Source organism: Lactuca saligna, chromosome 1 (genome assembly GCF_052625555.1).
Source record: "Lactuca saligna cultivar CGN05327 chromosome 1, ASM5262555v1, whole genome shotgun sequence".
Lineage (NCBI taxonomy): Eukaryota > Viridiplantae > Streptophyta > Magnoliopsida > Asterales > Asteraceae > Lactuca > Lactuca saligna.
In genome coordinates, this window is record NC_136417.1 from 78,568,223 (window position 1) to 78,640,311 (window position 72,089).

At 35.2% G+C, this 72,089-nt stretch overlaps 2 protein-coding genes across 4 annotated transcripts; one reads left to right on the plus strand and one right to left on the minus strand.

The window, feature by feature from the left end:
- Positions 1-10,356: 10,356 nt before the first annotated feature.
- Positions 10,357-15,105, plus strand: WRKY12 (WRKY family transcription factor). 3 transcript variants are annotated; one of them, XM_078988251.1, is made up of 5 exons: positions 10,357-10,732; positions 10,906-10,967; positions 11,798-11,962; positions 14,433-14,602; positions 14,976-14,994. In XM_078988251.1, exons 1-4 carry the CDS (start codon positions 10,457-10,459, stop codon positions 14,593-14,595), a joined length of 666 nt encoding a protein of 221 aa, XP_078844377.1. In that variant the 5' UTR covers positions 10,357-10,456; the 3' UTR covers positions 14,596-14,602; positions 14,976-14,994. The 3 variants fall into 3 exon arrangements, with proteins under 3 accessions (XP_078844377.1, XP_078844373.1, XP_078844370.1); XM_078988247.1 differs by lacking the exon at positions 14,976-14,994 and adding an exon at positions 15,010-15,105 and having other exon boundaries at positions 10,358-10,732; XM_078988244.1 differs by lacking the exon at positions 14,976-14,994 and having other exon boundaries at positions 10,359-10,732; positions 14,433-14,740.
- Positions 15,106-58,786: 43,681 nt separating this feature from the next.
- On the minus strand, positions 58,787-59,394 carry LOC145008887 (HMG1/2-like protein). Its single transcript, XM_078967515.1, has 4 exons — positions 59,348-59,394; positions 59,111-59,200; positions 58,900-59,020; positions 58,787-58,831 (listed from the first exon to the last, which is right to left on the minus strand). The coding sequence occupies exons 1-4, from the start codon at positions 59,392-59,394 to the stop codon at positions 58,787-58,789; spliced, it is 303 nt and encodes a 100-aa protein (XP_078823641.1).
- Between the last annotated feature and the right edge of the window lie 12,695 nt (positions 59,395-72,089).

Genomic DNA, 72,089 nt, shown 5'->3' on the forward strand with positions numbered 1-72,089 from the left:
TGAATTTGTCATTATCCTTGTCTTGTGATTATGGTTTTGACAAATTCATGTGGATAAGAACACATACACCATAAAATCTAACGGTCATAAGGTTTCTCTCTGATTCATGAAAATGATGGTGATGAAACACCTCCACCAAGTAGATTTGAAGCAGATAGCAAAGGTCTAAACAATTGAGATTATGATTACGACATCCCTTTTCATAGTTCTCAAATTGTTTAGACACACCTGTGAGCTATCTAAGAGAGGTGTATGATTTTGATAAAGTCTTATCAAAGCAATCTAGTATCAGAAATTTGAACTTTGGTAAGAAAGTCAATAAAGTATTGACTTCTAGAAGTCCAACTAATTTCTGGATACATGTCAAAGATAATGGGAGCATAAGTGTTATGATAATAATCATCATGTTAGTGGGAGCATGATAATTATGATAAAGATTGCAAGTTAGCAATGTTAATTATAGAAAACAAAAGTTTCAATTCGTGAAGTTGTAGGGGTTGAAAAATTGTTTTGCTATAATTAAGAGAGAGGAAATTATACTTCATTTAAATTCTAAAAGCTTAGATTGAGGTTTTAATCATGTTCAGTCAAGGAAATATATGAATTTTGTGTTGAAATGGCTCAACATAAGGAAATTCTATATATGAGTCTATTATTTACGTTCTAAAATTTGATTACGATTACGGCATTCCTTTTCATAAACTGAATTATGAGAACTTGGCAAATAGAAATATTGTAGCAAAATACTGGTCTAGAATAGTGTCTTTATGTGAGACATCATGAATCTTGTCCCATATGCTTTGGATATAGGATCGATTGCATGTGCTATAATATTCATCCTTTCTAAATTTTTCAAATGCCTAGGGCATTAAGAGGGAAATGGTCTTGAAGTGGATATGACTAAAATGATTAAATAATTGTTGAGGACAATCTAAGGTTTACCAAAGATTGGTTGCTCGGGGACATTTGGAAGTATATTATTAATTTTTGGAAGGACCATATTAACATATTCTGAAAAGAGGCAACTCTTTTTTAGAAATGATAGTCAAAATGTGAATATGGAGGTGTCTCCATAGATAGAAGTAATCTGTGTACGATTAGAAAAACGTAGTGCAAGAAGCATGTTTGAAGCAATGCATACATTGAACATAAGGCTTTGTGTCCATGGAGTAGGTCTTCATTAGAATACCATGTAATGGTTGTTGACAAGTCTTTGTGACTTTGTACACATTCATTGCAAGAGGGTAATGCATTTAAGTTTAAAAATCTAACAAATTTCAATTTGGGAGTGTGAAATTAGAATCATTGAAAGTTTGGTCATTTGGTTTATTTCACAAAGTAAGGATCATAGACAAACATAGAGTGCATACTTAGTGTATGGCAAAGCTATTGTTTAGAAAAAACATAGAGTACATGCGTGGAGCATGACATTCAAGTATTAAGTTGATAAACCGAAACAATGAATAATGAGTAATCAGTATGGTGATAAATAAAAGGTGTTTTATTTATATTCATAGGTTTTGATACCATATCAGATTCAATTATTCTTGTGTTTCATTTTACATGTTTTGACTTCCAAAATAAACTAGTTCATTCTTCTTGAAAGACTAAGTTATTCAAACCATCCACAGTCGGTCATATGTTGGAAGTAGATATGAATCAAGACTATCATGGGTTGGCTTGTAGAGGTCTAAGTTGTTGGACAAAGTGGTGCTACAACACTTATGAGTGCTCATAAGTTCTGAGTATTGGATTCAACCTACGCTCATTGGAACCACTTCATGGATTTTATCACGAGTGATCATGAGACGATAATATCTTATATTATTCAAACCTAGAGATATGAGTTGTTACTACGAGTTGGTTATATATTGATTGCATGAAAACGCATTGGTAACTTGATGTTATAAAACGTGCCTTTGTGTATGATTCAACAAGTAGTAGAATAAGCCATATGAATCAAAGTTTATCCATTCCTTTTACCTTCAGGATAAAAGCGATATCTGTGGGCCCCTCGATGATTTAATGATGACACATGTGAGTGCTTGGCCAAGCCAGGATTGATTTGATTTGTTCAATCAGTCAGTCATCATGAATCGGAAATCTGGAAACAACAAGTGGACAGAGAGAATGATTTTAATCCATGTCTCAGTCCATATGATATCTAGAATGGAGGAATATATGATCCCTCATCTAATGGACAAGTCATTGACAAAGGTCATAGTTCATCGAAAAGGTCAGAGTTCGACAGAAGCTTTTGAGAGATACGATTGCCGATCGGTTCCTAATGTCATACGCAATACTAGTTTTAGACTTATCCAAGTGGGAGACTGTTGGATTAATGTCTAATTCTATAACTATAATTGGTAAGACTTGACCCGACCTGACATGGTTCATTTGGGTTGCATGGCATCATGCACTTGGATAGACTAAAATGTGAGAAATAACACTTAAGGTTTATTAATATATTATATGTTCTAATATATTAATAAGGTTATTTAATTAGTATTGATCAAGAATTAATTTGGAATTAATTAAGTGATCAAAAGGAGTCTAATTAAAAATATGGGTTGATTGTGTAAATCATTCGTTCTTTTATATCTGGGCTTGTGATCCAAGATTCTTTATGTTGGACTAAGTCCATCGGGTGACCCATGGATACTCTATTGAGGTTAAAATCCATGGAGCATAAGGAATGGGTAAAGTTATGAGTTACATGGTGTAACCCTAATAGCCACCATATAAAAGAATCCCATGGCTCAAGAAATTGTGCACAAGTGTGTGAATATGAGGGCTAGACGATTTCAAGGAGTGGTACATTTCTCTCAAGTCATTCCATGTGTATTTTGTGTTGTGTGAACCATTTGAGGTGTCACACTTGGGGCACTAGGCACTCAAGCTTCATGAAGACATTCTACATCAAAAATGTATGTAATTCTAACTTAGAATATTCATATGAATCAATGTTATTATGCTAGTTAGGATGAATAACTTGGAAAGTTCATATTTGCATGCATAATAGAGAAAACATAGATCCAAGGTATTTAGGGTTGCATGTACACTTAAGAGTTTTAGAATGCTCAAAACCAACCGCTTTAACATATCCCACGATCCTGACTACTACCACTAATATTTCTAACACTTGTAATAGCTATATTTTTTTCTCATATGTGCAGAACTAGTCAATACAAGACCTATTCTCAACGAAGAGTCACCTCAATCAGGAAAAAATTCTAGAATACCAAGTCAAAAAACGTTCATATGTTGATTCCGGAGGATCCGAAATTATTGGACTTCTTGTTACTTACACTATGCTATAAGTAGAACATGTATCTAGCACATAACATACACGATTAGCCCTAGCATTAATCTTGTACTTGTATTACATTCATAATCTTTGTAACCTTAGATTAAAATCAATAAAACACATCAAGGTAGGTGATTATTATCACCTCCTAAGGTTTTATGCCATAGATCTTACAAAGGATCAAGGGATTTCCTTGTAGCTCATTTGTCTCACTTTAAATACCATTTGATACTTATATTACACTAACTCAACAACTTCTCATACAATTTGGTCGATTTACACTTGATATATTTTTGACCAAAAACAATTATCATCTTTCGATTTTCTTATATTATTTTGATTATCATCTTTATGTAAAAAGGGAAGCAAAGATGTTCAGAAATTCAAAAAAAAATGAAAAATAAATTGAAATGTAAATTTTATCAACTAAGTGAATTTAATAAAAAAAAAGATGCAAAAACAAATTTGTTTTGGTTTCTTTTTATTATTAGTAACTGCAATCAATTTCAATCAGAGAAAGAAAGAAAGTATAAGAGAAAACTTGTGTTAATTTGTTTGGGTCTCGCAGGTTACAAATAGAAGAAAGCAAGGCTCTCACATAAAAATCAAGGTATTTGTTTTATTTTTTTATTTTTTTTATTTTTATTAATTTAGACCCATTTGTTTTGTAGGTTTTGGTCAATTTTTTTTGGGTTATTAATTAGTTTTGATGACTTCGATATCTAGAATCGTCTAAAGGTGAACCCATTTATTGTAAGGTGGTGTTGCAGAATTGAACAGTTTAATCAAAGATTAAAAAACAATGTTTGATTGTGTTAGTTATAATAAGTTATGATCGTTGTTCATATGATTAGAAGACATCCATAATAGTCATCTATTATTATAACTATTGGTAGCATAAATGATGAGATTACCATTTATAATCATTTTTGATTATAACACCATATGATTTTGTTACTAATCATTCATTTTAATATTTTATCGATCTTTTATTGTATTTTCATGTTATTGTCATTTTGTTGATATTGATCAAAGAAAAAGGAATGTTAGATTTTTTTTTGGTATCACTACTGCTCGTTACACAAACTCTCAAGCCATTTGATTCAAATAGAAGAATGATGTTGGAACCGATTCAACAAAACGGTTGACATAGGGATGAATTTTGTAATTTTTTTCCATAATAGTGGTTTAATCATTGTTGAATATAATCATGTATAAATATAAGAAATTAGTCTTGACATATTCATTTATGAATATAAATGTAAAATATACAAACTCAATATTTGGAAAATTATTTATGAATATATTAGTGTTTGATAATTAATTATTAATCTATTGATTTTTTTATTTGTTATTATATTCATGTATGATTAGCAATTTGTTTTTTTTATTTCTTTATAAATGAATTTTTTTATCTCTAAATTATATTTTATTTAGTAAGGATTACAATCATATATTCTTATAACTATAAATGTATTTGATTAATATGTGATTAAAAACACTCTGATGAATTATAAATTAAAATATAATCGTTTTTAACGAAAAAAATGAATAAAAATTATTTTTATTATCCAATAATTTTAAAAAAAATCGGTTAAACTTTTATTTTAGGTAAATGTAGTCAGTACTGCTAAATTTTAGAAAATTAAGATATGAATTTAATTTTTTTTTTTAAAGTAAAGTAATATACAATTACTAATATACCATTGTCATATATATATATATATATATATATATATATATATATATATATATATATATATATATATATACACACACACACACACGAGGAGGGAAAGAGAGAGAGAGAGAGAGAGAGAGAGAGAGAGAGAGAAATAAGTAAAGAAATAAAGTTTATCCTAAATCTTTTCTGAGAGGGCGTTCGAGAAATATTAGGTGGTAGAGACTTATATAAAGCAACAAAAGTAGTACTTTTTGTGCCTAGTTATTTATGAATCCTTATTTTTTTTAAACCCAACCAAAGAGTTCATGGAACTTTAATTTAAACTCCTTTTAGATTCATCTAAAGCACCAACCAAACACCCCAAAGTTGTTTTGAATAAACAATCTCATTTCTAAAGAAGATCTTTGGACCAAGGTCTATAGGAATAACTACTAAATAAACTTCTTGTTATTCCTTCCATGTAAGTTCCAATTACATATGCAACCTTCGAGGGGAGTAGAGGGAATTACTAATTGTAATTGAGGAAGAACAAGTAATCAAGACAATACTGACTCCTTGAATAACTTCCACCAAAAGATAGACAACAAGGAGTCACCAAGATGCTCTACATTCAAGGAGGAGCAAGGTTCAGAATTAAAAATTTATGGGGGGGGGGGGGGGGGAGATAGAGCAATTTTAGATTTTATCCCCATATAGCATTTGATCATCTCACACTAAGGCTACATATCTAGACTCATGATCATAAGCCCAATGAAGTGATAGGATATCGCAATATCATTGTTCAAATCACATCTACTAAAAAGGTAGAATATGAATGTCACTGTCTTGCTTTTATCTCATTTGTTGAGCCAAAGACTATAAAACGAGGCCTCGGAACATTGAGATTGGATTATATCCATACAAGAGGAGTTAACAGAATTTGAAAATAATCAAGTGTACAAATGGGTACATTCATTGATGGGTCACATCATAGTTGGAACATAATGACTATTTAGGAATAAAACTGATGAATTCATGGTTGTCATCCGAAACAAATTCATACTGAATTGAAAGGATATTGTAACACCTGAATCTCGATGAGTTCCTCTTTTGACCTTACATTATTAAAGTGTCCCATTTTGACCCTCGACAGCCGTGGATTGTTGACTCTGCATCGGCGAGTATAGGTTCTTTACTGCGGCGACATGCATCACACCTTGATGGAAGAGACCCACAAGTCACGATTCTCCTTTCATCCCGGGGCGACGAAGATGTATATGGATCTTCTTCCGGATTATTGCTAGCCCTACATGAAGCGGGATATGTTTTGGTACATGGGGCGGTGCTTGACTTGTAGGAATGTGAAGGCCGAGCATCAGTGACCTCATGACAAAATGCATCCGTTGGAGATTCCTGTATGGAAATGAGAAGACATCACCATAGATTTCATCATGAAGCTTCATATGACTTCGCGCATAGTGGATTATTCAGACCCTCGAGGATATGTTGCGTGTATGTATGTTGGATTTTGGTCAGAGTTGGGATATGTATCTTCCGTTAGCGGAATTTTTGTATAACAAAAGTTATCACACTATAATTGATCGACCTCCTTTCGAGATGCTCTACGGCAGGATAAAGGACCCTGATTTATTAGGGCGAGGTCAGTTAGCAGGTCATGAGGAGTACCGAGTTGGTGCTTAAGAGCACAAAATTGATTCAGCAGGTTCAGATCAGGCTCCAGACAACTCCGAGCCGACAGAAGAGTTATGTTGATTGGCGCCAGTCGGACTTGGAGTTCCAGGTGAGAGATATCGTTCTCCTGAAGGTGTCACCTTGGGAAGGTGTCATATGGTTCAGGAAGTGGGGCAAGCTGGGGCCCCAGGTATACTGGTCCCTTCAGGGTTTTGGATCGAGTGAGCCGGGTTGCTTATCATCTAGATCTTCCAGCCGATCTCAATCAGATTCATAGTACATTTCATGTCTCTCCGCTGTGGAAGTGTTCAATGGACGATTCTTCAGTTTTACCATTGGAGGATATCCAGGTGGATGACTGCCTGAATTATATCGAGAGACTGGTAGTAATTATGGATTGGAAGACAAAGACCTTGAGGAACAAGGTTGTAGAGCTGGTGAAGGTAAAGTGGCATTACTGCAAGGGGTCAGACCGGACGTGGGATCTCGAAGGGTAGATGAGAGAGCATTATCCAGAATTGTTCGGGGCAGTGGACTTCGAGGATAAAGTCTGATTTAAGTAGGGGAGAGTTGTAACACTTGAATCTCAGTGAGTTCCTCTTTTGACCTTACATTATTAAATTGTCCCATTTTGACCCTTGAGTTGTACTCGGGGCATACAACAAGGTACATGGGGCGTACAAGTGATGAAGCGAGTACATGGGGCAATACCTAGTGGTACGCTTAGCTTACTCATGTGAGGGTAATGATCGACCTTCCAAATGTGTATGTTGGGCGTACAGCTTGGTACACGGGATGTATGCAAGGTTAATGAAAACCCTAATTTTAGTGGTTGTCCATTATTTATACATCCTTATGGACTTGAACCCTAATTTTTATCAGCTTCCTTACCCTACACTCGAACCCTTTTCCCATCTTATGTGATTTTGGAGCTTAGAAGGCCATTTGGAAGAGTATTTTGGTGCTTGAAGGGAAGTGTCCAACCTTGAAGCTTCATTGAAGGAATGAAGGCTTATAGATCCATAACTTTATCATTTTTTTGCACTTATTTGAGGTATAAACTCTCATACTTGATACTTATTAGCTTAGATCTCTTTTGGTTTGGGTTTATGGACCCTTTTGGTCCCTTTTATGAGATCCTATGAGTCCACATCGTTTTTGGAGCTTAGAGTTGCCACTCGTGGTGTTATTTGTGTCATTGAGTCATAAAGTTGTCATTTTTTAGGTTGAAATCTATCCATGCATGAGTTAGGGTGATTTCCATAAAAGTAGAATGCTATATTTTGGGTTTGGATTCAATTGGGGCATGCAAAGTCACGAAGTCAGTAACTTTATGGGTCTAGACATTGTTTGAGACTTAGATCTATGGTTTGGACCTTTAAACTAAGCATTAAGTGCTTAATAAGAAATTATGGCTTAATAGAGGAGTATGTTGGGCATACAAGTCTGTACACACAACGTACAAGCCAACAAGCAAGTACGCGCTACACACAGCTAGTTATGTCTTGCGTACTCAGTTAGAGGGAACTTTGTACAATTGGGCCTCGGCTTGGGCCATTTCTTGGACTTGATTGCTTTGGGCCTTAGTGGGCCATTTGAAAATAGACTTTTGTGCTAAGTAAATTGTTGGCTCTAAGGTAAGGCAGATTGGAAGGGTTTGGACCTAATTTGGAAAATTAGGCCATAAGTGGGCCACTAGTGGGTTTTCGTGGATTGCTTAGGGTTGGGCCTTTTATATTGTGAATTGGGCTTTAGTCATGGATCAAATTAGGTTAGGGGTAAAATGGTCCTTTTACCTCAAGTATGGAGTATTGGATATTGATGGGTGTTATTTGTACTGACAGCTCAATGAGTCGTCAGGGCAATAGCTATGGATTTCTTTATGTGAGATTCAACATTTGAGATGAGTTTCCTCACTAGGTTTAGCGGGTTTAAGGCACCATGTCGGCCCTTATTGATTGTGCTAGGATGCTAGGAGTTTTCATGACCCTAACATGTGTTATAGACTGCTATGTATACCGGGCGAGGATCGATGCCAAGCGAGGCCTGAGGCCTGGAACAAAAACTAGGGTTGTGACCATTATTTGTGTTGACATGATTGCGTGATATTGTTTATATGTAAATAGCGGGCGAGGCCCAATGATAGGCAAGGCCTTATGATAACAAATATGTATATCGGGCGAGGCTTGATGCCGAGCGGGGCCCGATGCTGGGCGAGACCCGATGGAGGGCGGGGGCCCAATATGTGATTAATGTATGTGTGATATGTGGTAGTTTGGGGAACTTACTAAGCTTTGTTTTTATGGTTTTCAGTTTATGTTTCAGGTACTTTCTGTGGCAAGGGGAAGAGTTCGGGGTGAATATATTGCACACACCATTAGGATTCCGTAGATGATACTTTACTCTGATTTTTATGACATTTGATACTTTGGTTTTGGTTGAGATGTATGGATGGATGTTTGAAATACTATTTTATCTATTTTAAAAATGAAATTTTTGGGACCATATTTTTGGCTGTTACATATATCATCAACAAAAAGGCATTAACTATGACGAGACCTCCATTCTGGTTGAGAGGCTAGAGGTTATATATATATTTTCCTTACATATACATGAAAGATGAATAGCAAGACACATCAAATGGATGTCATAAATACCTTCCTCGATGACGGGTTGAACGAAGAGTTATATGTCTAATAACCTCTTTGAAATTTTCAATTTCGTAACTATTACTATAAATCAAAGAAGGTTGTATATGGGTTACAAGTAGCTCCAAGGTTGTGATATGAAACCTTAACTAAGTTTCTTAAACAGTTCGTTAGAGGAGTTGTTGATCTTCCTATTCTGGAGATCAAATAAAAAGCTCCTTAGGCTGTTACGAATGTATGTTGATGATATTGTTTTTGGGTCTACAGAAAATACAATGATTGATGACTTCACAAGATACATGATTAGAAATTGTTGAAAACCTAGTTGTGGCGTCTGATTCCTTGTAACTATTCATGTTACCTAGTTGTGGCGTCTGATTCCTTGTAACTATTCATGTTCTCGAACTTTTGTTAGAAGTCTTTTTTTTTGGCAACAATGAGGAGATTTAACTTCAAACAAAAAGATAACAATGAGCTAGAATACATGAAATACAAGCAAATGGTGGATTACAAAGAAAGTAGGTTGGGTTCGTTAAACCAGTCAGCCATACCATATAAAGGGAACTACGATTTCGACTCTTTATCCAAAAAAAAAAAGGCATGAAACTGAAGATAAGAATAATCTTAGAAAATAAATTTTTAATATTTATACATTTACAATTCCACATTGATAAAAATATATTAATAGACTATATTTTTAATTAAGTACTATATATATGTTGAATTGCAATTGTATATTTATACCGAAATCAAAATCCGAACATAATATATCAACTTAGAATAAATCTTAAACACCAAACGAGAAAAATGAGCATTGAAAATAAGAATAATCTTATTCGTCAACATTCCATTCCATTCAACTCCATCTAGTGTTTACATGTTGACCCATGGAACATGTTTTTCATAGTCCCCCGATCGATGGCCCCGATTACCAGATGTATAGAAATATAGCACTACGTCACCCCCCCCCCCCCCCCCCCCCTCCCCACCACATCGATAACATCCCACAGACACATTCACAATCGCTTGTACGGACACATGCACTACAAATACAAACCCCACTAAGAAGAAAAACAAGTTCAAGTTTGTAGTGGCATAGTAGTAGAAAAACAGGAAAGTAGTAGAATTTTAGGGAATTCAAGGGTTATGGAAGGGTCTGAAAGAGGGCTAGCCAACTTTGATCTTCAAGTCTCTTCCTTCCAAAACCCCATCCATGATCATATTGGTTTTGCCCATTTTCAAGATCACCACCATAATCATGATCCTCATCAGACCCAAGTTTTGAGGTTTCTGCCTCCAACTCTCTCTCTTCCTCAATTATCTCAGCCACCTCACCACACCACCACCACCACCTCCGCAGAAGCTGCTGGTTTCAACAGGGAAACCCCCTCAGTTCATAGAGATTCTTGGCATAAAGAACAGGTAAAGTCCTGTTGGGAGGCTGTTTGTTATGATACTTTGATCATCCATGTCTTGATCTATGATATTTTTAATAAAACTCTCTCTCTCTCTCTCTCTCTCTCTCTCTCTCTCTCTCTCTCTCTCTCTCTCGTATACTCAAATTAAGGTAAATTATTCTTTTTTACATATTATAGGTGGGAAGCTTGGATCCAAAGTCTGTTAACGAAGAAAAATGCGCAGATGATAACACTTCATGGTTTGGATCTACCTCTTCTCCTAATCTCGTTTACTTTTCCTAATTACAACCTTTCGTATTAGGATCGTATAGGGTTCGAAATTCAAAAAAGGGTTTCAAGAAGTTGCATCAGTTACTCATTTAGGGTTTGTGACTTTGGAAGGTTACATGAGCTAATTAAAAACTTGAAATTTTACAAGATTCGCTTTGAACATCAGGTGATGAATTAAGTAGCTTACGATAGGCGTGGATCATAATTTCTTAGTAGTTGTTAGTTTTCAATTCGTATATATGGTTGGGAATCATTCAAAAAGTTTGAGTTTTTGAGCTTGAATGCATGTTTTCATCTTACTTCGTAAATTACATTGTGTTCGTTAATAAATAAACAACCTCTGAGGTATGGATTTCACTTGCTCTTTCTAATAGGAATTATAGGACTCTGGACTCAGGTGGTTTCGTTTTTCTCTTTACTCTGTGTTTTCGCGTGTGTGAGAGAGAGAGAGAGAGAGAGAGAGAGAGAGAGAGAGAGAGAGAGAGAGAGAGAGAGAGAGAGAAGCTTCTCTTTCTCTTTGTGCATCCCCAGTCAGATTCTAACAAGATCTAAGTATATATATATGGAAGAGATTTCTACATAAAGCAAATTGCAAAGCATCTCTCAATCTCTCTGTATGTTGTCAGTACTTGGGAAAGAACAGGAATCTTGAGACCTAATGATCACATAAATCCATATATGCATTCATGAATCATGCCCACCAAACCATCCATTATAGACCACCTATACATCCACACTACTGTACGCTCTTAAAATAAAAATAAAAGTTTAACTTTTTCCATTGATATATAATTGGAAGGTGGAGGAGTTCATCAAACCCTGAAAAGGGGAGAACGAAAATGAGAAGAAAACTTAGAGAACCAAGATTCTGCTTTCAAACAAGGAGTGATGTTGATGTTCTTGACGATGGTTACAAATGGAGGAAATATGGCCAGAAAGTTGTAAAAAATAGCCTTCATCCCAGGTACTAAATTTGATCTCTATGCTACTTTAATATTTTCGTACACTTCATCAAATTATTCTCGTGTAGATCTAGACTCACTCGTCCTAAATGTTTTTTCACTAGTTATGAGTCGTCTTTCTAATTTAAATTTTAAATTAATCGCTCATCTAATTATAATTACCATAAAATATTAGATTTTTTTGTGTATCCAATATTCATTGGTCCATGATTATATCTATTTAATACTTTTGAGTGTGGTATTTGAAGTATTATTGAATTATTGAAATAGCAATAATGAATATCCATTATTTATAAATAGACTTGTAGCAAAATGATCGCATTATTAATTTCAAGTTGGTTCGAGTTCTTCCACTCTTGTATACTTGCAAGTACAACAACTGTCAAACGAATATGAAAGAGCAAACGGACACACAGAATACGATATCTAATCATGAAGAGAATATTGATAATACTCCTGCTATAACAGTATGACCTATGAATAAAGTTTATAGACCAAGACTTGATCTTTGTTTGTACGTGTATACGTATCTTGTTCTTTAACTTCTCTGGGTTATGTATCCCCTATTACGAGCTTCATTGTCATACAAAAGGTTAAATGTCTAAAAGAGCTCATAAAATTTTGCATTCCATCTACTAGTAATTATATACCCCTATATTAAGACGTATGCACTTGATTGAACCTAGTATGATAGGGAAGAAAACTTCTCTGTCCACTCACCATATGTATAGTGTACTTATACCGTGCATTTTTATGAAGTACGAATCATGTGTGCGTGTGCGTATGACCATCTTTTAGGCAGACAATTACTTTTCCTCGTTAATCTATAATCATCTTAATTATTATTGTTGTTAAATTAAAGGGTTTCACTTCTTTTATTCAATTTTCCTTCGTTGATAGCCATACCCCAAGTCCCGTTTTCGAATATTGATATGTCATTTTACATGCGTGAGATTAAATATTGCACTTAGCTATTAATTTGTCTTGTTCGTATGCATATTTTTCTTTCATTAGAGCATGTGTGGATATTATGTTATGTTACTAGGTGATTTGTGGAATGCATCTAGTGTCTCAACTAAATTGCGACTTACTGAGATTAATTCTAATGTAATGTGAGTGAAACTTGTGTACAATAATCCCACGTTACTGAATTTAAGTAATGTAGAATCATTAGAGATAAGTAATTGAACACATCTCAGCATAGTTTTATCCATAATGTGCTTCACTCGTAACATCTATATATTCTAAATACGTACATGCTATATTATAATTAGTTTTCATTATCTCATGAAATTGGTATTATATATTAAGTTGACTACAGGGTGTATTACTGATCTTTCGTGGGTTCAAATCTATCTATTTTATTTAACCAAGGTTAGGTGCGTTAACTAGAAACGAAAATTCTGTAATGTACTCATTAAATCTTGATTTAACTATACTATGGAAACCAAATATTTTAGTTGATTGGTAAAACTTAAAAATGTAGCAATTTCAAAATCTTTCTTCACTTGAAAATATCTAATGATGTTATGCCTTTATATATATATTGGTATGAGAAAGTTAAAAAGTTCTCTTTTTAGGTTATGAAAAAGGGTTCAAATCTAACCTTCTTTTGCTTCAATAACAATATCATGATTACATCTGTGATCACTTCTTTTTCAAGATACAGGTTGTTACATGTCATATTTGTGGCAAAAAGGCGACTTTAATTAGAGTGTTCCTTATACCCATCTATATCCAAGAATTGGGATGATTATTTCTCTATGAAATCATATATAACTTTATTGGGTGACCTAACAAAATCGACTTTTTACACATTTAAGAAGCAAAATTTCTTCTTTTCTTTATTTTTTTTTATTTTTTTATTTTTTATTTATTTATTTTTTAAATTATGTAATCAAGCAGATCTCATAAATTTGATATGTATCAATTTGTCAAATTTCTACCAACAAGTTGAAACATAACTACACATTGATATCCAATTCACTTTGTTGGATATTTAGGAAACGAATGATTTCGTTCTATAAACAGCACATTAATCCTACAATAACTATAGCTATTTTATGCAAGATTTTGTACAATGGTGTGAAAAGCAAGCCAAAATACATTGTACATAACTTGTAATTTGTAAAACACAAGCACTTATAATAATTGTACTTGATTTTATTTTAGACAAACTATTATATTTAACAAAATTTGGGCATTATTCTTTGTCTTTGGCAATGCATGTATTTGTCTTGAAATTTTTCTAAACAAGATTGTCGCCCATATTCAAAAGTCAATAGTCATATACAAAAGTAACACTCTAGCTACTCTTACACATAGAGAAGATACTTTAAAGATTCAATAAATATAATCAATTGCCCTTCGTAAAATTAAATTTAGTCTGTGTATATATTTTCAGCGGCAAATATATACATGCAATGATTGTTCATATCTTACTGATTATTTTGTTTTTTCATGAACTAGCAGAAGTTACTATCGTTGTACACATAGTAATTGTCGTGTCAAGAAAAGGGTAGAGAGATTGTCAGAAGATTGTAGAATGGTAATCACAACATACGAAGGTCGACACAACCACTCTCCTTGTGATGACTCGAATTCATCCGAACACGAATGCTTTACTTCCTTTTAAAACCTAAGTAAGAATTTTGTACCTATAACATATATAGTTCATGCTTTTGGCATCTATCGATGATCTAGCTACAGTCCATGTTCATGTACAAGTTACGTATGCTACAATCTTCATATTCATGGTTACGTAAGATTGAGTTTATTTATTTATGTACTAGCTAGGTAAGTTTAAAAGGTTGATCGACTTTTCAGGAACACCACAAAATATTCGGCTATACATTTCATGTATATAAAACAAATAGAACGCAATTTTCTTGTGAATATCTATTTGTAAGAGAGTGATCAACATCCTCAACTAGTTTAAAGTTATTTCGCTAACGACACTCTTATTTTAAGAAAAAAGTACATTAATTTGAAAGATTCACTACATGTCGTCGGTAGGTGGAATGTTTCGATAACACTGATGTCGGGACAGGTTTCATTTGGCGATAGTGGCGTAGTCGGGGGGCATATACTTTTGATCACTACATGCTGCTGTTGGTGGGACACGTCGTAGGAAATCCACTAAACATTTTCTATTACTTTTATTTTTAGTCATATGTTCTTTTTCCAATTTTTTGTTAAAACATAAACTTTGTAAAATACTTAGATCTAATACAAAATCTTTCAATTTTCATAAAAAAAACATTCAAATCTAATATAATTTACCAACCAATGTTATAATACCAAAAAGTTCGTAGTTTCATTAAAGTACCAAACCAATACCTTTCTCTAGAACCTTGATACTCATCACTCCCATCATTTCCTTGATGAACATGATTGAATTGGACTTGGAACCAACAATATTCTCGATCATATTTCTCATGCATTTGGTGGGTAAATTATTTAGACATTCCAAGGAACGACGTTTTACCAAGTGCACGTTTGAGGACTTCAACCTCATCTATCATGGCTGGACATGACGAATTTCATTGGCCTCCAAAATTATTTTTCAGTGAATTTTATCATATATTAAAAAATATAGTAATCATGCATTAACTTATTAATAAAATTCGGTAGCATAATTGCCATATAATGGAAATGTTTAACAATAAATAATCAAAACCCAACAGTTCTCATATTTCAAATATATTTATAACAATAATGGCATTTCAAATATATTTATAACAATAATGGCATGCTTAACATAATACCAACTTATGTGCAATATAAACAATCTACTCTAGATTTCATATCAATACTTTACACCAAATAACATGGAACCTATAATCAATTAATTAATAATATACTTACAACAATATCTATACCCTTAAGATAATAGCAACATACTTACAATATTTGTAATCTACTTTAAATATGAACCTAATTACATATATTTTATATCAATACTTTACAAAACAATACAAAAAAAACAACGTTAAGATGATAGGCAAACAACGTTAATAAACAATATATGAAATCTACTCGAAATAGGGATACACTTATAATATATAGGCAAACAACGTTAATTAGCAATATATGAAATCTACTCGAAATAGGGATACACTTATAATATATATAATTTACTTTAACTTTCGATAACAACATACCTACAATAATAGCAACACACCTAGGCAATACACTTCAGATAGCAACATATACTTAAAACAAAATACATGACAAAAACAATAAATCCTAAATTTCAACATATTTATATAGCAATATATTTAAGATAATAGCAACATACTTGCAATTTAAGCAACCTACTTTAAGTTTAAACATATTAGTTCATACAATGTAAATCATGTACTTTAATATGACAACGTATTAAATCATAAAGATTAAAATTATTACTTACTAAATCATGTGCAACCCTAATAATATGTAACACCCAAAAGTAGTACAAGGTACACCTACTTAATTTCTTTTTTAAAAAGTATATTTGACACACATACAATAGACACTAGACTAACAAAGGATACAAGTAGATAAATAACCATAGCCAAATTACAAAACTATACATAATAACAACAATTACATCACAACATACTATTAAAAAATACTTGGACCATTTATAAGAAACACTTGGCCATTAGTGATCATCTCCTTCAACTTAGTTTAAACCTTTGTTTTTAGTTTTCAGTTTCATTTGAGATTGTTTATAGAAATTAGTTAACACAACTATGTGTTGGGTTATGGGGATAAAAAAAGCGACAACGACCCATCACAAGCAAATACAAAAAAATTCCATAATCCTATATTAGATCCATGTTAAACCAAATCTAACCCAACTAAACACAATGATAGAAAGATAAGATTCTTACCCTTGAAACCATTGAAATCTTCCAAGCTCTTGATGGAGAGAGAATATAGATAGTCTAAATTAGAACTCAACTTTCGTAGTTACACCCAGAAGTAGCAAAGCGACCACTTGATAGATCCATCGATGATCAACACCAAAGTCTATATGATTTAGCCATCTAATCGAAGACATGTCATTATTTAATAAATTTGAGTCACGATTCGCAAAGGAAATTCGGGATTGAGAGAATGGTGAGAGGGCAGCCGAATTTTAGGGTTTGGAATACTTAGAAAAACTCTATTTATAGAGTAGTTTTAGAATCCTTATGGCATAATTACTTGGTCATTAAGTAATTAACCATAAGAATGATAATTATCCAAATGTTTTGACTTTTAAAATCATTACACTTAAACCTCTTAAGTGTACAAGATTCTATTAATTAATTAAACCCTTAGTTAAGTAACAAACAAGACCCCAATAAACTCTCATGTTAGTTGTTTCTAATATATATCATTGTTTTTAAACCAAAAGGACTCTACTATTAATAGTAATATTACCAACTATTGTGACTTTAGGCAGTAACTCCATCAGTCTCCCATTTGCACAAGTCACCCAACACTGTTTGGTCCAATATTCACTAGTAATCAACTGAGAGTGTGCCATCCAATGTATAATGTAATACTTATAACTCTAAGTTGTAATACATCCCTTATATAAGTGATCAATAAAGAGTGTGTCATCCAAGTCACCCAACAATATTTGGTCCAGTATTCACTAGTAATCAACAGAGATGGTGTCACCCAATGTACTATGTCATACTTAATACTCTAAGTTGTAATACAACCCTTATATAAGCGATCAAATATTAATTTCTCTTTTATATCCACATAAATGCGAGACATGAAAATATGTCAATCCTAAATGTGCAAGATTATGTTTATCATGGGTCGAGCATGAAAAACTATACTATTCATCCATTATAAATTCAATTTGAGCACGCTCATGCATTTGATGTCAATACAAAATCATTGAGGGGAACAGAGATATCAACTTCCCATGTTAAGGTAAAGGACCAAAAAAACTTTGACTATATAGACTCTGTTTATTCATCTTGTCGTATACGGATATTCTCTTTATGGATGTTAGTTATGCATAATGTTAGAAAAAACCAAAACATGATAGGTTGCATAACAAAATCTCATGTATCTCTAGTCGAAAAATATAAAATATTATCATCTTAAAAATATTTGTGTGTAGAATCCCTGACATATTCTTTAAGTGTGAGTTACTACAACACTTAAATTTTCATTTTAGTACTCATGAGTATTAGTCACATATCCACGTTATGTTCATCACCAAGAACAATCCACTAGTACTCTATGACGATCTTAAATCACTATTTACTTCCAGAAATAGGACCTACTGTGGAGGTTTAAGTAAATTAATACTCTAGAAGTCAGTCAAAACATGCAAAGAGGAACACAATAATAAAATAATAAAAGGACTACCTTCTAGCATATATTAAGATGACTTAATAATGGCCAATTTAAATAAAGATTTATACTAATTAAGCTTCCAAATTGAAACAAACTACATTGATTGTGCTCAAGACAATTCATTTTCGAATCTAATGCCTTTTGACCTTGCATGACAATCATACTTGGTCAGTGACAATAGCTTAGTGAATGGATCAGCAAGAATCTCTTCTGGTGTGACTTTAGTGACTATGATGTCTTTTCATTTAACGAACTATCAGATGTAATGGTATTTACTGAGTATTCCATGTGCTCTTATGTGATGTTTTGATCCTTATTCGGTACAATCGCACCCTAATAGTCACAAAAAGTGTAAACAAGATCATCGATGACTGGAAGACAACACTGAGACCATTGATGAACCCTTTTAGCCACTTATCATTCTTTCCACTCTCATTAACTACAATATATTATATATTTATTATTAATTCCACTATAGTGTCTTACTTGGTACTCTTCTAAGTCATGTCTTTACCATTCAGTAAAAGCACGAATATGGATTACAAATAAAATTGTCTCCACTAATCTAGCATCAGTGCAACCCTTACATTGACCTTTTTCATACTTACAAAAACATCTCTCTTGTCCTCTTCGGATACTTAAGAATGTTCTTGGTTTTGATATTATCATTCTCTTATAGTTGATCTAATATCGACTCATCATGCTTAAGGGATACGAGATATTAGACCTAGTTAAGGTTGTAAAAAAGTTTCAACATTAGCTAGTTGGTGGACTGCGATTAAGGGATTAATCGGCTAGGCGGGGATAAACCGGGGGATTAATCGGGGACCATTAACTGCTAACTCGTTAAATTTTAAAAGGTTAAATATGACTAATATTATAACAAAGTTCGTTAATTCCATTAATATCTTAATAAAATAGGTTAATATGATTAATACAACATTAATCATTCCTCAAATGGTTTCTATTGAATAGAATATATTTTCATTGTTTTCTACTATTTCAGTCATTTTGTATGCAAGGATTAATCTCTAGGTGCCCTCTAATTGGTCAGGTAGCACCTAGTGATTAATCGGGAACTAATCGAGATTTTTACAACAATTAACCTAGTACATGTAATGGCATATGTGATTGATCCAATGATCGATGCATGTGAGACTCGACTAATTTCCTTTAGCTCATCACTAGAACTAAGACATTAAGGGTGCGTTTAGTTGCGGAAAAATGGGTCGTTTTCCGGAAAAATTTTCCAAGAAAAATGAGAATTTTGAAAACGCGTTTAGTTCGTCTATTTTTCTAAATTTTTCACGGAAAATGAAAATTTTCCGTTTTCTAAAATTACAAAGAAGTTGTAAAATTTTGGAAAACTGATAATCATTGTTTTCCACATTTTTCTAATTCCAAATTTTTTTTATAAACACACACCCACTCTACCCCATCCACCTCTACCTACCCCCACCCACCCACCCACACACACACCCACTCACCCGTACACACACACACACACCAACCCACAAACACATACATACCCACTCACACACACACACACACACCAACCCACCCACACACACATACATACCCACCCACCCACAAACACACACACACATACACACATACATACATACATACATACATACCCACACACACACCGACCCTCACACACACACATACACATACATACCCACACACACACACACACACCCATAAACACACACATACATACCCACCCATACACACACACACCTGCACACACACACACACCAACCCACACATACACACACAAACCCACCCACAAACATACACACATACATACCCACCCACACACACACACACACCCACCAACCCCCCCCCCCCACACACACACAAACCTACACCTACCCCCACAAACACACACTCGCACCCCCACCCACCCAACACCACCACGACAATCACCGACCTACCATCACCACCACCACCACCACCACCACCACTAACCCGTCACTAGCACCACCACCACCGCTGCCGCCACCATCACCACCACTGACACAACTATCGCTGCCACCACCATCGCCTGTCATCACCACCGCCGCCGTCGATCCGCTACCGTCACCGCCCCCACCCACACCCTACCACCGCTACCGTTTTCTAAAAATGAAAACCGATAGAAAAATACACATCTAAACATGTTTTCTAATTTTCTAAAACTGAAAATGAAAAATGAATAAGTTTAACTAAACGCGTTTTCAAAAATTTTCAATGAAAAATGAAAACGGAAAATGAAAATCGAAAAGGGAAAACAAAAAACAGAAAATTAAAATTGTTTTTCCGTAACTAAACGCAACCTAAGCATTTCTAAATTTCATCACTAGAACAATTCACAAACTCTTTAGTGTTCTACATCTTGAATTTCCTCAAGATAGTATGTACTTTGGCTTAATCCAATTAGTCACTTAGATATATATCCATAAATCCTTATATTCAATATGTATTTTGATTCTACCAAATGTTTCACAGGAAAAACAATTAACAAGTCAATATTTTACTCTACACAATGTTAGGACATCATTTTCTATGAATTGTATATCATTCGTATAAAGTACAAGGGTGAAAACAATGCTCTAAATAGCTCTAACATATAATTATGGCGCATCCTTGTTCTTGTAAATCCAAAAATCAAACAAAATATTCCAAATACGAGACGCTTGTTACAGCCCATAAATGAACTTGTTAATCTTACATACCCTTCACAACCTATCTTGGTTTAAATATGTGTGTATTCATATTCATATTTATCTTGTTCTTGAAAACCCACTTATAACCATCTATTTTAGGGCCATGTGTGTGATCAACCATATTCTAATTTTTTTTTTTATCATACATGGACAGAAACTCACTCACCATGCCCCTTTCTTCTTTTGTAGTCTTTAGGGCTTACCATAGATTTCTGGTAACCAGTCGACTCTGATCATCATCTACGAGTTGACTCATTTCCCTCAGTAATATAAAATCTATATAACTATGTGTATGACATCGTATATTATCTATTTGGAGAAGAATTGTAGATATTTTAGATTCCTTAACAACCCTTTATTTAGAATCAATTAGTCTTTTCAACCTATTGTTGAGACATAGTGCCAACTTCAATTTCTCTGTTGATTAACTCTTGAATTTCTTCAAGATTAATCTGGCTCCCACTGACCTTTTTGGAATACAACTCTCTTTCTCGAAAGACTGAATTTCGAGCAACAAACACTTTGTTCTCATAGGGTTTGTCAAATAATTACCCAAAAGACTTGTTAGGATTCATAATGAAGTAACATTTCTCTTATCTGAGTTATTGCTTATGGAACGCTTTGTGAAAATTATTAGCCTCCCACCCCCATATATAAAATGAAGAAATGTCCTCACTTCCTGTTTTAGAGTATGTTTTAGAACCTTCTTATTGGTAAAAGGTCAAGGACTCTTGTAACAACCTTCATGGTACATGTTTTGGTCAAAAAATTGATAACCAACTTTCATAACCAAATTAGTAAGTGTGGTTTGATGTTTAAAATATGATATATAAAACCAAAATGCTTAAGATCTTGAAATACGCTAAAGATCTTAGTCGTCCCCAAGATCCTGAGATGAAAATAGTAATATTTAGGGAACTATTTATTAAAGTGTTATATTTTGTATTGTAAATGAGTGTATTTGAAATGTTGTTAAAATTGTTTAACAAATGAATTCATATTATAAATCTCAAGAAACTCAAGATGTTATCAAGACACCATAAAATATCTTAGTAGTTCTGACAATGGAATAAGATTAATAATAAAGTAAATAATACAAAATGGTGCAATCGATCAAACAACAATAATTAAGTGAAAGAAAATGCAACAACGCAGTGATGTATGTGGAAAACACTTAATCCTTTTGGATCTCCAACATAATACCTCGAGAGGTGATAAAATCACCCGCCTTAGAACTTATATTAATTGAAATAAAATTACAAGTGTTGGTTGATAATGTGGTAGGTGTAAGAGTGCTCAAGTTTTGAATACTGAGAGTGAGAATTGAGGTTTGAATATGTGTGTTAGTGAGTGGTCAGCTAGGATTTTATAAATAGTGACAATTGTTGGATTAGTGTCTAAGTCCATAACTATTTTGGTATGTACATGACCCGATTATTAGCATGGTCCTTTTGGGTTGTCTTCACCATAGCAATATGTAGGATGAATTAAGAAGAGAAATGTTTAATTATGATTTATTAATATATTATAAGAATAATATATTAAAGGGGAAATCATAATGTTTAATTAATATTAGTCAAGAATTAATTAAGAATTAATTTTGTGGCTAAAGGAGATTAATTAAACTTACGGGACTGAAGTTGTAATTATAAGATAATTGCATGAGTGGGTTAATGGACTCCATAGAGGAGTGGACGAAACTTATGGGGAAGCCCATAAGATTTCATCCATGACTCTAAAGAAAGGTCTCCATGGGCTGCTTAGGGCCTAAGCAGTCAAATTAGGGTTTCCTAGTTAAAAATCCTAATAGCCTACATGTATATAAAGGACACTTAAGCCCCAAAAACGTGGACAAGTCTTCCTCTAGCGTTTCTAGACGTTTTGGGCAGCCTCCTCTCTTATCCTTTTCATCCAAGTTGCTTAGTGGTGTTTGTGACTCCATTAGAGGTGCAGCACTTGAGGCACTAAGCTTTTTGAAACCAATCAAAGCAAGGAATTGATTGTTATTGCAATATAACAATCAAAGGTAATTACTAAACCCTTATTTCAGTTCTTTTATGATAGATCTAGGGTTTATAGCTTTGGATATTCAATTGCATGTTCATTAGACAAACTAGATCCAAAAGTTATTAGGGTTTGCATGTACACCATAGGATTGATGTTTTGCTTGAAACCCATCAGTGGTATCGGAGCCTAGGGCTGTTTGTTTGATGTATTTGATGCTTGTTTGATTGATTTATGACTGAAAAAAAAATCATTTTTTTGGCTTCTGCTTGTCCGACTCGGCGAGTCTGGCTGACTCAGCGAGTCCAGTATCTGACTCGGCGAGTCTGAGGATCTGGCAACATTTTTTTGGCGATTTTCTTGCTGTTTTGGCTTGGGATACTTACCATAAACGTTTTTAATTAATAAAGTCCGATTTTTATTGATTTTGGGTGAATATCCTTACCAAAATAGTAGATAGTTACCATTTAATCAAATATTTGTTACCTTATAAGATAATGTTTAATTATTTGGGTTATTTGATGAATTATCCTACAAGATTTTTAACTAGGTCAAAATTAGATAATTGCCTTGTTTGAATAGTTTCAAATTGCACCCTTTAGGTTTTATAGTTTAAATTTAAATTTAAAAGTTTTGTTTTTGAAATTTAAATAAGTTAAACCCTAATGTTTTGAAAATTTTCAAAAATTGCCCTCGAGTTTTAGAATTTAAATTTTTGATTAAAAGGTTTGATTTTGAAATATTTAAATTCTAAACCCTAATGATTTGAAATGTTTCAAAACTTTCCATCGAGTTTTGGAATTTAAATTTTTATTAAAAAAGTTTAATTTTTAAAATGGTAAATTCTAAAACCCTAAGTTTTGAAAAAGTTCAAATTGCACCCTTATGGTTTTATTAAATTAATTAACTGTATAATTAAAAGAGTGTTAATAAATCCATATTGATATGGTTTACATTTAATTAAATTAAAAGTATAATTTATTAAATTAGACCACCTAGTATTTTAAAGTATAAAATACATCCTTATACTATATATAACATTAAAAGTCTAATATTATATATGTATAACTTAAATTGCTAGTCTTACCATTAGTAGGCCTCATTCACGAAGCCGATCTATAAGGGGGGGGGGGGGGGGTTATAAGGTTATGGCCTATAAAATGGCCGTTTGATGGGTGTCCACTCACCGCTTCCTTGATTGGTGGAGGGTTGTTAGACGAACGGGTAGGATAGGGAAAACCCTTTCCATTAAAAGTATAATGAAGTATAAAGTAACTAAATATTTTATACAAAATTCCCAATCTTAGTTACTTTAGGCAAAAGTGAATTTGATGTAATTCCATGAAATTACACTTTGTACCCTTGCAAAGACGTTAGTGGAGCGTGTGTGGTTAACCGGTACACTAAATAGTTCTAAGCAGAGGTAGCAAAGGGTGACTTAATGTTTGTCATAGTTCGGTTGAGCGTGTGTGGTTAACCATCACATTGAATAGGTGACTGTAACATTAGGGGTATCATGTAAGTTTGCATGGTTATTCACACCCTGTTTTGTGATCCTTGGCATCCCAATCACAAATTGAAGGGCATATCGAGATTTAAACATGCCATTGAAAAGTTCAATGAATCTCAAAGGATTTAGGAGTTTTTCAATACATTGAAAACCTAATCCCTTTTTCGTTTTTCATGGTGGAAAATTAGTGAATCGACATTCACTTACCTTGAAATATTCTGCAATTTGGGTTACGACATCCCTCTCCCAAGTTGTGGAATATTGTGTTGGGTCCTATCATTAATATCTCATTTGGGTGATTTATTAAGGACTCAATCAATCAACTAACTTGAATTTTCTCTCGTTTTGTAGATGTCAAAGTATGACAACTATGGTCTTCCCAAATCCCGTGGAACAAGCTTTCCATACCAAGATGATATTCCACAATTCGATCGAGGAACACGAGATCATGCTTCACTTCCTCCACCTCCTCCTATTGTTCTCCTTAACTGTAATGCCCGAGTTACAGGGCTAAGCATTTTTGATAATGTAATAGTCTATTTCAACTATTGTAACTCTTTTTGAAGTAATAAAGATGAAATATTTGAGTATTATGTGAATTATGTGTATTTATGTGCTTATTATTTAATTATAAATGTATAATTAATAAAGACTAAAAATAAGCATCAAAATAAAAGTGTGAGATAAGCCCGATAACTTTATATAAAGTTGTAGTGGTCGAAACAAGGATTATGGGGATATAAAGAACGCTGAAATCGGAGTTATAACAAGAAGTTATGGCGCATCTAAGTTTCGCGACGGAACCGACACGATACCAGGAAGCGTAAATAGTGAATTTACAATAGAGCGAGATTTAGCCTTAGCAATCTAAACAAAAGTCATAGAATACGTTAAACCGAGAGCTTACATAAAAAGAATGCCCAAATCTGACTTTGTATCAAGAAGTTATGATTTTTCAAAGTTTCATATTAGCAGTGTACAGCCAGAAATTCAAATAATAGAACGAGCGGTTTTTAGCTGACACGAGCTAAACAAGAATCGAAGATCTCGTTAAGAGTAGCGTAATGAGAAAAAGGTGGGTGAAAACGGACGTCGGATGAAGAAGTTATGAGAATTTAATGGACCAATCCTGTCCCGGCCTGTTAATAATGTAAATTTTAAAATAAACTCAAAATTAGCCGATGGAGTCTAAACGGAAGTTGCAGAGTACGTTCCCACCTTCGCGTGGATATAAAGAACGTCAAAAATGGAGCTCGTATGCGAAAGTTATGATTTTTAGAATTCGAGAAGGAAAATTGCGAAACTGAGATGACATGGCCAAATCTCAGCCGTTGCTTGCTGAGGAAGGCTTCGCTTCGGATAAATGACATGTCACCCTCGCATTACGCCCAACATCCAAGCTCAGAATTCACCACGTACGAAGACTCTTCATGTGTTCTGAGAATAGACCGCGTTGCACCATACGAAGCTTGCCACTTGGAGGTCTGATACGAAGCTACGCCCCACATGTCTGCTGAATGCCCGACGTTCCGAGGTTGCTGGCGCCTATAAAAGGGGTCCAAAGTCTTCCGAATTTCTCACACCTTTCTCATATCTCTCCCTCTAAACTTTATCTCTCTAAGGGTTTTAACCCTCCCCTAAGCCTAGGTGATCGCCTAGCACCGTAAGGAAGCCCCGAGGGTCCCGGAGTCCCGAGAAAAAGGGTCTTTCGGTTTCGGAAATGCTGCTCCGAGCAAAGCCCGGTTTTCTTTAAAATCCGCTGTAAGTGAGCTACGCTTACGCAATTTTTAATATAGCTTTCAAATAATTATAGTAATGTTATTAGGTCCATAAAATAATTATTTGGGCTATTATTATGAGTTATATTGAGTGTTATTTAACGCTTATATAATAATAATAATAGCTAGACTATTAATTAGTCACAGTTGACGTTAGGCTAAACCCTAGTGGAATTGATACTAGGTTTTATCGAAGGAAAATTGTTTTGAGAGTATCGAAGCCCTGTCCGAGTGCTGTGTCACCACCTTTCAGGAGAGTGCATAGTTACTTTCAGCTTACACATAGATATGAAATATTTTATATAAATTACATGCTATGTGTGCAAATTATCTGAATACTTACTATCTATGTTGGATGAACGTTTTTTATACATGTTTTAAATTATTTAAACTGTATATGTATTTTATATCTACGAAAATGTTGGGGTAAAACATGGGTAGATGTCATAGGGGATGTGTGATAAAATGATGAGAGACCTCGATGTTGATGTTGCTGATTATGTCATCTATCGGAGTATGGATGACGACTACGGACTCTTCTAGACAGTCCAGTGGAACGCTGGTAGGCTCACAACCTGTAGGTGTTGTGAACGATGTGTTCACCGGTGTACTCCGTCCCCCACATGGTTGCCTCTAGGACATTTATTGCTAAGGAATCCCCTTAGCAGTAGTGTCCATCCCGATGATGATCCTTAGGCTAGGTCCCTTATGATAGGTGTTTACGGATGTAAAGTGAGGATAACAGGAACGAGTAATTGGGCTATTGTTAATTGATGAAATTAATAAACTTATTTATTGATGGTTGAAAACCCTATGTGTTCACCAGGCTCCCAAGCCTGACCCACTCAGTTTATTGTATTACAGGTAGTGGCGCATGAGCATATATGTGATGTTTTGGATGAGGGATTACGGAGATAGGCCTCTAGATATGAAATAATGTAGTAATGATTATATTGTACTGTTTATGCTTTTGATCTGTATTGAACATGACATCCCAAGTCTTTTAATGAAATACATTTCTTTGGAAATGTTTTTGATAAATCTTTATCATATTTTGTTTTGGGACAAATTCCGCAACACTTTTATTTAAAATGTTAATCTGATTTTTAAACAAAGCATAAACAAAATCGGTCTTTTCTGGCCATGAAAATGGGGATGTCACACTAACCCACAAGTTCAAAGGCTTGAAAAGTTCAAACTCACTCAAGCCCTTTTGGCAAGTAAACATGAAGAAGGAAATTCAGTGTATGCACACGTCCTAGAGATGAAGTCACACATTGATAGGTTAAGAATGTTGGGATCCGTTGTCTGTGAGAAGCTGGCTGTTGACTGGGTTCTTCAGTCGCTTCCTGACTCATATAGTGAGTTCATAAGGGAGTACTATATGATGAACCACGACGTGACCCTCATCAATCTCACATATATGCTTATTGCTGCTGAATCAGAAATGATTTGACGCACTGGAAAAGCAAAGTTGATTGGTGGATCTGTCTTCAAGACCTCTATGGATATAGGCAATGGCAACGAAAGGCATGCCATGGTCGAAAAGTTTGATCATAAGAGAAAGGCAAACTCTGAAGTAGTTCTGTGTGCTGTTTCAAAAGAGTCAATTTGCTTTTATTGCCAAGAGAAGGGGCATTGGAGACGAATCTGCCCAGTATATCTGAGAGATCTAAGAGATGGAAGAGTCAAGACATATGACTCTACTTCAGGTAAACTCCACTATCTAACTCCATTAAGTTTCTATTCATTGATTCTTAATACATAATGTGATAAGATTGCAGGATCAGTGAAAAGAGAGGAAGCTTGATGGAAGAGCAAGATGAGTTTGATCACAAAGAAATGGATCACGATCGCATGGATTCGAAGATCAGATTTAGAGCTTAGAATGTTATGATCGAGTTGTTAGGAATATTTGATTACATAATTTTTCAATTGATTTTGCATTGTAAGGACATATTTTCCGCTGTTTTTGTGAATAAAATAAATTTTGATTTATCTTATTTATGTATATCCTTACAATAAAATATTTGTGAAAAATTGATGTTTGTGTATTTCTATAAATGGATGTGATTCTTAGTTATATTGTTTATGGTAGTGTCAGAAATTTCTAAGTAAGGAAATATTCTCATCACCCAAGTTTCAATTAGATAGAAACTTGGAATCATATGATTTGAATCATGTGTTGTATGGAAATCTTGGTACTTAGGAGATTAAGACTAATTCCTTGATCACACAAGTATGCGAGTCAAGTGAAGGACTAAAGGAATAGAACACAATGTTGTGCACTAGTCAAGTCCACCACAGATAACAATAAAACTATTCATCATAATTTACTAAAAGTTTAGCAAATGTGATTATGCTTACAAGATTAAGTAGAATTCTAAATCATTGAAAAGGTTTCAATGAATGGCAGAATGAATAAGAAGAATCAATTAGGCATAAAGATAAAAGTTTCTCCAATCTAAGAAGAAGGGAGAGTACATTTGTATCAGTTTTATGATCATCTTAATGATTAAGAACCATATCACAATTGATCCTCTAAGGACATCTTAGTGCACTAGTGTGGCTAAGAAGAGGAATCAGAAATTGTTGAAATGGTTAAATCAAATGGATGAGTCAGACTTCATTCCAAAATCAAGTCTTAGAATCGTATTCCAAGATTATGAATTGAGTAACACAAACTCATCAAATGTGAAGTAGAAAATTGTTTTTCTTACTCTTGCACATTTAAAATAGGTGTGTAGTTTTGTCTTGATATAGACACACACTAACTCTTGGATATTTGTTTTTTTCAAGAAATGTTTATTGGTAGGAGAATCTAATATGTCAAGAGGTTAGTGTGAATCTAAATGATCTTGAAAAGTTTCAAGAACTAATCAAGAGTAAACCTATTATTAAACACTACCACACGACTTGGGGTTTGTAACCTATCGTGTTGACAAAATTTTATTTATGTGCCAATCCAGCTAAGTGATTATGCATATGAGTTCTACGAGTTCTCAATAGGTTGCATAAGAAAAAACACCTTGTTCAATGAAAGTACATTGACTGGCATAGGTGAGCTGCTAGATAACTTGGAAGCAATGGTGGGACCCTTGATGGCAAGAAATTAAGAATGAACAAGTTCTGTCCATAAGAGTTTGAATTTACCACAGACATTATCTTTCGATTATGGTAATGACAAATTCACATTGATAGGAACACATACACCATAAAATCTAAGTGTCATAAGGTTTCTCTCATTCATGAAAATGATTGTGAGGAAAAGCTTTCACTAAGACAGATTTTAAGGAGATAGAAACTATGTGAATTGCATTCTCAAATTCGATTATGATTACGACATCCCTTTTCATAGTTCGAATTGTGAGATTTGGCAATTAGTCTGAACATTTAGGACTTATTAAGATAAGTTCTGAATTAGTTTAGACACACATATGAGCTGTCTAAGGAAAGGTGTGTAATTTTGAGAACCTTAGATAAAGGATTATCGAAGCATATCGTATTAGAAACAATGACCTTTGGAAGTTAATAAGTATTGATTCCTAGAAGTTTAGCTGGTTCATAAATACGTGTCAAAGCTAGTGGGAGCATAAGGGTTATGTTGGAATGAATATAATCATCATGTTAGTGGGAGCATGATTATTATTTAAATATTGCAAGTTGGCAATATTAATTATAGAAAAACAAAAGTTTCACTTTGCAAGGTTGTAGGGGTTGAAGAGATGTTTTTGCTATAATTAAAGGAGAGAATACTATATACTTCGTTTTCAATCTAAAAGTTTAGATCGAGAAATTTAATTGTATTTAGTCAAGTGTATATCTATTATTTGCATTCTCAAAATACGATTATGATTACGTCATCCCTCTTCATAGTTCAAATTTTTGAGAACACGGCAAATAGAAATATTATGATGATATTATAGTAATAAACTGGTAAAGTATGATGTTTTATTATGAATTGCATCGCATAAGCTTCGGGTATAGGATCAATTGCATATGCTGTAACATTCGACCGTTGTAAAATTTTAAAAATGTTTGGTGCATTTAGAGGGAAAAAGGAAATAGAACCGGTTTTGACTAAAATAATTAAACAACTGTCAAGGACAATCTAAGGTTCGCCAAAGATTGGTCGCTTGTGGACAGTTGAAAGTATAGTCATGGATGTACCATATTGACATTATTATGAATAGATAAGATTCTATTTTGAATGAGTTTTCATATGGAAAATATGGAAATGTTTCCATATTGGGAGTTGGATATCAAGAATCAATGTCTAGATTAGAAACTTTTATTCAAGAAGGATGTTCAAAGGAATGTAATTTGAATATGAGACTTCATGAATATTGAATTGTCTTGTAACAATATCCAATAGAGCATTTTGTAATTTCATTGGCCGAGTCATGGTGACTTTTGTGCCATGACATTACAAAATGACCATTTCATAAAGTGTTAGAATCTAATATATTCTAGTAGTGGCGAGAATTATATATTCTTACACTAATGGATTAGGAATTGTGAAATGAGTGTGATCGAAAATGTTATTCAATTACACTATTTCACAAAGTAAGGACCATAAGTAAAGATAGTGTGCATGCTAAGAGCATGGGACAATTGTTGTTATAATTCAAGTGAGAAGTTGATTACCCGAAACAACAAATAATGAGTAATCAATATGGTGATTAAACAATATGTTTTATTTATACCCAGAGTTTGGGGCCATATGGGATTAGTATTATTCTTGTGTTTCACTTTGCATGTTTTGACTTCCTGAATAATTAAATTATTTCAGAATAATCAAATTATTCGAACGGTCCACAGTTGTTCATATGTTGGAAGTAGGTATGAATGAAGATTGTTGTGAATTGGTGTGTGGATTGTCTAAAGTGTATTAGACATAAGCAAATGTTTGTTGCAACATTCATGAGTGCTTATGAATATGATTTGAGCATTGGATTAAACCCATGCTTACTTGGATCACTTCATGGATTTTATCACAAGTGAATCGTGAGACGATAACATCTTATATTCTTGAAACCGAGATGTGTGAGTTGTATCTTGCGAGTTGGTTACACATTGATAATATGTAAACACACCAATAACTTGGTGTCATAAAACATATTGTTGTGTGTGATTCGGTGAGTGAGTGCAAGAAAGCATTGAATCAAAGTTTATCCGTTCCTTTGATCCAAAGTGCGATAAAATCGATATATGTGGGCCCCTCAATGATTTAGTGATGACACCCTAAGCGCTTGGCCAAGCCGGGACTAAGTTGATGTGTTCAATTATAGTCTGTTGTCCGTCGTCATAAATCGGAAATTGGGAAACAACACACAGACAGAGAGAATGATTTAATTCCATGTCTCAGTCTATACGATATCTAGAATGGAGGAATATATGACCCCTTATTTAAAGGACACGCGTATCTGATAAGATCAGAGTTGACTTCGTCTTTTGAAAGCTACGATTGCTAATCAGGTTCTGAAGTCATACAAAAAATAGTTATTAGACTTATCCAACTGGGATACTATTGGATTAGTGTCTAAGTCCATAACTATTTTGGTATGTATTTGACCCGATTATGAGCATGGTCCTTTTGGGTTGCCTTCACCATAGCAATATGTAGGATGAATTAAGGAGAGAAAGGTTTAGTTTTTATTTATTAATATATTATAAGAATAATATATTAAAGGAGAAATCATAATGTTTAATTAATATTAGTCAAGAATTAATTAAGAACTAATTTTGTGGCTAAAAGAGATTAATTAAACTTAAGGGACTAAAGTTGTAATTATAAGATAATTGCAAGAGTGGGCTAATGGATTCCATAGAGTCGAGTGGACGAAATTTATGGGGAAGCCCACAAGATTTCATCCATGACTCTAAAGAAAGGGATCCATGGGCTGCTTAGGGCCTAAGCAGTCAAATTAGGGTTTCCTAGTTAAAAACCCTAATAACCTAGATGTATATAAAGGACCCTTAAGCCCCAAAAACGTGGACAAGTCTTCTTCTAGGGTTTCTAGATGTTTTGGGCAGCCTCCTCTCTTCTCCTTTTCATCCAAGTTGCTTAGAGGTGTTTGTAACTCCATTAGAGGTGCAACACTTGAGGCACTAAGCTTTTTGAAGCCAATCAAAGCAAGGAATTGATTATTATTGCAATATAACAATCAAACGTAATTACTAAACCCTTATTTCAGTTCTTTTATGATAGATCTAGGGTTTATAGCTTTGGATATTCAATTGCATGTTCATTAGACAAACTAGATCCAAAAGCTATTAGGGTTTGCATGTACACCATAGGATTGATGTTTTGCTTGAAACCCATTAACAATAACAACTAATTTGATATTATATATATATATATATATATATATATATATATATATATATATATATATATATTCCTTGATCTATGCTTGACCAGACTTTCTTGATGGTCTTCAACATTCACAGGGCTTTGACCATATACTTTTGACATGGTCTACTTCTTTCTAATTAAGTTCATAATCCCTACATAAGATATTAAAAGAAATAAAATGGCATTCCAAGATGAAATTTTTGCCCATAAAAATTTCCCCCATAAATCTTAAATCCCAGATCAAGGGAGTTGGAGATTCTTATTCTGGAGAAGGCATGTTAAAATGTTAATGTGATGTAATCCGCTTATCAAGGTTTAATCTTATTCATCCATTATCCTATGAATTTTAAATTTTGAATGGTCAAGATTTTCATATTTAAACCCTATTTTAAGCCTAGAGATTTTATCTTTCTTCATTCGGCTTGTGATCACGAGGGTTTCTTCTATGTACTCAACTCCTCCCTTTATCTTATTTTCTTTTATTCTTCTTGTTTGAACATGGGTAAAAAACTTGTTTGAGCTAGGGTTATATCATATAAATCCATTATTGAATGATTTCATAGATTTAGGGTTGTTACTTGGTAGTGAGAGTGAGATTAGTAACTTTTCCAGTATCAATATCCATTTGCATCAATCATCAGGAAAGTTTCCACAAGACACAATTTTTAGGGTTTCAGGGTCAACATTGAGAGTAGATTATATTTCTTCATCATGGACTTGTTTTTATGAATTTCTCTTCGTTATTGGTTTGTCATTCCCTTTTCCTCCACTAATTTTGGATTTTTTTTCAAGTTACCAAACTTCCTTACGCCCAACTTATACCAGCCACTTGGCGTATCATGTTTTGGACTCATCATATAAATAAATCCGAAGGTTTGGATATTGGATTATTTGAGATAACAACTTTTTAAAACATTAAGAGCATTGGGTATTCTCGTGTTGTCGTCAATATAAATATTGGGAAACCTTATCTAGTCTTCAGAAGTTCTCTTACTGATCATGATTAGAAAAAAATATAACTTATTGTCAAAACTTGTTCTCTCAGGTAGGATCATCCCTCCCAAGATTTGGTGACTGGGGGTAAGGCTTCTATATTTAGTTCTCTATTTTTTTATATTTCCTTTAGATATTAATCTTGACTTTTTATCATAGGTAGTTCCAAAGTTTGAAGTGCTCTTTCCTCCTCAAGAAGATGTTGAAGCAAAGATCTAAGAATTCTTGAGGCTTCCAATAGAAAAGAGAAGCTTTGGAAAAGTACATATTGTCCTTCTATGGGTCTTAGTGTTGGATTAATGTCTAAGTCCATAACTATAACTGGTAAGACTTGACCCGACCCGACATGGTTCATTTACGTTGCATGGCATCATGCATTTGGATAGACTATAATGAGAGAAATAACACTTAAGGTTTGTTAATATATTATAAATTCTAATATATTAATAAGATTATTTAATTAGTATTGATCAAGAATTAATCTAGGATTAATTAAGTGATCAAAAGAAGACTAATTAAATATATGGGTTGATTCTGTAGATCATCCATACTTATATAGTGGGTTAATGCTCCATGGATTGTCAAGTTGGACTAAAACCCATAAGATGCTCCATGGATTCTCCATGGTGTATTTGTACCCATGGATCATGGAAATGAAAGGCCATGACAATTAGGGTTTACATGGTGTAACCATAACTATATAATGATCTTATTCTTGGAGAAAACCGGCCACTATGAGTAATAGAAAGGGCTAGCTGATTTTCATGAACTGTGAATTCCTCTCAAGTCATTCCATGTGTATTTGATGTTGTGTGAACCATTTGAGGTGTCACACTTGGGGCATTAGGCACTCAAGCTTCATGAAGACAATCTACATCAAAGAGGTATGTAATTCTAACTTGATATATTCATTTAAATTAATGTTATTATGCTAGTTAGGATGAATACCTTGGAAAGCTCATATTTTCATGTATAATATAGAAAACATAGATCCAAGGTATTTAGGGTTGCACGTACATTTAGGAGTGTTAGAATGTTCATAACCCAACAGTGGTATCAGAGACTAGGCTTGCTTTCTTTTATATTTGATGCAAATGTGTTTTTTCAAAGTTGAATCTGACCAGACCATAAAACTCAATGAGTTTATGCAAAAAAGTTGACGATTTCTTCATTTTGGGCATGAAATCGACGAGTTTCTCAAGGAACTCGATGAGTTTTGGGTGATGACAGCTTGCTGTTTGCTGTTTTGGCTGGAATTGGACTAGGAACATTACCCTAAGTTGTTTTTGAACTTATAAACTTTTTTGATGTGGTAATGTTCATGTTAATCGAATTTCAAAGATAATTGTCAATAGATTCATGTTTTGTATTAGTTTAAAAGTTATGCTAATTACATGAAAATTTTTGATGTGAATTATCTTTGTTCATGAGTTGCTTAGATTAATAGATAAGTTAATTGATTATGTGTTTTCAATCCATTTTAATCTAAGAGTTGATTCTAAAATGTGTTTTTGTAACTTGTCCTCAAGTTATATGAAAAGTCACATTTAAGTTTCATAAAACTCATAAAAGATTGGCAATGGTTACAAAAATGAAGAGTCTTGTCCTCAAGTTATGGAGGTTCAAGAGTCACTTCATTAAGTAACAAAATGTGTAACTTAATTAATTCCATAAGTTACAAAATAAAGAAAAGTTACATTCTTTTATTAGTTTTAAGTCTTCCATAACTTGTTCTCAAGTTATGGAACTTGAAGAGTCTTTTAATTAAAACTACTTTAAACTCATAAGTTATGGAATTAATTAGTTTTGAATAGTTTTAAAACTTGCCCTCAAGTTTTGGAATTTGAAAAGTTTTCACTTATGAATAGTTTAATTCCAAGTTAGCCATTAGAATTTTAAAGCTCAAAATTCAACCCTTATACTTTATAATATTATAAGTTAATAATATTTATATATATATATATATATATATATATATATATATATATATATATATATATATATATATATATATATGTATAAGAGTAAAGTCAGTCTTACCGTTAGTATACCACATTCACGAAGCCGGTCTATAAGGGGGGGTATAACGTTACTGCCTATAAAATGACAGTTTAATAGGTGTCCACTCTCATCCATTGCTTCCTTGACCGGTGGAGGGTCGTTAGCCGAACGGGTAGGACAAGGACTAGAATTCTCCCTTCATTAAAAGTTTTAATGATAAATAGTAAGTAACTAAACCTTTTTATAAATACCCAATCTTAGTTACTTAGTAAAATGTGAATATGGTGCTAACCCATGAAATTACACTTTCCACTTTGCTTAAGTCGTTAGTGGAGCGTGTATGGTTAACCGGCACACTAACCTGGACTTAACAAGGTAGGCAAAGGGTAACTTAATATTTATCATAGTATCGGTGGAGCCTGGGGGTTACCCGGCACATCGATTAAGGGGTAAATATTAAGGTTACCAAGTATATTTGTACGGTTATTCACGCCATGTTTTTTGATCCTCGACATCCCAGTCACAAAACCTGAAGGGAACACTCGAGATTGAAACATGCCATTGAAAAGTTCAATAAATCTCAAAAGATCTAGGAGTTTCAAATCCAATTAAATCCTAATAATACATTTCGTTTATCTTGGTGGAAATTGGTGAATTGTCATTCACCTACCTTCAAATATTTTATAGCTTCGATTACAGCATCCCTCTTTCAAGTTATAAAAGTATTGTGTTGGGTCCTAGCCTTAATATTTCATATTGGGTGTTATATTAGGGACTTTAAATCAATTATCTTCAATATCTCCCAAAAGATGTCTAGTTCAGACTTCTGCGATCTTCCCAAATCCCATGGAAATCATACTTCTTTCACCTCCTCTAATTATTCTCCCTAACCCACAAGTTCTTGAAAAGTTTAAGGTCACTCAAGCCCTATTGGCAAGCAAAGGTCTATGTGTGATCACATCTTGGAGATGTAGTCACATATTGACAAGCTGGGAGAGTTGGGTGCCAATGTCTTGAGAAAGTTGGTGGCTCAACTACTTTCTAAGTCACATAGTGAGTTCCTTTGGGACTCCTATGAAACAGACTATGACAAGACCCTTAATGATCTTATCTATTTGTTAAGATCAACTTCCATAACTTTATGGACATTGACAATGATGACATTGGATATCCAGTAAAGCTCTCTCTTCCCAATGTAAAAGGATCGGCCATAGTCAACTCGGTTGACCAAATGGTAAAGAGAGAGGCTAAGTCTGAGATAGTCCCATTATCAAGGGTCCATTGCCAAAGAAAGGGGCATTGGTTGCGAAGCTGCCAAATTTACCTAAGGATTTTAAAGTCAATAAGTTTGACTCTACTTCAGGTAAAGTCCACTATCTAACTTTGCTAAGTTTCTATTATGAGATTCTTGATATGTGAAGTGACTGGGTCACATGGTGATGTTTTAAGAATCAACAAAAAGTGAAGGAACTTAAAGAAAGAATATGCTGAATCTGATCGCATAGATGGATTTATATCGTATAGTTTGAAGATCGGATTCTTGAGCTACTTCTTAGGAGTTATGAGATATTGCTTAGGAATAGATAACAACAAGTTTTCATATAATCGTAAGGATAAGTTTTTTCGCAAAGTTTTAAAATAAAAGGAAATTTTTGATTTTATTTATTTTATGTATCCTTACAATGGCGTTTGTGGAAAATTATTGCTTATAAGATTCCACTGATAGCAATATTGGAAAGTGAATTTGATTCTCTCATTTGTGGTAATGTCTAAATTTACCAAATAAGGAAAGATTCTCGTCACCCAAGTTTCAGTTGGATAGAAACTTGGAATCATGCAAGTTCTATAGCATAATGAATGAGAATTTTTCATCTTTGGAAAAATTAAGACTAGTTCCTTGTTCACATGTACATGTGAGTCAAGTGAAGGACTAAGGGATCGAGTACACATTCTTGTGCACTAGTCAAGTCCACCACAAAGATCAATAAGATTATTCATCATAATTTACTAAGCACAGTAAATATGGTTATACTTACAAGATGAAGTGTAATTCTGAGACATTGGAAAAGGTTCCAATGTATGGCAGAGCGAGTATGAAGAATCAAATTAGGCAGAAAGATAAAAGTTTCTCAAATCTGAAAAGATGGGAGAGTACTTTAGTATCATGTTTTAAGACCATCTTAATGATTTTGAGACCTTATCACAATTCATCCTCTAAATGCATTCTGATAGTTAAGAAGAGGAGTTATGAATTGTTGAAGTGGTTAAATCAAGAAGATGATTCATACTTCGTTCCAAAAGCAATTCTTAGAGTTATACTCTAAGATTTTAACTTGAGTGACATGTCTTAAAGAAGGTTTAAAACACTTGTCAAATGTAAGAGTAAAAGTTTTCTACTCTTGTACATTTGAAATTGGTAACTTGTGATGTTTTGGATAAAACAAAGACCAACTAAGGCCAATTGTGTGAAGTTTTTGTCTTGATTAGAATCCACACTATCTTTTGAATATTTGACAAGAGAGTCTTATATGTCATGAGGACAGTGGGAGTCTTTAAGGTCTTGAAAGTCTCAAGAACTAATCAAGAATAAAACCTGAAGTTCTTCACTAGCACATGACTTGAAGTTTATAACCCATCGTGTTGACGTATTCTGTGCCCATTCCAATTAAAGTTGGCTTTTCATATGAGTTCTCAGAGTTCTCAATTGGTTGCACAACAACTTGGAAGCAATTGGAGGCCCTTAAACTGCCAGATGGCAAGAAATTAAGATTGAGTTCAGTCCATATGAGTTTGGATTTGTCATTATCCTTGTCTTGTGACTATGGTTTTGACAATTCAGATGGATAAGAACACATACACCATTAAATCTAAGTGTCATAATGTTTCTCTCCGATTCATGAAAAATGGTGGTGAGGAAACACTTTCACTAAGTAGATTTTATTTAGATAAAAATTGTGATATTTGCATTCTCAAAGTCGTTAGTGGAGCGTGTGTGGTTAACCAACACACTAACATGGACTTGTGAGAGGTGGCAAAGGTCTAAACAATCGAGAATATGATTACGGCATTCCTTTTCATAGTTCTTAAAATTGTTTAGACACACTTATGAGCTATCTAAGATAAGTGTTATGCTAATAATCATCATGTTAGTGGGAGAGTGATAATTATGATAAAGGTTGCAAGTTAGCAATTTTAATTATAGAAAACAAAAGTTTCAATTGGGAAAGAGTTGTTTTGCTATAATTAAGGGATAGGAAATTATACTTCATCTCAAATCTAAAATCTTAGATTGAGGTTTTAATCGTATTTAGTCAAGGATATATATATATATATATATATATATATATATATATATATATATATATATATATATATATATATATATGAGTTTCATGTCGGAATGGCTCAACATAAGGAAATTCTGTATATGGGTACATTATTTGCATTCTAAGAATTCGATTATGATTACGGCATCCCTTTTCATAATCTAAATTATGAGAACTTGGAAAACTGAAATGAAAATATTATAGAAGAAGACTGGTTTAGTCTTTATGTGAGACATCATGAATCGTGTCCCATATGCTTTGGATATAGGATCGATTACATGTGCTATATTCATCCTTTCTAAATATTTCCAAATGCCTGGGGCATTAAGAAGGGAAAAGGTCTAGAACTTGATATGACTAAAATGACTAAGAAATTGTCGAGGACAATCTAAGGTTTACCAAAGATTGATTGCTCAAGGACAATTGGAAGTATAATGTTAATTCTGGAAGGACCATATTGACATAATCTGTAAGGAGGCAACTCTTGTTCAGAAGTGATAGTCAAAATGGAATATGGAAATGTTTCAAAGTTAGAAATTATTCAATCTGTGTAAGATTAGGAAACTTAATGCAAGAAGGATGTTTCCAAGGAGTTGATATCCTTTGGAATGCTTTGTAATGGTTGTTGTCAAGTCTTTCTGACTTTGTGCATAATCATTACAAGAGGATCAATGCATATAAGTTTAGAATCTAACAGATTTCAGTAAATGGCATGAATTTGGAATTCTTGCATTTGCAGTAAGGATTTGGGACTGTGAAAAAAGGATCATTGGAGTTATGTTCAATTGATCTATTGCACAAAGTAAATATCATAGACAAACATAGTACGCATACTTGGTGTATGGCATGACTAGTGTTCAGAAAACATAGTGTACATGCTTGGAGCATGGGACAACTATTGTTTTAAATTCAAGAATAAAGTTGATAGCTGAAATAGTATACAATGAATAATGTGTAATCATATGGTGATAGATAAAAGGTGTTTTATTTATGTTCATAGGTTTTGATACCATATTAGATTCAATTATTCTTGTGTTTCATTTTGCATGTTTTGACTTTCAGAATAAACTAGGTTATTCTTCCGGAATGATTAAGTTATTCAAACCATCCACAGTAGGTCATATGTTGGAAGTAGGTATGAATCAAGACTGTCATGGGTTGGCTTGTAGAGGTCTAAGTTGGTGGATGAAGGGCTACAACACTCATGAGTGCTCATAAGTTCTGAGTATTGGATTCAACCCACGCTCATTGGAATCACTTCATGGATTTTATCACGAGTGATCATGAGACGATAATATCTTATATTCTTCAAACCTAGAGATATGAGTTGTTACTATGAGTTGGTTATACATTGACTGCACGAAAACGCATTCGGTAACTCGATGTTATAAAACGTGCCTTTATGTATGATTGAACAAGTAGTAGAACAAGCCATATGAGTTGAAGTTTATCCATTCCTTTTACCTTTGGGATAAAAGTGATATCTGCGGGGCCCTCGATGATTTGGTGATGACAAATGTAAGTGCTCGGCTGGGCCTGGAATGATTTGATTTGTTCAATTAGTCAGTCGTCATAAATCAGAAATCGGGAAACAACAAATGGACAGAGAGAATGATTATAATCCATGTCCCAGTCCATATGATATCTAGAATAGAGTAATATATGATCCCTTATCTAATGGACAAGTCATTGACAAAGGTTAGAGTTCATCGGCAATGTTAGAGTTCGACAGAAGCATTTGAGAGCTACGATTTCCAGTCGGTTCTTGAAGTCATACACAATAATAGTTTTAGACTTATTTAAGTGGGAGACTATTGGATTAATGTCTAAGTCCATAACTATAATTGGTAAGACTTGACCTAACCCGTCAGTGTCCATTTGGGTTGCATGGCATCATCCATTTGGATAGACTATAATGAGAGAAATAACACTTAAGGTTTCTTAATATATTATAAGTTCTAATATATTAATAAGATTATTTAAATAATATTGATCAAGAATTAATATAGGATTAATTAAGTGATCTAAAGAAAACTAATTAAATATATAGGTTGATTGTGTAAATCATCCATACTTATATAGTGGGCTAATGCTCCATGTGTCAAGTTGGGCTAAAACCCATAAGATGCTCCATTAATGATACATGGTGTATTTGTACCATGGATCATGGAAATGAAAGGCCATGACCATTAGGGTTTACATAGTGTAACCATAACTATATAATGATCTTATTCTTGGAGAAAACCGGTCACTATGAGTAATAGAAAGGGATAGCCGATTTTCATGAAGTGTGAATTCCTCTCAAGTCATTCCATGTGTATTTGATGTTGTGTGAACCATTTGAGGTGTCACACTTGGGGCACTAGGCACTCAAGCTTCATGAAGACAATCTACATCAAAGAGGTACGTAATTCTAACTTGATATATTCACTTGAATCAATGTTATTATGCTAGTTAGGATGAATACCTTGGAAAGTTCATATTTGCATGTATAATAGAAAAAACATAGATCCAAGGTATTTAGGGTTGCATGTACACTTAGGAGTGTTAGAATGCTCATAAACCAACACTTAGAACTTGTGTGGTGGTTAAAGATTTAGAATAGGTCAGTATGTCTACAGGTCTATTACTATTTCTCCTTTAACTTGATGATCTTCATATTGGTTGATAGAATTCCTCTTGTTTAGGACCAAAATTGACTCAAGCAACCTTCTGCTTTATGTGCAAGAAATATGGAGCCTAAACCAAAAAAAAATCTTGAACCCAAGAAAAGGAAGGTTATTCTAGAAATGGATTAAGAGGTCTTTGAAGGGTTGAACCCTTTTGAGTTTAAACAAAAAATGATCTTGTTAAATCAATGTGTATGTTTCTATTTTTATATTCTATTTCAAATGCTAGCGCTAACCAATTATCTTGGATATGGTTCTAGGCTAAAACTTTAATGTTGAATGGTGTTGAGGAGCTTAACAAGGATTTGGAGGCTACCAATAAACAATCTTAGCACGATTTGAAACAGAAGGATAAAGAGCTTGCGTAAAAGGTGAAGGAGTTAAAAGACAAGAAGGAAGATATGGAAAGGTTGATGTGGGAGAGATATGATCTAAAAGATCAACTGCACGGCAAGTAGAAAAAGACAACAATGTTTATAACTATTTTAGTATTGCAGGCTAGGTTGATGATGGTAGAGGATATTCAACAAAAACAGGTTTCATTCTTAGGATAAGACTAAGTGGGAGCAGACATTGAAGAACTTGAGGGCTGAAGGAGAAGTTGATCATAAAGTTGATGAGAACGTCATATGGGAGTATGTTGAGGGTCAAGATGTTGAAGGCCTAAAGAAAGGTGAGGACATTGCTCCTTGAAGGATTTGGATTTGTTGTTGTTCCTTTGTTGAACAATATCTATTTTTATGTTTTAAGACATTTGATTTTTATGTAATAGATTGATCTAGGTTATGCATGCTCATGGAAGCATGATACTTTTCTTTTGAATTTTATGAATCGTTTAAAATAATTTCTTAGTTCCATGAAAATATTTTTCAAAGAAAATTTTTCGAAGTGTATTTTAAAAAAGGACCCAAAATGAATGTATATAATTTGATTAAAAAAATCAAATAAAAAAGTAGTAAGTAAGCCATTGATGAAAAGTTAGAAATAAACATTTTTTAGAAGATATCATTCGTAGATAAATAAAAAATATATGTTTTGAATTTAGAAATGAATATATGAAGGGTTTTGTACCTTCTATTACATTTCGAGTGATTATTATCTCGGATGACATCATGAGTTAAATCTTAGGATGCCCTAACTGCTTTAAATATTTGGTTTTGATTCAATATCTTAATTTCGATAAATCCATGTGCTTTATACTTCTTAACTTTGTGAACACGACTAAGTTAAAACTATAAGTCAACATGAAAATGTTGGATCTGGGGATATCCTATCTTAGGGTTGCTCCTTTGTGTTGTAGGTTAACATGTCAATGTTAAATGCGTAGGTATAAGTTCTTAATTGTCTAACAAACCCATGTCATTCCATTAATTTTTGCTTATGTTTTAACTTATAGTTAGTTATATGGAGGTTTTCAGTTACTAAGTCGTAAGATGATCCATATATCCTTTGACTATAGCTAGAATATGTGTGTCCAAGCGAGGTGTTTAAACCTGATCTCGTAGAAAGATGTTAATCAAAAAAAATAAGAAGGTATATTGGTACCTTACATTTTAAGAGGGGTGATCAGTCCCTAATATCTTTGTCAAGATCTTCAAGTTTCTGTAAAACAAAGATTTTGGGTAAAGGGTGGGCGTTAGATTAGCTAACACCCCTTTGATGCTTAACTCACTATCAAGGATAAAAATAATTGAAATTGAAAAGAAAAAAAAAAAGAGCACACTTGAGTATCATGGGTTAAGATCTTGGATCTATACAAAAATAATTTTTAAGATGTATAATGTTCCAGTATCTTGGTATTACTTGACCATCTTGGATGGACAGCCAGTTTGCCTCCTCCCTAACTTCAAAATCTATGAGGTAAGGATCTTCCCATTTAGGGGCAAGTTTTCCAGCACTACGCTCGGTTGTATTTTGGAAAACTTTTCTAAGGATAAAATATCCTACCTTGAATCTTCTTATTTTGATATTCTTGTTATAATATTTAGTAATCCTTTATTGGTATGTTGTTATCCTTATCTTGGCATTCCTTGAGTCTATCCACTATGGTAAGATCGTCAACTAGGATCTTGTCATTTTTTGTTCTTGGTTGCAAAATCTTCTCCTAGCTATAAGGATCATGACTTTTGGGGGATTCATGTAAGGGTAGTTTAGTTGTAATGAGTCGAAGCTTATTTTGTACTCTTCGTATGATCTATAATGTATTTTACTAGGGCTCTTTTGGTTCGAAGCTTAAGTGTTATAGCCTTAGTATATTTTTTGTACGCTTTATGTATCCTATAAATAGGATCATTTACTAGAGTTAGATAACGTGAATAGGCTTGTCTATTTTCTCTGTAAACACTCAAAGCGTAATAGAGTTGAAGAGAAATCATATTTACATCTTGTGTTCAATCACTCATTCATTCTTCTATATCAACTCTGTTAATATCGTACTCAATTCATTGATTCATCAATTGGTATCAAAGCAGGAATCATCTCTGTGATCTGATTTTCAATTGTTCAAAAAGTTTTTTAATCTACTTTTTGGTTCAAAAGTTTCTACACTTTTTGAAATTGAAAAATACGCTTAGATCTAAGACTGTGATTCGATTCTGCATTTGAATTGTTGAATCGCGTGATTTACTGAAATTTCTGAATCGTTTCAGATAATCGTTTTTCAAATTCTCGTTGTTAATTCAAAAATCACGAAAAACTTCATCTGTTCATCAATGCCAAATTTCAATATCAATTCAATGAATTCATTTTCTCATCTGCTTGGATCATTAACCGAAATTCCTATGTTAATTCCTGAATACTATGATCAGTGGGTTGATCGTATGTAGGATTATCTTAAAGGGATTGATGAAGAGTTATGGACGTTTATCAATGGATCAGTTCAACCTCCAGCAAATGTTCAACCTTTACGTTCGTCTGTAACTACTTCTACTGTTGGAGATCAACAAACAAGACTGAAGAAGAATGAAAATAGATGCATGAGAGAGTTGAGAGGTGCTTTTCCACCTGTTTCTTACATCTATATTTGTGGTTGTAAAACTGCTAAGGAGATTTGGAATACTTTCAAAGAAAAGTATCAAGCAAGTGAAAAGACTAAGGTCAATTCTGTAAAGCAGTGTTTGGTTAAACTGAAGGATTTGAGACAAAAGGAAACAGAAACAATTGAAGTCTATTATGATTGTCTAAATGAGATGATCTACAGGTGCAATCGCTACGGAATTACAAGGTCCTTAATGGAGGATAATCTTACTTTTGTTATAGGTCTGAGAAAGGAATGGCGAAGTGTAAGAATGATGATCAAAAATCAGCAGAGCTTCGATTGTTCTTCGTTAAATGATGTTTATAATCAACTAAAGACACACGAAAGTGAAGTTTCTGAAATAGCTGAAGAATCGAAGTTGGGTCTTGGAGGACCACTGGCTTTAGTTTCGAAAGTGTCTGAAGTGGAGTCTACTGAAAAGGAGAATTCGGATGAAGAAGGTTTTTTGTTGAATTTTGATGATGAATCTATAGCTTTTTACTCGAATAATCGAGTTAAGAAGAGTGAGCAGAAAGGAAATTTTACAAAGTCTGGTGAAGAAGAGAAGAAGAAGTTTGAAAAATATGAGAAGAAGGATGAAAATTTGAAAGAGTTTAAAGGTGAAATGAAATTGAAAGGGGATTCTGGCATAGACTGTCATTATTGCAATGGTTCGAATCATTTTGCAGTTGATTGTATGCTTCGTAAGAAAGAAGAAAAGAAGAACAAAAACAAGGACGAAGCATATTATGTTGAGAAATTGGTGGAAGTTCGTGAGAAGGCAAAAGGTTTGTCTCTAGTGGCAAGAAGAGAAAGTGAAGATGAAGAAAGTGGCACATATGAGATCTGGTCATTCGGTTCTGATGATGAGGAGATGAGGCATCCAACTCATGGTTCCATGTTTGCAAGTTTTGAGAAGGAAGAAGAGGAGGAGATATTTGGACGTTGCTTTGTTATGAAGACAAGTGACAAATATCCGATGACAACCAAGGTACGTTCAATACTCGAATCTTTTAATATTCCTTTACATGCATATGATTCTGAAATAATTGCATTTGATGATATTGTTGCTTACTTTGATGCTATTGTTATGTCTGCTAGTAACGAGGCAAAGAAACTTAATAATCAATTGCTTGAGACACGAAAGTAGCTAGACATGAAACGCAGCAGGGTAGATTATCTAGAGTTACAGTTACCAAATGTCAATAAAGATAGAGAGAATTTAGAGAAAAATGTAAGGATGTTGTTGGCACAACATAATATATACTGTAATTCTGCCAAATGTCTGTATGCCAATTTAACTGCTTTACATCAGTGTTCTGACATTAGCAAAGAACAACATCATAAATTGTTACCTTTTCTTGCATTCGAAAGAGAAAAAGTTGATGTCATATCATATGATTGTGAAAACACAATAGCTGATTTTAACAAAGTACCAAAAAATAGATTTGCATATGGTATTGTTAAGATAGATGGGTTTTTAAATTCTGATGAATAGGTTAATATTGTTAATGAAAGTTTGACAAAAGATGAACAAATGAAAATTTTGAAAAGAACTGAACATTCGAAACTTGATTCACAACTCAATTTTGCTGATGTCGATGAGAATTTGGATATTCTTAGTGAAATCAGTGAAATTGAAGAAGAAGAAAGTATTGATCGTTCTCAGTTATCTATCATTAAAATCACATCTAAGGCCAAAGGTAAAGAAATTGTTAATGATTCGATGGTTGAGGATGACATTGGAAAACCCTCTACTTCGAAATCTTTTGACTTTGATGATGTGGAAGTACGAGACAACCAGACAGATAGTAGTGATGATGAAGAGGACAAAATCAAAACTTCGAATGTTTGTAAAACAATAAAGAAAGTTTCATTGAAACTTCAATTCCACGAGTTGTTGAACAAGTTTATGGAGAAACTGAAAAGTTTCACACAGTGATGAATGAAAAAGGTGCTCACTTTTTGGAAACTAATAATGTCGTGTATCCAATTTTTACATGCACAAATGAAGTAGTTTTTCCAAATCAAGTATTTGTCACAACTGGAAATGTTGAGAATGTCAAGCCTGAATTCAAAAAATGGTCGAAGAAGATATTAAGCGTTCAACAGACGAATGATTTTTTGTGAATCAAAACATTGTTGAAAACAACCTCACTAAAAATTCATATGTTTTTCAAAAACAAAAATCAAAACAAAAATGGGTGTTAAATCTGAAAAGGAAAATGAATTTGTTAAAAAAGAAGTTGTTAATTTAACTCCAACTGTAAAACTTAATTCGAATGAATTCAAAGTGCTTGTTAATAAGTTTTCAAAAGAACAAAGTTTCAAAGAGAAAGGCACGAAAAGTAATTTTTTTGGCAAGTTGTGTCTAACGAAAAATTTTCTTTAACCAAATCCAAAGTTTCATATGAGAAAAATAGTGTTTCAGAATCCAAGTTAACAAATATTTCAAAATCGAAGAATTTTCAAAAGTCATTATTCACAGAAAAACCACGAAACACATCTTTTCATCAACCACTGAATGTAATAGACACTTTTCCAATTAATCAAAAGGTTGCATATGTTTGAAAATCGACTAACATTCGAAAGTGTGAGACTTCACAAAAGGTTGTGAATGATCGAAAACTTAACAATGTTCAAAAATCAACGAATAGTCAACCATCTTCACACGAAGCTTGCAAATCATCCATAAAATTTACTCCACAAAAGCCAAATTTCCAAATCCTTCAATCACAAAACCATCAAAGGTTTCAAGCACAAAAGGAAAAATCAGAAGTTCATTCAGTTAATCATTGGCTTGAGGGACAAGGAAAAAGGTTTTAGTCTGGAAAGTTTTCTCAAGGACATATCAAATCAGCATATGAAAAGTATCTGAATGCATCCACAACTGGTAGTTTATCTTCTCAAGATTCGAATACTCCAATTCAGAGATGGAAACCAATCAACAAAGTAACAAAATTTGAGAAGTCTGAGGTGAAATCTAGTGAAAATCCAAAACTATCGAAAAATTACATTTCAATATCTTTAGAAAATGATGTTGATTTAATTGATAAGATCAAGACAAAAGTTCGAACTTGGGCTTTCGGTTCTAAAATTGATTCTTTATTTCAAGTTAACGACCAAGGACCCAAAAAGCCTTGGGTACCTAAAATTTTTCAATAATTGCAGGTACTTTGTGACGAGCAATATGATGACAAATGGTACATAGATAGTGGTTGCTCTCATCACATGACTGGAAGGAAGGAGAACTCGAGAGATTTTTGAAGCTTGAAGAATGCTGGAGTGGTTAAGTTTGGAAACAATCAAAAGTATCAAGTCAAAAGATATGGGAAAATAACGAATGGTCAATTCACAGTGAATCGGGTTGCTTATGTCAAAGGTCTTCAACACAACTTGATAAGTGTATCACAACTTATGGTAGGCACTGGAAATCAAGTACTTTTTAACGAAGAAGGAATCATTATTTCGAATTTCAACACAAAAGAATATTTTCTTAAATCCAAAAGGAAAGGTGACATGTTTACATTGGACATCAATCCAATTGTTGGTAAACCTACTGTATGTCTACTTTCGAAAGCTACATCAGATCTAAGCTAGCTTTGGCATCGAAGACTTGCACATCTCAACATCGAAATATTAACAAACTTGTCGTGCAAGATTTGTTAAGAGGTTTACGTGTGGAAGAAACATTTAATCTAACATTTGATGATTATTATATCAAACAAACTGAAAATCATTTTGAAAATCATCCTATTTTTAAAGAAATTCATGTAGAATCTGAACCTTCACAACCATTGGATATTGATTATGATTTGATTTTTGGAATTTCAGATAATGTTGTGGATGCTGAAGTAAATGCCAATGATAATCATATCCTTGAATCAACGAAGCTCAATGATAGTTCAACATGACCTCATCAAACAATGGACGAAAGTATGCATATCAATCCAATGGAGATGAAGCACTTGGATTCGGACACTATTGTTGAGGGGAAGCATTCTTTCGAGGGGGAGAATAGGAGAGTGAATGTCGATGTTGAGGGGGAGCAAGTTGAACAAAATGAAGATTTTCATGATATTAATTATGCATGTTCAATTGTAGGTTCAGAACATGATGATTTATATGAAAATGCACCTTTGGAATTTGATTTAGCTTATCCTCCAATGGAAAAATGGACAAAGGATCATCCAAAGGAGCAAATAATTGCTAATCCACAAGAGAGAGTCTTAACAAGAGCTCAAATTCATGCGAAGAAAGAGGTATTAAATACTCATCAAGAATTTTCCATGTTCAATGTTTTTTTTCTCTAAAATTGAACCAAAGACAGTTAAGATTTCAATGGAACACTCAGATTGGGTTGTTCCATTGCAATCTGAATTATTTGAATTTGAACGAAATAAGGTTTGGAGATTAATTCCTAAGCCAAATGATGTTTCGATTGCCGGGTTAAAATGGATTTTCAAAAATAAAACCGACAAATATGGAAAGATTGTTTGAAACAAAGCCAGACCTGTTGTTAAAGGTTATTCTCAACAAGAAGGAATAGATTACGAATAAACTTTTGCCCCTGTCACAAGACGCGAGGTTGTTCATATATTTCTGGGTTATGCAGCTCACAAAGACTTTGATGTTTTTCAAATGGATGTGAAGTGTGCATTTTTAAATGGAGAGCTTGAAGAAACTGTTTATGTTGAACAACCCCCGGGTTTTATTAACGAAGAACATCCTGATCATGTTTATATCTTAGATAAGGCAGTTTATTGTTTGAAACAAGCACCACGAGCATGGTATGCAACGCTTACTTCATTTTTGAAACAATCTAAATTTAAACAAGGATTAGTTGATCCCACATTCTTTCGAAAGAAAGTTGGGGATCATCTAATGCTTGTTCAAATTTATGTTGATGATATAATTTTTGGCTCAACTGACCCTGCCTTGTCTAGTGAATTCGAAAATTTGATGAAAAACAAATTTGAAATGAGCATGATGGGAAAAATCAATAATTTTCTTGGATTGAATATTCGTCAAAACAGAGAAGGTATTTTTATCAATCAAGATAAATATACGAAGAATTTGCTAGAGAAGTTTGTATTGACGAATAGCACAAAATTACGAGTTCCGATGGCAACTGGCATGGAACTGACATCTTCGTTAGATAAACCTGCTGTTGATCTAACTCTTTACAAAAACATGATAGGTTCGTTACTTTATCTTACTACTAGTAGACCTATCATCATGTTTACTATGTGTCATTATGCAAGGTATCAGTCAAATCCACGAGAACCACATCTCACTGCTGTAAAGAATATATTCCGTTATCTTAAAGGAACAATTTTTTTAGGATTGTGGTATCCTTCAAAAACTGTGTTCTGTGTTCAAGCTTCATCACATGGTGGTTGTCAATTGCTTGATGGTAAATTGGTGAGATGGCGGTCAAAGAAGCAAACATGTGTATCAATTTCAACTGATGAAGCTGAATATGTGGTTGTTGCTGCTTGTACTTCACAAATCATTTGGATTCAAAGCCAATTTTGGGATTATGCAATTAATATGAAAAAAGATTCCATTATATTGTGATTCTCAAAGTGCCATAAGGATTTGTCATAATCCTATGCAGCATACGAAGACTAAACATATTGCTCTTCATTATCATTTCATCAAGGATCATGTGGAAGATGGAAATATTGATGTGCATTTTGTGAAAACAACACATCAGTTAGCTGATATTTTCACCAAACCTTTAGATGAAATGTCTTTTGTACAAAATTTGGAAGGACTTGGAATGATCAATGTAAATTCAGTTCCATGCAAAAAAGGTGGATGATGGTCAAAAAGGAATGGTTCGTATGCACGTCATCAAAGACAAAGGAATTTCGTTAAGTATTCAAAGGATACTGCACATAGTCAACTGTTCGAATCCTTCGAATTCGTATATTTGTCATTTTTTTAATGAGTGTCTAACATTAGCATGTTTGCAACAACTATATTTTTTTCTTTTTCGAAAAATCAAAAATTCCAAAAAGATTTTTTTTGTTTTTCAAAAATTCAAAAACACCAAAAATATTTTGTTTCTTCTTTCTTTTTTTTGTTTGTTGCAGACTTTCATCCTAAATCTCTTAGAGTAGTGCTTGCAGTTCTAAGGTCAGGTATTTTTTGCACATTTTGAACTAGTTAAGATGTCCCTAGAAGCATGCTGGAGCATGTTGTCCAAAGCCTCTAATTGACTCAATGTTCGAAAGCCTTAATGAATTTTTCATACGAAGATTTCTTCCCAATTAGGCTTACATTTGCATTAGTCCAATGAGGTACCTTACTCTTCTCAAATGAGTTAAGAGTTATCTGTTTGGTCCAAAATTAACAGAGGTACATGTTGTTTCTTATACGAATCTTTTTCATCTCAAAATTCTTACACTATCACACACACACGAAGACATATGTCCAAGAGGTTTCTGAATAAACCAATCGAAACTTAGATATATCACAGATCTGTGTTTATGATCAGACATCATGAGACCGTGATGAAAGTGAAACCCATATCTCTCAACATTTAAGGAATTGATGGGGAATTATGTTCCAGGCTTTAAATGAAACATTTGTTTCTGTACCTACATTTGAAACTCCAAATCATATTCATTTCTTATGAGTGGTCTTGATCAAACATTCGATACCTACGATGTTTGTTACCCAAAAAGATCCAATACACAATTTTTTTTAATATGATTTCAGTGTGAGTTTTATCCGAAATTCAATGTCAGTAAAAAGTTTTTCAAAGCAAACTTGTCACTAACTACACTGGTCAAACAAGTAATTTCTACTACACTTACTCACCTTATGTTTAGGTTGATATATAACGAAACTCATTAAGCCACCTCAAAAGCCTTTTAAAAAGAAGACCTTCGATACTTCTTTACAAGTATTCGATTGTAAGTCACAGGAACATACACAAGCTGTTGATTATCTCTCTTGATAATTAACGAAGAAATCTTGGCCCGGGGTTTTAACTGCCTTCGTGTGAAATTGAATTTTTGACGTCAATGAATATCCAAAAAAAAAAAAAAAAAAAAAAAATTCTTGCTTCTCATCTATATTCTTTGAAACACTACACACACGAAATCCTTGAGGTTCTGAGTAATACCAACTCAGGCTGATGATTTCAAAAATCTGGCAAATGACTTTACTTTGAAACCCTAAAGTAAAAGAGCCTTACTTCCATACAAAGTGTTCCGACATTTACTATTCCATTGGGGCAAAAAAACCAGCCTTATCTTCTAAACCTGCTTCGTCTTCTCAACTATCTTCGGAAGATCTGTTCCAGAAATTTTCTCAATTCGAAGCACTTTTTCTCCAACAGTTGGCTCCTCTTTCTCGCATATCCAACCTTCTCCCCACATCAAATGCCCCACCTAATTCTACAGGGGTGCAAAGGGGAGAAAGGAAGAGTGAAGGTTCGAAGGCTGGAGGTGATGATGCAAAGGTGGCTAGGTATTCATATTAGGACTAGAGTAGCCAGCACCCAAACTTTTTTTTCATAAAATAAACATTTTTTTAAAAGAGTGAAAGGTTTTGAGAAAGACAGAAAGGAGCAGTGTGTACGATCAGCCAACACCCGAACGGTGATTTTCCAAAATACCCTTACGTTATGTGTTATGAGATATGTTATGATATGATATGCATGCTAGAGTTGGCTAGGTGTTCATATTAGGACTAGAGTGGCCTGATTCTTGTGATGCCTTAGCCTAAGAAGGATTTTGTTGCTATGTGATGCTTGAGAGCTAATAGGTAGCAGTGAGTATCTGATGAGAAGTCTACCGAAGGGTAGCCTATGCTAGTAAGATATAGAGTACTTGCGATCTGGGATCCAAGGAGGAGGACTTAGGGTGAATACTGATGCGGTGTGGATGGTAGTATAGGGCCCATACTATTGAAGACACCAGAGCAGTGCACACTCTAAGTAAGAATCCTTTGGGTACTAAGGAACAAGTAGGGTTGAGTTATAGAGTATGAGCATGCTCGAGCGAGTCTCTGATATTATTATGTTGTATTTAAGAGACATCACGGTTGGGACACGCAACATACCTGAGGCGAGCGGTGTGAGTAACGAGGAGCTTCGTCAGATGATCCACGATGAGGTGGAAGCAGCGATCCGAGCCGAGATTCCGGAGATGTTTGAGTCTATCAAGACCATACTGATTGAGACTTTCGATGAGCGGTACGCCGCGGTGACTGAGGCTGCGACTGCTGTAGCTACCACAGCTGTGGCTACTGCCAGGCCCCAGGGAGGTCACTCGTTGTTGTTTTGAGAGTTCAGCAACACGAAGCCACCAAATTTTTATGGGACATAGGATCCGATCGTTGCGATGAGATGGATTACTGATATTGATGGATGCTTCTACACGTGTTCATGTCCGGAGCATCTTAGGGTTCGGTTCGTTCTGAACGAGCTTCGCTTGGGAGAGAAGACTGCTTTTATTAAAGAAAATATAGGATTTTCTGGAAAGGACTCTATTTCACTGTATACTTGAAAACTACAACTTACATAAAGTTTTTGCATAAAATGAACCTAAATACATATGAACTCACCATCATTTGTAGAAATGTTGATACTCGCTTTTCAATTAACTTGTATTCTTAGGTCAGCATTAGACAGGTACATCCCCGGAGCTGTTGATGAAGATAGCTTAGTACCATGCTATATTTATTATATTTGCTTGTATTACTCGGATATATTGTAATGTAAACTATGTAAAACTATTACTATTAATGCAATGTTTTGTTGTACTTTGATTACTATAATGCATGTGTTGTGATACTTGACATGACGTCATCCACCCCAGAATGTTTCCATCTTTCCGGTTTTGGGGTGTGACAGATTGATATCAGAGCATTGTTTATAGTGAGCTAAGTATATCAATTCATAAAAGATATACAGCCTATAAATACAAAAGGGATAAAACACTATGACCAAGAATTATACTTTAAAATATAACCATATTTTACCAAAGTATAAGAACATCCAGAATCTAAACACTTGAACACAAGTATCACAAGAAGAACAAGAATAAAAGTCCTCGGATGTTGAGCATTACTGTCAAACCTGGGCAGTTATGTAATCGTACGCTGGAATAAATGTAACCTGATCAACTACATTTATTCGAGATGCGATGAACGTGTGCTTGGGAGTGATAGTAGTGTTGCAACGAGTCTGAAACTTACCAACTAGGAATGCTAGAGCCAAACATAAAGTTAAATACTATAGGAGTATTTTTGGAACACTAAAAGATTCCCACTAATCCTAGGATCATATTAAGAAGATAAGAAACAAACAAGAATTAAAATACCATAGGGGTATTTTAGGATCCATAACTAACCTTGTGTGAAGAACTAAAAAGATCCTTATTGATATACCTACAAGTACAGAGAGTATACTCCCAAAGTTATATATAATAAGGATCCCATAGGCTAAGAATGTGTGGTTTCGCCCTATTTCCTTTTCCTTGTTGGGATGTGGACCTAGAGTAGTATCACATATTCGGAGGCCTATCGGATCTAAGTTATATATGATTTGTATACTCCGTGTAATCGTAGCAGGACTCGATATGGATCACATAGTGAAATGTTAATAATCTCCTAGGATTCTTTAGACATTTCCGTTTTTGCACGATCCCTGTAGAAAACCATATCCACTTCAGTGCTTGACAGAAGAGTTGATTCCGACCCCGAAGAAGTTCATTGCGAAGATTTCTCGTTCGGAAATAAATGAACTGGGTCTGGACACTACTAGAAAAAAGGCCTTTTACGACGCTCATTGCACGTCGTAAAACGCTCAGACGACGCGCAAATGCGTGTAAAGGAAGGCCCTGTCATAAAGAGAGACGACGCGCTTTTATGCGTCGTCTATAGACGACGCGCATTTACGACGCGCGGTTACGACACGCAATGCGTATCAAGGAAGGCCCTGTCATAAAGGAAGACAACATGCATTCGTGTGTCGTAACCTTACGACGCACGTGTTAATGACACGCAATGCGTATCAACAAAGCCCCTGTCAAGAAAGGCCATGTCATAAATGAAGATGACATACATTTTTGCGTATCGTAAATTTAAATGTTTAAAAAAAATAAATTTATATATTTATTAATTTTTAAATTAAATTTTCATTTAATTTCTTATAATAGAAATAAAATACCATATACAAAAAATACAATCCATTGCATAATATAAAATAAATTGCACAAATTATAATGTCATACAAAGAATCATTCAAATGTTAAACAAAAATAATACATTGCTAACATGTGTTATACATTCCTATAAAACTAACAAATAATCATACAACTCTGTTTCTTACTGGAAAGGAATGCCAAACATGATTACAAGTCTCCCTTAATCTTGATTATAATCAAATGTATCTTTAATTCTTTATATAAATGAAGCTTAAATGATGTCTTTAAATAATGAACACAATAAATGTTATAAACCTTTTGAGGCCCCATAACATCAGGATATGAGTTTTCTATTTCAACTGCAGGACTACCGTTAGTTTAAGGATCACTTTTTGGACGCTTTTTCTTCTGCATACATTAACAAACATGTTAACTTTCAAGAAATATATTTAGTTTTTAGGCTCATAGTGGCATGCATATAGCTAAGGTGAGAGAAAGGTATACATACAGCTAGTAAGACATCCAGACTATCCATAACAGGTGGTTTCAAATTTTCATAATCAACTGCATTGTAAGATAACATGAACACAAGAAAGGTAATCAAAGGTTAAAATATTACATATTTACATGTTAAAAGTGTAAAGAAAAGATGATGTGGTTACACAGCTTACCATCAGAATTTAAGAGGTCGCTACTTAATGTGTGTCCTACTTGTGCCATAGAAATCAACTACAATCACCACACACACCGAAAAGGGTCATGTATACAGAAATGGTGGATAGAAGAGAAAGAAGATAAAGCTAAAAAACTAACTGCATTGTAGTAATAAACTCTTTGAAGCCAAGAAAGCCTTGTCGTCTAGAATCTGCAATTGCCCATACCTTAAGAAGTAGTATGAACAGGCGTAGAGAAATAGTTAGGACAGATTGGGATTAAAAGAGTAGAAAAGCAGAAAGAGAACTATAAGCTAACTTCTGTGCCCTTATGAGCACACTTAGCAATCAAATTAATGATCAAAACTTGAGGAGGTAAAACACTATCTAAAAAATAAATAATCATTTATTTAGAGAGTTAAATGCAAAAAATAGTAACATACTCTTATTGATTTGTTCTAAAATCAAGAAATTCCTATGGTTTTGGTCCTAAGAAAGTTGAAATGACTATTTTTCCCTTTTACTTTTAATTAATAAAATATTAAAACAAATATGAAAAAACATAAAAAAATAAATTAAAAGGGCAAAACAGTCATTTCAAATCTTTCAGGGACCAAAACCAATTTTGTAGTTTTGTCAACAAAAAAAAATAGTAATTTTTATCATTTAAAACTTCAATTCAAAAACACTTAACCTCTATTCAGCATCACTTCTAGGTAGAAGGGTAAAATGGTCATTTACTCAATAAATAACCAGTCTATATGTTCATTCATTACTTTCAAGAGACAGATATCATTTATCCATCCAGAAATTTAACAGAAAAAAATTAAAAAAAGAAAAAAAAAAAAAAAAAAGAAGAAAGCTCTTACCTGTTATGCAAAGGACCATACCATTAAGCAACAACCATCCCTCATGGCCATTCCTTGAGAAGAATTGATAGATATAATGTGGAGATATTGCCTTGAAAATAGAAGGGTAATGATATATGATGTTGTAAATTCCAATAAAAGGAGTAGTCAATGTCCATGCACCCATAATAGGTGAGAACAAAAAGCTCGCTCTTGCAGTTCCAAATTTTTAAACCAAAAAACAGAACAACAAGAACAAATGCAGACAGAGCTTCCACTAGAGCTGAAAAGTAAAAAAAACATAAAAAAATATGACAAGATCTTTATAAATGTAGTTGAATAAACAAAAATCAGAGGAATGATGCACAGATGATGATGAAGCAGAGACAAATAAGAAAGTAGATTCAAAGAAGAAAGGATGGTTTTCATCCATGTTCCAAAGGTTAGTTTATAACTCGTATTTTTTTTCATTTTTAGCATTTTTAATGGTCATTTAGTCTCATTTAGATGGTCTATTCAGTCTAGAAAGGCAACACTCCTTATGTTGTAACAGAGTTGGAAAGTCAATAAATCTTGCCAAGGTATAAAAAAATATTAAAAATTGAATCTTGGCATACAAAAAACAAAAAAATAATATGTGAAATGTTGTGTGCATAATATGGTAAATATATATATATCATCAAGGATATTAATTATTATTTATTAAAATCAAATAAATCATTTTGAAAGCAAAAAGTAGGCTACTTACCACATTTTCTGGAAGAGATGTTGTAACAGACTTTCCAATATCTGATGCAGCCATAAGTTCATCAGGAGGAGGCTTTTCCTTAAAGACATCCCTACCCTTGGTTGCATCATCAGGTTCCTCTGGTTCTCTTCGGCTATTTTTATTTTTATAACATATGAACAATCATAAATATATGATTTTACTTTTACACAAAATAATATATATATATATATATATATATATATATATATATATATATATATATATATATATACCTGAACAAATAGATTCTGTGTTTCTTAAAAGCACAGCATAACAAAGTAGGATCTGTCATGGGATCTTTGCTTTCATTCACATTTACAGCAGCAGCAGGAATTTTTCGCACTTTTTTACTGCTTTGATCACCTTGATACAAAGCAATTCTTAAAAACCTGTCATTATTTTCCACCTTCCCTAATATTCTGGAAACTTTGTTTGCTTGCAGATTTACAATCTATCACCAATTTATGAATAAAACATTAGAAAATAAAATCTTCGGATTACTGCATACACCTTAGAATTTGAGAAAAACAAAATGGCACAAGGTAAAATTTCTTACTTTAATACCAAGGAGAGTTGGATAAATAATGAAATTAGAGCTTTCATCAAATAGTGCATTTGGCTGTGGGACATTTTCTGTTTTTTCAATTTCTCTTTCAACTGCCATTCTTCTCCCAAAATTAATAGCTTCTAATCGATACAAAGGAACATCGCTTCTTTGAAGATCTTGAGCATTCTAAACAAACCAAAGTTAGGTTAAATCTTCATAATAGTTAAGGATATATACGTTTAAATGTCATGAAACTGAGGGTAAAAGAGTAAATTTACTTACCTCAAGTGATTCATCATAGACACGTCTTAGTTTACTAGTTCTATACCAAAATATACATATTCTTCGATCTGGTGATGTGATTGCAAATTCTTTAATTTCATCATCAAAAAAATTAAGTTTTTTTAATTAAAATATGTTGATATTGAATGTTAGATACCTGTTCAGAATCACCCCACTGGCGGAAAGCAGAAAAGGATTGCAAACGAGTTCAAATATACTGGCCACCAACTGTGAGCCCAGGTCCCTCTACAATGAGAAAGAAAAATAGTAAATGAAAATGAAAATAGATTTATTATTTATCTTATAAAAAAAGGATTTACCTGAGCCACATCATTCAAAAACCCCTCACGCACAAGACCACTGATGACCTCCATTTTTGATGTGACCTTCCTTGAAAAAAGATAATAGAAAAATTAAGATTGTAAAAGTTTAACAAGAATCATGTATATGAGATACATCAAGATTGCATATGAAAGTGAATACGTGAGATCATGGCACAATATATAGTTAGATATTTATAAAATAACCAAAAAAAAAGTCGTTACTATTTATGCAACACAAAACACACCTGGTTAGGCAATGCTCTTAGAGAAATGATCAATTCAGCAGGATGATCATCTCCGTCTCTACCTGCACGTACCTTTCCAGGTGTAGCATCTAAAACCCAAACCTTAAAAAATAATAACAACATCTTATAATATTATTTATCCAGACATCACTTAATGACAAGAAACAAAACAGGGCCTTACTCTTACAGGCCTTGCAAGTGGCTTTGCAGCTTGTTCGACCATGCTCAGTGAAACTGGATCATAATAATAAGTATGAAAACCAAGGAAAGAGAGCACTAGTATAGTTTTAACTTCCATTTTGCCCCACCAGCTTTACCAACCTGATAATTATACACAAGTGAAATCCAAATCAAAATCTAAAAACACAAACTCAACTCAATCTAGATACAGAATACTTGAAACAAAGCTTAAGAAGTTTCGATGACAAAAGGCAAAAAGGAAGATCACTTACAGCAGCAACAGATTTGTTGTCAGGGTGATCTTCTTTGAACTGCTTTCTAAAGTCCTCCCTTTATAACATTAACAAGAGGAAAAATATTTAAACTTTGGAAATGGAAGTAAAACATGGAGGTAGTGATAAACGAAGAACAGCTACTAACATGAACACAAAGAAGGCGCTAGCGGGTCTCTTGGGTTTATTGGGATCCTTAGCTGCTTTCCCCTTGGCTGCAGTCTTCTTTACAGCCAACCTAAAATTACAACAAACAATTGTTAAAAAGTACCGAAATCATGATCCTGAGGAAGAACAAAAACCTAATTTCATTGAAGACGAAAAAAAATACAACATTAAACCCTAGCAGATGGTATGTTTTAAACATAGTTAGATTAAATCGTACATGGTATCGGCTTTCCTCGTAGCACCGCTTGATTTGCTTCCTTTCATCTTTTGATCCTGGATGAAACAACCGAAACAACAAACTAGGTCAAAAATCGAAGCGAAAATGGTTGTAAATGAAAAAAATTAGAGTCGACATCGAGGAAAAAGAGGAAGAAAACATACCTAGTTAGCAAAAAATCTAGGGTTAGGGTTTGATTCGTTTGCGATTGGGGGATACTGGGGTAAGGAAATCGACTTATAAATGGCTACGATACGTCGGCAATAGAACTATTTGGGCGGGAAGATTTTCATTCCAAGAGGTCTTGATTATGTTCATGATTTTGGGCCCATTTTGGATAAAACAATGGGGCTTCATTGGTGGTCGTGGTGAACCAGAGAGAAGACGAGGGGTGGTGGGTGTCTAGGTTGTTGTTGAACAGTAGGGGTAGAGAGAGAGAGATAGAGAGAGAGAGAGAGAGACTTACAGTTGTTCGTGTATTACCTGCATCAAATTGAAATTAAGGGAATGTTGATAGGGCGGAGGTGGTGAATGAGATGTTTGGTGATACTGATAAGAAGGAGATCAAGTAGAGATCCGATGAACGAGATGTTTGATGATACTGAAGATGAAGATGACGGACCTAGGGCTTTTTCTTGCTAAGTAGAAGAGGCGGGGGGATTAATTTTGGGATTCAATAGGCGGGGGTAATTTTCGTCGATTTCATTTCCCGCCTAAAACGCATGTTTCACTTAAAATTATAAAGTGACACATTCACATGACGCACATTTTATGAAAGGTGCCCTCCGCATTTTTTTTTTCTTTTCTGACACTAATTTTAGGGCGCGCAAAAATGCGTGCTCTCTATCCTTCAAATTTTGCAAAACTGACATTATCTTTTAGGGCACTTACAAATGCGCGTCGTCTATCAGCGAGTGTCATTGTTTGCGCGTCATTAAAGGGCTATTTTCTTGTAGTGGGACTATTGAAATCACCAAGTGTCTATATCTTTTAAGGACATTGGTGAGAGATTCGCCTAAACTTCCGAGATTTCCAGTCATCCATCATGAAGTGATGACACCCAGAGTCAGATTCGGAAGTAAGGCAGAGTAAAAATTCAATATATCCATACGAGAAGAGAACCCTAGGTAACTACCCGAAGGAAACCAACGCCGGTCCAAGTAAAGAATATGAGGTAGACAGAGGGAGCCAGTACATGGAACCCGAGAAATGTCTTTTCCTCGTGTTCGTCACGCTAATACACTCCTAAAATAATACAATTTAGTGAGTTAGTGGTTACACTACTCACGTTATGTGTTAGCTAAATCGCCTTGTTCCCGTTGCCAGTGATACGCTTAGAGCGGATCCCCACACCTCTGTTGAGGTTGTTTAGCCATAAGTCTTCATGAGCCTCTCTTTCCGCGGTTTCGTTCCGAATTGTTCTCAAATCTCTCTAGGCCGGAGAGTTAAACCTTTCCCAGTATAAAGGTAACTTAGTAGGAACGACTCGCATCTTATGGCCTTTCTGATACCCACACTCTTACCATGTACACCAGGACTACATCATAGGGATGTAGGTCGACACTCAGACAACCGGTACCCGAGGCACAGGAAAATTTATGCCTAATACAGTAAGGACAGATATGTCCGGGGTGAGCAATCGTCTCTCATTATCTTGTGTTCCTTTGCGTGTAGGAAAACCATGCCTCCAAAGAAGCGTAACCAGTCCACAAGCAAGAAACCTACTTTCTTATTTGATGAAGCTACGTTCCAAGCTGCAGTCTCGGCAGCCGTAGCAGCTGTCATGGCTCACCTGAATGCTAACAACGCCAATGTTAGCAAGAGCCCTATCGGAAGTTCCGATCCTAGTAGTGGACAGTAAAAACCAACCTCTGCATACCCAGCCACCCAAGAACTTCACTCAAATCCACGGAAGAGAAAGATCAAGATCAAGGAGGGAGATACCTCGGCTTAAGGACCTTCCGAAGGGCAACGAGCTGAGACAGTCAATATTCCTGCCAACTCTTCCATCCCTACTTCAAGAAGACTATACCTAGGAAACCTTCCCCACTACAGCAAGTGTAGCTACCATCATCATGGTATATGTCGGGAACTCTATTGTGCTAGATGCCACATGTTGGGGCATACTGCTCGCGTCTGCAGAACCCCGGTTGAGTTCATTACATCAACCACCAATTTGGCGGCCAATCCAGTTTGTCGTCTATGTGGTGAGATTGGACACTTCAAGAAGGACTGCCCAACTGAAGGAAAGGACAAGGACACAAGAGGAGTCTAACTATAATGCTTAGGGAGAAGCATCAAGGAAACCGGTAGATTTTGGTACCTCTCTTAATCTCAGACAACTAAACCGAAAACATTAAAAGACTAATTCAAAATGTAGATATTTCCCATTAAAGCGAAAGTCACAGCACTGTTATAAAATTTAAAATTCATCAGGTAAAACTATAATGGCTAAACATATACGTTACGGCCATGTATAATTGAGATGGATAGACCTAGAGTAAGTGAATGTCGCCTCATTTCCTGTTCCTCGTTTGGTTGTGGATTTAAGATGGAGTCACTCAGTCAACAGTCGTCCCCATCTTAATTATGCATGACTAGTATATGTGAGGCAATTATAGAAATGCCTCGTGAGAATCCATTCATAAAAAGGTACTCTACTCAGAAACACTTAGGACTCTCTATAGTTTCGCATCGACTCTATCGGTCCAAGTATCCGCGACAGTGATACAAAGGACGAAACCCGAGACGCCTAGAACTTGTGTGCCTGTTCGGCGCAAGACTCTATCGATCCTCGTCTTATATCATGTCGAAGTGTGCCAACTTCGACGACCCTATCGATCATGGTTTGACGTAGTGCAACCATGTGTAAACCCCTAGTGTTGTGTAAAAAGAACTTTCTTCGTAGCCATGTCGGGGAATAAAAGTTCTTCTGAACCTAAAACATAATACAAATAATCAAACCTAATGCGATCCGTCAGTCGTCCCTCTTACCTCAAACCTTCCGAAGTACCCAAGAGAAGGGTACCGCACGCTGTTGACCGACCCCTCTTAGTCATATGGAAACCGAAGCGAAAGATACTACAGACACTCCAGAAGACAATAACCACCCGAAGCATACCTCATAGATTCCCTAGAAAGACCCTTCATCCTATCCCATAGAACGAGAGCTAGAATCAAGAGAACCCCTACGGATTGAACTACTATAATGATCACAGATCCGAAGTTTGTTGTCATTCCAGTCAAGCCAACATAGTAGCTAACACCCTCGGTTGATAAAGAAATCTGAGTCGTGAGAGTCAAGGACATTGACTATGACCACCCATTCATGCTTAATCCCCCGAATTAAGCATCGCAGTAGATAGCTCAGAAATACGAAAGCTGCGATGAGTTAAACTCTGAAAAGAATGGATGAGGAAATTAAAGTTCCGAGTGATGGAACCCTATACTCACTAGGTTTGACCTAGACCGAGAAAACTCAGAACCTTCAGAAGAGTAGTTGCAGAAAGTGTTCGCACTACTCATGCACTTCGTCCACCCCGTTATAGACAACTGGTGCCTAGGATCCTCCGCCCTCTCGCATGGAGGAAGTCATCGTCGCCCTGTAGACGATAGATTACATTCTCCGAAGTGAACACTAGGATACCGAGAACCACAGGATAACCTCCGCAGCCAAGAATACATGATCAAAGTGAGAAAGTAGTCGCATCAAGCCTCATGACCCAGATCCTGAAGAGATTATAGACTTGACACCAGCCTTGGTGTTAGTCGAGGGGTTATGCAGGAGCATGTGTTTTCTGCACTAGAATAAACCAAAGTCTTAGAGATTCATCGGACTGTTGGGTGTTCCACGAATACTATCTCATGCAGAAATAGTAGAACCACCTCCCGAGATAGTCCAACACTCGTCTGGTGAAACCCTATCTCCCCGACCCTGAGGCTTTCCGATAGAAATACCTCAAGCATCAGAAGTGCGGATTCATTTTGCACAAGCTTGAGATAGACACTTTACAGCAAACAGATAACCAGAGTCACGCAACCCATTCGACGATCTAAAAATCCTATAACAACCAGTTGACAGGAAACGCGAAACCAAAGACAACCCGAGCTTCCTAAGAACCAACCTGAAGGACTACACTACCAGTAAGAGAGGGAACGTTAGGAACTTCGGAATGGCGATCACACCAGTGATGATCTTGCCATAGAAGTACACTATGCTCTATGTACTGAAAAGCTCTACTCTTTCGAGAGCTTAGGACCACCCGAGATCCTTTACGGAGATTGGTCCAACCCACGTCTGACCACTACTACTTTCGGATATTCCACAAGTTTCATACTAGATCGATGCACTCCTTAGACTTGATCAGTATTGCCCGACGTCACTTTTCGTATCCCACTCATCCAGATGAAAACCATTAAGAACCCTAACCTCGTAGATACACTAGTCGGAACTCGCTAACTACACAAGACGGAATCCGCATCCCGTAGGTGAAGGTTTGTTGGAATGACAAACACAAACCAGAGTTCACTTAGGAATGCGAGGACGAACCAAATAGGAATTACCCTTCCTGCCTCAATCATCCATACCTAGTACCTTGCCTAGACCTGAATTTCGGGATGAAATTCCCTCTAACGGGGGGATGATGTGACAACTCAAAGTTTATTTCGTTACATTACCCCGTTTCCGTTAACGGAATATTCCATCCTTTGAAAGTTTCGTTAATTTAAGGTCGTCAAATGAATAAATGTCTTATTTATTTATATATTATGTCATTATAGTCGTAATAAAGTAAATAAAAACACTTAAGTTGCATTTCCATTTAATTGGAAAAAGTTAGTTTTTATTATTACGACCACTAAATCGGGGGCGACCAAAAGCCCCGTATAACGGCAGTATCGGGTAGAATTCCACTTAGCCCCAACTCCAATCCCTATATAAGGGAGAGTAAACTTCATTTCAACCTTTTTTCACTCTCTCTCTATACACTATCTTTAGGCTCGTTTTCAACTCGAATCCGCAACCGAACGCTTCCAAATCGTAAGTCCACTTACCCTAGCTTGTTCTAAACACCTTGGCTTGTGATTTTACCCCAAAATTCGACCATATGAACTCACAAAGAGGAGTTTACGGCCCAGGAACACTCTAGGGCTGTAAACCCCTTAAATGTGGCCAAAATGACCCGAACTTGTCCCATTGAGCCTAGGAACCAATTAAGGAATTTGTCTAGGAGTGTTTAATTATCAAAACTCTGGATTATAGGGCATAAAAGAGATTTTACGGCCCAAGCACATGCTTAGCCCGTAAACACCTCTTAAACTTGTCAAAATGCCCCAAAAACACTCCCAAACCACCCTTAGGCTTAATACATAATTTAGGGACTTGCTATTTTGGGTTTAGACCATTCAAACATAAGGAATTGAGGGATAAAAAGGAGATTATGGCCCAGGCATATGCCAAGGCCATAAACACCCCCAAACCTCACCAAATAGTAGTTTTATTTCCCCCAAATTACCTTATACTTCATTATAAATTACTAGGAGTGTAATAAGGGCTTTAAACTTCCATAAAATCAAAGGGTAGGAGTTCACGGCTGTGAACTCCCATAAGGGTGGTTCATGGGCCATAAACTCCCATATTGTCCCTTTAAAAGCCTTAAACCCCTTCATACCATTTAGTTTTGGACCTAGAAAAATTCCACGAACAAGATAGAGCCCTTAAGACACCCTAGAACCCCTCACCATGAGTTTACGGCCGTAAACTCATGGGGAGTTGTCCCTGGGCCGTAAACACCATAAGGTGAGTATACTCTTGGAGAGTAAACTCCATTCCTAAGCCATCCACACCCTTAAATGTCACCCGGGACACACCAAACACTTAACCAAAGTGTTTTCCGCTCCTTAGAGTGCGTATACTTGTTTAAATAGTATTAAATGTACTAATTGTATGTGAACATATGTTATCATATGTTAAATAGGTCACTAAGTGTGTCCAAGTCTTTACTTGACACCGGGCACCCAACCGACACCTTCGTCGGATCCACTTACACCAGGTGAGTTCATACCCCCGAATGAACCTTTTAAATGTTTTTTTTACATGTTTTATAGGGGGCGATACAAGTTAAACATGCCAGTTATCATATCAATCACATGTGATTGATAACCCGCATGCACAAGAATTTACCACACTGTAAATTGTTTTACCGAGTAGGATACTATAAATGGTTTTCCTAAAATGTTTTCACTTGTTCATAACTCTTAGTTATACTTTTTTATCAAAGTTCATTTTAAACTGGTTTTTGAAAGGTTTCCAAAGAATTTCTAAAGGTTTTCAAACTTATTTTACCAAAGAATACCAAGTTGTGACTTTCTTAAGTATAAAGGTTTTTCAAAGGTTTTCATCAAAGTTCTCTTTCATGTCGTATACTCTTGCTTGTTAGATGTCGCTGCTTCGCTTTTACTTAGTTTAAACTCCTACATGATAACGTTTCCACTTGTGATACACTTATATTTGGTAACGCTTATACTTCATGATTCGATTACCCCACACTGTTTGTTTACACTTTACGATTTGGTTGTTCCACACTATTCGTTCACACTTGATGATTCAGTTGTTCCACACTATTCATTCACACTTTATGATTCAGTTATTCCACACTACTCGTTCACACTTTATGATTCAGTTATTCCACACTATTCGTTCACACTTTATGATTCGGTTATTCCATATTGTACGGTTACACACCACGACTCAGTTATACATCACGATACGATTCCATTTGTTACACACTCAGTCGTAGTTGGATGTATGGTTGTGCTTGTATAGGTGCATATAAATAATGATTGAAGGACTTAGGAAGGTTTGTCCGCCCTATTTCCTTTTCTTCGTTGAGATGTGGTCTGGTGGGATCGGATGGCCGTCCGAAGGTCGTTTGATTCATTAGTTGTATGTTATGTATACGAGCATAGACATATATGTTTACTCTAGTCAGTTAAGTTATGAGTCTCTACCTCTAGTTCAACACTTATATTGGAAACACACTACCCACTATTTGGGATGCATCTTCGGGACATGGCCTTCTCCGTCGTCTAGTTGGTAACCAGAGTCTCCTGTAGGGAGAGCGGATATTGTGTGTATAGATCTATACGGGATTGACACCCCCGCACCCTGACTGCTAGCTACAATCCATGGCCCACCAAGCCAAAGGGGTGACAAATGTCATATTTTATAAACGCTTTTAGGGCGTCAGGTACTCTAGTGTCGGTTAGTATGGTTACGAGTATCCCTGGTTGCCTTATAATTCATGGCCTTAAGGTAACGGTATTTCACCAGCAACTTACACTGTATGTTGGAAACTCATTCTCAGAGTCACGCTGTTTTTAGACCTTGCAAATTGTATCCTTCATTTGACACTGTCTACGGTCTGTACTCTCTGTTTTAGACCTTGCTAGATGTATCTTTCATTTGATACTGTCTGCGGTCTGTATTCCTTGTTTTAGACCTTACTATTTGTTCCTTCCACTTGGTACCGTCTGGGGTCCGTATCTCCTTTTGTTAGATTGAGCCAGGCATATCGTTCGTTTGATACTCTCCTGGAGTCTATGATTCCTTTTGCCTTAGTCAGCAGTCCTCACTGCTGAGGCATATGTTATTTCCCTGATTTCTCTTGCTTTCTTTAAAAATCAAATTATGTATTTTGATAATGATAGAGATTAAGGGAAAACTACTTTTTACCACATAACTCCGTCCAGTCTTGGTAGAAGACTGCTTTTATTAAAGAAAATATAGGATTTTCTGGAAAGGACTCTATTTCACTGTATACTTGAAAACTACTACTTACATAAAGTTTTTGCATAAAATGACACTAAATACTTATGAACTCACCAGCATTTGTAAAAATGTTGATACTCGCTTTTCAATTAACTTGTATTCTCAGGTCAGCATTAGACAGGTACATCCCCGGAGCTGTTGATGAAGATAGCTTAGTACCATGTTATATTTATTATATTTGCTTGTATTACTCGGATATATTGTAATGTAAACTATGTAAAACTATTACTATTAATGCAATGTTTTGTTGTACTTTGATTACTATAATGCATGTGTTGTGATACTTGACATGACGTCATCCACCCCAGAATGTTTCCGCCGTTCCAGTTTTGGGGTGTGACAATATCTTACTATGGGATGTGAGTAAAGGTATCATTTCACGCTTTAGTGACTTGGCAACCCTCTTATTTATGAACATATGTTAAGATCCAAACGTTTAAAGAGTTAATTACCTCTTTCACATGAGCTATGCTTTATACTCCTTGCTTGAACGTACGATATCTAACTATGGGATATAGATAAGGGGATCATTTCACGATTCAGTGGCTTGGCAACCCTCTTATCTTTGACCATAAGTTGAGATCGTTAAGGTTTATAACATTTTCATGTTATCAAAACTCGAGATCCTACCCTAGTAATCACTTAAGGTTTATAACATTTTCATGTTATCAAAGATCAGGATCCTACCCCAGTAATTACTTAAGGTTTATAACATTTTCATGTTATCAAAGATCGGGATCCTACCCCAGTAATTACTTACGGTTTATAACATTTTCATGTTATCAAAGATTGGAATCTTGTCCTAGAAATTACATAGGATTTATAACATCTTCATGTTATCGTACGATAGGAATTTTCCCCAGTTATTATAACTAAGGATCTCTCCCATGAATTACATCACAAGTTGGGATCCTCCCCAGTATATAACATTAACATGTTATCAATTGAACTTATGGTGTTACCCAAGAATTATGTCAATTTTTATAACCTAAAAAAGTTATCCTAAGAAGAAAATTCCCCTGTATGATTTTATGGTTAATGATCCTCATCCTTAAGGATCCTCGTCATTAAGGATTCTCATCGATAAGGATCCTTGTCAATAAGAATCTTATCATCAAAAGTCAATAGCGACCTAAGTTCTTTCCTAGGTTAAGATTTATCCTCAGTAAATTCTAAGATTGAAGAACTTATGAAGCTTAAGGAAAAACTCGAAGACAATTAGGTTCCATCTTTCCTTGTTCTTAAATTTGAAATCTTTTAAGTAAAATTAAGGATCTTAAACTTTTCAGGATCCTAAACCAATTGCTGATTTATAAACTTTCATCACTTCAGAGTCATTTACTATTTTAAATTGATATCTTTAAAGAAGTTTTAAAGCACTTAGATTTACCAAAATTAGTTCTTAACAAATTCATTCATAGTTGTTTTATTATAAAAAACATGTTCAGATCCTAAAGTAAATTTATAAGGTGTAACACCGTAAATTTCAAGGCAAAAATTTTCATTTAATATAATCATTTTAATATTAAAACACTTGTTAAAAATCTCGTTCATAATAGAATTACAAAGCATAGTTTCATTTTCACTTGTATAGGAAACCAGGATCCTCCAAAATTTGACTCTTTCTCTGGTGTGTACAATCGAGCCGGTGCCATCCCGTGTTACTGAAAGAACCTGAAAACAACATAACACAAAACATTGTAAGCACGAAGCTTAGTGAGTTCCCCAATATACAACTTACGCATATACGTCTTTCCAGGCCCTGACCTTCCGGTCCACAACACAACCCGCCTTCCGGCCCTTAACATAATCACCTTCCGGTCCGTAACATATTCGCCTTCCGGCCCATAACATATTGCCTTCCGGCCCATAACACATTGCCTTCCGGCCCATAAAACATACACAGCACATAAAACAATTAACTTACCACATATAGCACATATATCACATATCATATCCGACCTTCCGGTCACGTAGCATATTGCCTTCCGGCCCATATAAACATACATAGTATGCATAGTAATTACCTTTCCATCTATAGCACTTATAACACATATCATATCCGACCTTCCGGTCACACAGTAAAACCCTTCCAGGTACAGTATAGTGAGAAGACTCACCTCGCGGGTACTGAAAGTTAGCAACTCCTGAAATCCCTCGTACTTGATCCGCCGAGCTACAAGCTCCCTATAACATCATATATCTCTTATTAATATTTTTATCTTCCACGTTAACTGACCCTAAGAAATCACACATGGGTCAACTCTGTTCAACGGTCCACGGTCAACTCGACCGGACTCGGCGAGTACTCTGGCGACTCGGCGAGTCTAGTCGTCCTCCAATCCTCTAAGGTTTCCCTTCTACTCGTCGAGTATCCTCCTTGACCCGACGAGTTACTCCTGGAAGAATCGCAGGGCCACCCCGACTCCACTCGCCGAGTCTGAGGAACAGATCGACGAGTCCCAGCTATTCTTCAAGCTACTCGCCGAGTCTGCTCATCTGACTCGGCGAGTCCATGCCATGCAGCCGCTCAAACTGCTTCCTAAGGTCCTAACTGCTCCGACCATTCATAGGTCTGGCCTTCCTCGACTGGTCCATTATGTAAGGTCTTCATTTAGGTGCTCATGCTACACCCCGAGACTTATAATTCACGTGTTGACCTAAGGCATAAGGATTTCAATCCAAAACCTTCACCAATTCCCGAAATGCACAGACATGGGGCATTCTGGACCTCCAAGGGTCCCAACACAGGGTTACAATCGTTTGGGGGACTAGGGTAACATTCAATCTATCCGCAAAAGGGTTCCATAAACCCTAATCCTCTAAATACATCACCATAGCAGAGTATACTCGAATTCTTACCTGGATAATGTACTCTCTGTGTCCCCAATCCTTAGAACGTGATTCCCTTGCTGTTCCTTTAGCCAAGCCCTTCTCTTCCTTGCACAACAACTCCTTCAAAATCATCAATGGCCTTTAATCTTGCTCTAGATGCACACAATCGATTTAGGGTTCTTCTCAGAAGGCTAAGACGAACAATGACGGCCTATAAGTCCTTTTATACGCCCCAAAACTGAACGGCTAGGGATTTCGCTAAACAACACAGACTCGCCGAGTCCCTATCTGACTCGTCGAGTCCAGTCGCGAACCCGCGACCAGGTATGCGATCCTACTCGGCGAGTCTGGCTCCAACTCGCCGAGTCCCCTCTTAAAACACCCCAAAAATATAATTTAACAATACTTGAAATTCCGGGCTGTTACAATTCTCCCCCACTAGAATCAGACTTCGCCCTCGAAGTCTCACTCTGAAAATAGTTTCGGATGCTGCTCCCGCATCTCACGTTCCGGCTCCCAAGTCATTTCCGATTCCTTCCGGGGTTGCCACTGAACCAACGCCAGAGGTACCTCCTTGTTCCTCAGAACCTTGATCTTCTGATCCCTGATGGTCACTGGTCTCTCAGCAAAATTCAGGCTCGCGTCCACCTAAATGTTCTCTAGTGGAACCACTACTGACTCATCGGCTATACACTTCTTCAATTGCGACACATGAAAAGCGTCGTGGATCTAGCTCAATTCCGTTGACAGCTCCAAACGGTAGGCCACCCGTCCTACCCTCGCAATCTCACGAAAAGGTCCAATATACCGGGGCCCCAACTTGCCCTTCTTCCTGAATCGAATCACTCCTTTCCAAGGAGAGAACTCCAGGAATACGAAGTCGCCGACCTGAAACTCAAACTCGGACCGGCATCTGTCTGCATAACTTTTCTGTTGGCTCTTGGCGATCAATAACCTCTGTTTAACCTGCTGAATCTGCTCTGTCGACTGAAGCACGATCTCTGTACTGCCCACTACTCCCTGTAACCGCGAATTACCCAAGATGCAACTCTACTCTAAATCTCAACGATCACTCGGCCCATAAGGGCTAGGAAACCATGAATCACCGGATCCCCGATCCAAAGCCCACCTTATCCATTTCGGGACGATTGAGAGACCCATTCTCACTCTCAGAGCAACTCTCACGAGTTCTCCTCTTGCAATCGCATATACATGCTGCACTAGCCCCAACGTACCTTTCTCTTCCCTTACCTAGGGAAATCCGCTTGTCGACCTTGCCACTACTCCATGTATCGCACATGCTCCGGATCTGCTCGCAAGGACTCTCGGATCCATGCATTACCTCTCCTCAGCAAATGAGGGTCCGACACCACCTCCTATGCAACAGCTCAAAAGGCGGCATACCAATGCACTAATGATGGCTGTTGATATGAGACAACTCAACCAAGGATAAATACGTACCGTGGCTTCCTCCGAAATCTAATACACATGCCCGAAGCATGTCTTCGAGCGTCTGAATCGTTCACTCTCTCTAAAGTGTCCTTAGATGTCATCAGGATAAGCTCCTTTCTCATATTCCTCTTCAAGACTGAGTACCAGGTCAGCTTTTGGCTCCACAGCTGAGCCCCCAACGTCACCCATATCATGATCCAAGTGTCCCACTAACTTCCTCCCCATGACCACTATCCCGGCCCAGTGACACGCAAGTCACGAAATCCTCTTTTCCTCATGCGAGAAAAATACAATCCAACCGAGGATCGTCTCAACTCAAATCTCTGGTTTCTGCTCCGCATATTCCCTGCGTATCTCCCCGCATCTCCTGACAGAGACGGAGACCCCCGTCTCGCCCCCGACTCAACATCCAAGCTCCAAGGACTCAATACCAGGGCTACTCAAACCCAATTCTTCCACATCATGCACTGCTCGAAAAACATTCCTACATCGAAATTCTCTTGCCATCTAGTGAGTATTGCAACTCCACGCAGCATCACAACACCCTCTGAGTAGGGAGTACTACGGCTCGAATATCCATCACAGACTCTGGAGGCAATCAACATAACAAATGCCCATCTTTGCGAA

What these genes read in the sequence shown, in the direction of transcription:
- WRKY12 (XM_078988251.1), top strand. Translation starts at nt 10,457, where the DNA reads ATGGAAGGGTCTGAAAGAGGGCTAGCCAACTTTGATCTTCAAGTCTCT. An exon ending in ATTCTTGGCATAAAGAACAG is followed by an intron (nt 10,733 to 10,905) that starts GTAAAGTCCTGT and finishes TACATATTATAG; the next exon opens with GTGGGAAGCTTGGATCCAAA. An exon ending in GCAGATGATAACACTTCATG is followed by an intron (nt 10,968 to 11,797) that starts GTTTGGATCTAC and finishes TATAATTGGAAG; the next exon opens with GTGGAGGAGTTCATCAAACC.
- LOC145008887 (XM_078967515.1), bottom strand. Translation starts at nt 59,394, where the DNA reads ATGAAAGGAAGCAAATCAAGCGGTGCTACGAGGAAAGCCGATACCAT. An exon ending in ACGAGGAAAGCCGATACCAT is followed by an intron (nt 59,201 to 59,347) that starts GTACGATTTAAT and finishes TTGTAATTTTAG; the next exon opens with GTTGGCTGTAAAGAAGACTG. An exon ending in AGCGCCTTCTTTGTGTTCAT is followed by an intron (nt 59,021 to 59,110) that starts GTTAGTAGCTGT and finishes AATGTTATAAAG; the next exon opens with GGAGGACTTTAGAAAGCAGT.